The sequence below is a fragment of the Lotus japonicus genome, chromosome 5, assembly GCF_012489685.1.
Source record: "Lotus japonicus ecotype B-129 chromosome 5, LjGifu_v1.2".
Lineage (NCBI taxonomy): Eukaryota > Viridiplantae > Streptophyta > Magnoliopsida > Fabales > Fabaceae > Lotus > Lotus japonicus.
Genome location: NC_080045.1, coordinates 18,781,184 through 18,853,272, shown reverse-complemented (window position 1 = coordinate 18,853,272; position 72,089 = coordinate 18,781,184). Strand labels below are relative to the sequence as shown.

Genomic DNA, 72,089 nt, shown 5'->3' with positions numbered 1-72,089 from the left:
ATGATAGGATTCTTGCATGATGCTTATAAGATCGTGATTATTGTTGCTTAACTTAGTGACATGAGATTAGGATGTGATTAATCGCTTGCAAGTAGTGTGATGTGATTTATGGGAAATAGTTCTAAGAGTAGGCTATGGACAATGAGAACGATGGTGCCGTTAGAGACAAACGGTATACTTGCACGCGAGGGAGTTATTCTAATCTTGGATGATCCTGCATCATGGTATTTCCGCTCGAGATGGGGGAAGTATTGTTTTTGCGCCACGATGGGGGAAACAGTGTTGAAGAGTCCTGCATCATGATGTTTATGCCTGCGATGGGGGAAAGACTGTTCTGCACCGCGATGGGGGAAACAGTTTTGGAGAATCTGGATTGTGGGTCAACCGTGTGTTCCCATGTGATTGTTCATCTGCGGATGTTCGAGACTGGATCCAAGATGGAAAAGTGGTTGTGTGACGTGAGACACGTTTAGACTAACTGAACCTATAGGTTAAATTACTAACTTAAACTAAGGACTTGTGATGTGACGAATATGCTTTATGCTTCTATGCGTTCTTGTGTGAAATTGTGTGAGAGTCAGAAGTGACCCTCTCTGTGTGCTATTTGTTGTCAGTGTGTTAGCATCATTGGAAGGATAACCCGGAGATGACTTCGAACTTTCCACGAGGCGAGACTGAGGTAGCGGAGGAGGAGATACGACCCATGGTTCGTGATGACGAGCGAGTGAAGGTAAAGTTACGTATGAACGCGAGGGATCTTCTGCTCAAAGTACGCGTGGGAGAACTGCTTAGGCGACAAGTACCTTAGTTAGGATTTGGGGTTAAGTGACTCTGTATGTGTTGGGGAGAGTTCGTAGGGGGGTGCTAAACTTACTTTTATTTCTTTTAGTTTTGAACAAGTGAAGAATTTTGATGTACCTTTACAATGGTTTAGACTTATGGTTTCACATTAGATTTCGAATGTTTAATTTCAAGGTATTGCGATTTTGTTATTCTCACGTGGTTTTGTGGAAGCAAGATTAAAAAGTTTTCGTGAAACGAATGGTTTGTCACTAGTTCAAGACTAAGAATTAAACCGACGAAAATTCTTTGCAAAAATTGTGATCCTTGGTTACTGTATAACACTCGAGAAATCGGGGCATTACACATGAGACAATTGAAAAATATGATGTTGACGGCTTGTCCTTTTCCCTTGTAGGTCAGCGAGTCCTTAGCTAAAGTATCATAGTCTTCACGTGATCAGATTTGAATCTAAGTCAATTGGTTGCCTTTTGATTTGAACGTAGGGTAATTGGTTGCAATTTGACTTTGTCTTTGGCGCTCAAAATTTGTCTTCAATATTTCTGACTAATGACGTGACATTGGACGGTCAGAGTAGATGTATCTTGACTTGAATGAGTTTGCTTGTCAAACACTCTTGTGATTTATGAAGCTTCTCTATTTGTGATGATTGAACGTTGAAGCATATAACACGAATAGAGTTTCTCCTGAAATTCAAGTGTTATAATAAATTTAGTTTTCAATAGAAAAATACTTCTATAAAAATTGTTGTGATCAAAGTAAGATTTTAAAAATGTTATGATGCGTTTGAACTTAACAATGGAGTGCTGACTGCTGAGGAATACTTCAAGGCAAATTAGAGGCATGTTTTCTATGTCGATTGGAGAGGGTCGGGATTTTGAAGCGGAAGTTCGAGCAATTCTGCAAGCTTTACTGTTTTGTAAGGAGTATCAGGTCTCTCGTGTGCTCATCGAATTGGATTCAACGCTCGTTGTGGGGTGGGTTACCTCTCAAAACAATAGACCCTGGAAGTTGCTTCGTGTACTGCTGCAGATAGATAGGCTTATGCAAGAAGTGGAATGATGTGGAATTAAACATGTCTTTCGAGAAGCAAACAATATTGCAGTGCCAAATCAGGTTGTGTTAGGACCAACCCCATTTGGGCTTTCTACCAATGACTATCTGTTTTCATTTCCTTCCTATGAAGTGCCTTGACCGTGGATAGAGCTCACGTTGATAAATTGCTATGGAGATGTGGTTTTTTTGTGTGGAAACATGATGGAATGAGCAGTGCTATGCTCTGTTGCGGTTTGCTTAGCCTTGATTTTATGTTACCGCAGGCTTTTTCCTTCTTGTTTATGTTATGTTCTGTTTTTTATTTAGCTATTTCTTATTTGCTTTATGTTATGTAGTTCTTACTTGTATGTTCCTTTTTAACTCACTTGGGAGAGGTTGTTTCCAAGTTTTTCTTCCTATCCAATAAAGTTCTCTTTTCTATAAAAAATAAAGCGTAATGAATTGGTCGAGCGAAAGAGGAAACAAAAAGGACATGACCGTTCAGTAGCATCGCCTTTTTAACTCATAAGAACGTGAGAATCCTCAAATTTGTCTCCGATATTTGTAAAATGGGTATTCATATTTTATATAGTTTATTGGCTTATGTAACACCCCGATTTCGGTGGCGTCACTTTAGTAACCAAAAGTAAACTTAATGCGGAAAAACGTGAATATTTTTTTTTGATAATAACTAAGACAAGACTGAATTAAATAAAACCCAAATGCGAAAAGTAATAAAACTAATATACAATATATAAACAGCCCCCGCTGTAAGTAACAACCTCGTCACGAGTAACCTCCAGTGACGGAAAGAAAAGTGCAATGCCCGTAGGCAATATATACAAACCAAATGAAAAGGGTGAAGTGCCCGCAACACCATCCCTCAAAACTGAGAATCAGCTGACCCAATGGCCTGAAAATAAGACCTCCTAAGTCCAACCAACTCTCTGTGATTCCCGTAAGGAAACCACACAAAAAGCTATAGGCGGATCTACCCTGTCCCCTAAGTAACAAATGAAGCAAGACTGTCAGAGCTAAAACTCTACTCCTACACTAATCCTAACTCGAGGAGCTCATACCAACACTCAAAACTATGTGCTAGCATGATCGTCGTCTGAATCAGAATTCAGAACGACCAAGTCTATCAACCCTATCCGTCCTCCCCTCGCTCCTGCAACGCTCTCCGATGCTGGACTCACGGGCTTAGGGCCCGAACCCTGATCATCAATGATCGCAACGGAGGGTGCACTAGACCCTGCCGAAGGCACTCCCACTGGAATCTCCTCTGAGGAATCCTCCTCCTCTGAAGATGACGGTGGCGGCGGTGCTCCTCCAAGACCTGGTCCACAGTGAACGCCCGGTGGCAAGTTGAGGCTGATAGAGCATCGCCTCAACACTCCTGACCTCAAGAGTCCTCCACTATCCACGTGGTCCTCCATGATACGCCCCGAATACGTCGCTCGGTGGCTCGCGGGGTCAACCACCCACGACCCGGGGTCGTCCTGGTCGATCATCTCGTACCTAATCCCCCCCGAAGGGTGGACCATTGCGAACCAATCCGCAATGTTCATCTGACAAAAGGCGTTGTCCGCCAAAACACACACAGAAGACGCGAGGGTCAACTCTAAAGAACTATGTAGATAATAAACCCAATAGGTACAAATAATAGATAGCCACTTAGGCTTATAGCTAAAGATATCATTCCTAGGGTTGCATGTTCCACAATAACATGAACGCAATAATAACACTTAGCATGTCACAAGTAAGATAATCAAATAGCAATCACACTCAACAACTAAATTAGTATGCATGTTGCATGATATGTATGCAGGTTAACCCAGTCAACCAATATGCAATCCGGAACGGATGGACATCAACGGATCAGCCCTTCACCAGCCACGGTGGTGCCATTTCGGCCCGCGTGCCTCTTACTCCAACAACAACGGTAGTCAGATCAGCCGTAACCCGTAGGTCTGCCATTTCGGTCTGCTACAAGAGACGTCTACAGACGCTCTATCACGGAAATCCGGGTCTTATGACCATTTTGGAATCCGACGAGGTCCAGAGTACATCCTGTGTTAATACCCCATTAATGTTGCATGAATGCAGGATGATTAGTCAACCAACGTCTCCGATCTCACTCGACACGTCGCCACGTGTTCTAGGTAACTTAAAGTCTCTAAAATCTTACCCTAAGGCAAAGTCGATTCTGCGACAAAAGACACACTTCACAACACACATCGCTGCTCCAACAGCACAAGAGTATTACATACTCGGGAACTAACGGTTCCCCGGACTTATCCCCAGGATAGCCCAACAACATCGCTGCTCCAACAGCACAAGAGTATCACATACTCGGGAACTAACGGTTCCCCGGACTTATCCCCAGGATAGCCCAACAACATCGCTGCTCCAACAGCACAACAACCAACGCTGCTCCAACAGCACAACAACAACAGACTCAACACTTGGATCCAACGACACTTCTCGTTTTCCATACTATGATTTTCATCCAAAGCCTCCTTTCGAGATTATTACCCTTACTTAAAGATTTAGAGGTTGTTTAATGTCTTATGAATTTTCTTTTCAAAATAATATCCTTTTTAGTCTTATCGCAATTCCTATAAGTTCTCGGGATCTTCGAATCCCCAAATGACTCCGGAGAATGTCTCGATCCATAAACCCTATACAAGGCCCGAACCTCGTTCGTCCTATCAAACTTTCTCAAAACTCTCAAAATAAAATCGGCATGACCTGCCCGCTATTCTCACCATTCAGAATCTCAGATTTTCAGTGTAAAGCATATTTAAATCATCACAATCAACAACATGTCATATATCAATAAATCGCGTCATAAACACTTAGCACTTAGCATATAAAGCATGCACCACACATCCTAGATTACCCACATAGCACATAGCATGTAAGTCAATCTTCAAAAACATTCAGTAGATGAATCATCTACATTGTCAGCCGAAGCCTCAGAAAACATTTTCAATCACACACAATCTCAGTGCATAAACAGTAAACAATGTCGAAATATCGACCCTAAGCATTAACTAGAGATTCAGTGAGAAGCCCTCACCTGAAGGTTCTCCAGCAAAAACTTCAAACTCTTCTTCACAAGCAAGGTGTTGATCCTCAGGAAATTCCTCAAAATCACCTTTAGAACAAAACCACAAAAAAATCAATCAGAATCTATCGGAAACTAAGCTATCGATACTTACTAAGGTTACTCGAAGTAATCTATACTCTAAGGTACGATAATCTAGCGCGAAAAGACAAGTTTTCGGAAAAGGAAATTTCCTCCTCCCCCCTTATAGCTCTCGGCCACTATAGGTAATTGTAGGGTTCGATTTTTCTTCGATCAAACTTGGTTCCTATGCTTTCATAAGCCGTAACTAAGGGTATTCTGAACTCGGAAAAATTATCGGATCAAAAACTGTCGCAGGGGTATTTTGGTCATGATTTTTAACTTAGGATTTTCAAAACTGAAATCCCAAAAATAAAATTTTGCAGGGACGTCACCAACGACGTTTATGACAACTAATCCTACTAGCACTAAGCTAAGGCGATAGTTTTCAGCCTAGAGGTTGGAACTTTACTCAAAAACTACATAAAATGGGTATTTTAGGTTCAAATTGATTCCGGCGGAATTCCGGCGACATAACGGAAAATATAATCCGGCAGAAGTGATCTTGGGCATACATAGAAGAGGTTTAGAATCAGAAATGAAAGATTCAGGATAGTTTTGCAAAAACCCATAAACTATCCGCTCAGAAAACTCTACAGAAAAGCTATGGAAAAAGCGATCGGAGGTAAGGGTTAGCGACTATACCTCGAAACCTTGAAGTAGCAACTGATTGATCGACGATCAAGCAAACGATGAAGAAAAACTCTTCTTCCTTCTTCCTTGTTCTTGGCCGCGGTTTAGAGGAGAGAAAATGGAGGAAAATTGTGTTTTTTCTTCCTTTGTTTGCTATATATAGAAGGTGGAAATTCGCGGGAAAATGAAAGTTTCGCGAATCCGATTTTTCCGGCGTCATTCTCCATGAATTCTAAGATAGGTTTTGGCAAAGGAATTCCCAAGCTAAGAAGATGTCTCCTTGTATTTTTGGCAACTAATGCAAAGTCGGTGCAAAGTCGGTGTAAAACTATTTTACCCGATAAGTTGCTTTTTGCCTCGAATGTCGGAATGGAAAACTTCCTTCTGAAGAAAGATTGAAATCATCAAGAGAAATGGGTGTACGCGTGTGGAATATTCATTTGAAGCTCTGAATAGATAAAGTCCTCAAAGTCGGGAAATTCTAGGGTTTTGAAATACCAGGGATTCGGTTTCGGCAAACTTCCGATGATTGGAATCGGACGTTCGTAGATCCTAGAGTTTCGCCTCGAAACGATTGTTATATATGGAAGAAGAGAAATTCTAACATTTCTCTGAAGATTTTTGGAATTAACTGCCAGCGTGCCTAAAAGTGAAAATTAGCTATATACTAGGGTTCCTGACCTAGGTTTAAGCGTAAAACGTTCGTGCTATAACTTTTATCGATCATAATGAAATCCTTGAACTTTTCCTGAACTTTCTCCTTCATAAATATATTTCATTTAATAAATTTTCGTTCAGGTTTCCCTTCACATTACATCAACCCTAATCGTGAATAAAAAGTTTATTCACTTAACATAAGCCTAAAACTCGGGCCTTACAGCTTAAATGGTCAATTGGCCCCTGTAATTGTAAAGAGAATCAGTCATGGTCCTTGTAAAATTTTCACATCAAATTAGGTCTTGTAAATTTTTTGTTTAATCCAATGAAGGACAAAGGGTGTCAGACGGTGATGTGGCTTCAATTTAAGCCTACTCAGCTTTTCCACGTGACATTTTAAATTTTTTTTTAATTGAAAATTTCCAAAACTTAATTTTTTAATTCCAAGTGATAAATTAAAGCCTAAATTAAAAATAAAAACTTAATAACATCTTAATACAAAACATAAGCTAATCACTAATACTCCCTAATCTTATCTATTCAGCCCCAAATCTACCCTAAGTAATCATCTGCTTATCAAATCTAAAAGAAAAACCTAATCTAATCAATCATAATCCCTAATCTAATCTGTAAAACAAAAATAAACACCCCAAACCCAGAAACTAAAACAAACTAGAAGAAACAAAAGCTAAAATGATAGAAGAAGCTTAGCCAGAAATTTGCCCTCTTAGCCAGGAATTAAAGCAAACCCAAGCATAAAGAAGAAGCTTCTGTCACCGAGGGAATTGATATCCCAGTATGAATCTCAAGGGATGGAAATTGAAGAAGCCTCCTTGAAGGTGATAAAGGATCTCCATAAGGCATTGTTTGGGGTAATTTCCTCTAGTAGAGGTAAAAAAGACAAGCTTTTGACTGATTTTTCTAGGAAGATGGATGCAGTCAATAACAGACTCACCATTCTTGACATAAAGCTTGATTCAACAAAGTCTGCTCCAGGATTTACAACGTCAGATTCAGAATGAGCAGGTGATTAAAGATACTCATGAGGCAGAAAAAGAGCTGGAGGTTCTCTTGGCTCAAGAAGAACTTTGGTGGAGTCAGCGATCTAAAGCTAGCTACTTGGCTAGAGAAAGGAGACAGAAACACAAGTTTCTTCCATCAGAAAGCTTCGCAGAGAAGGAAGAGGAACATGATTGAGTTGATCAAAGATGACTGTGGTCGAGAGTTTGAGGATGATAGAGATATTTCCAATGTCCTTATGGACTATTTTATGCAACTTTTTGCAACATCACACCCATAAAGAATTGAGGAGGCCACTGATCTGGTAGCGGAAAGGATAACACAGGCTCATTTAGATGTGTTATCTGATCCTTTCTCAAAGGAAGAGGTGGAGGAGGCTTTATTCCAAATGCACCCGACAAAGGCTCCAGGGATTCATGGCTTTCCGATACTGTTCTATCAAAAATTTTGGGGCGTGATTGGGGATGACGTGGCGTGTTTCTTCCTGCAGATTCTCCAGGGCCAGGTCTCGCTAGGTACTATTAATCATACTTTACTTGTTCTTATTCCTAAGATCAAAAAGGCTGAACATGCAACTCAATTTAGAGCCATCAGTTTATGTAATGTAATTTTCAAAATAGTGACAAAAACGATTGCCAATAGATTAAAATTAATTTTGACTGATTTAATTTGTGAAGCACAAAGTGCTTTTGTGCCTAATACGCTGATTACAGACAATACTCTTATTGCACATGAGTGTTTTCACTACATGAAGAAGAAAATTACTGGCCGGAATGCATTATGGCTCTGAAATTAGATATGATAAGCGTATAATCGATGCACTTTATGTGTGTCTTTCTAAGCTTCATTATATACATTTTTGTGCTTAATTGTTATGACTTAGCCATGTTCTGACTATTAGTTGGTAATTGGATTATTCATGGAAAAGTGTTTACTTCTAGACTTTTAGTTTCTGTGACTGTTTTGCTAGAACAGGTTGAATCTGGAGCTACAAATATCCAAATAGGGCGAATAATATGTCATTGGAAAGCTAACTTGAAGCCCTACAACTTTCATGTTCAGCACAATTTGAGAATCAGCCTCTAACTTGGTCATAATTTCCTTGCAAAGTTGTTTCGCTAATCCTGCGAGTTTGGAACAGTTTGCACTAAAATGATCATATCTTGGGCTACACAACTCCGAATTAGGATCCGATTGAAGGCCCGCGAAGCTGACCTAAAGAGCTACAACTCTTATTTTTACCTCAATTGAAGATTCAGACTTCTTGTGGGACCCACGAATGCCTGATTGTTCAGCAGCTTACTCCTTTATGTGAGCTCGATTTTGTGAAGATTTAGAAAAGATTTAGATAACAAAGATTATTACTTGGAGGACAAGTTTATTTATTAGTATAAATAAGTGATTTTAGACTTTTTTTAGACCTCACCACCACCACCACCACCTCACCACATCTCACCATCACCTCCTCCACCTTCTCCTAATATCTCTCTCCATCTTTTCTAGTATGAGTTGCTAAACTCCATAGTTAGTCTTAGGATTTTTAATATTCTTGTGTTTGCAAACTTGAGATTCTGTTCTTAATGCAAATTTCTGCTTTATTAATTCTCTTCATCTCTATTTCTGATCTAGGGTTTGCTTAATTCCGTAGTTTTAGAAATAAGAGTTGAATCATGTTCGCTTAGTTCATGTTAGTTCGTAACTGTTTCTTAATCGCTTAGTTTAGGAAACTGTGAATTGATTTTCGCTTAGTTAATCAACTCTCACGAATTAGGGAAACAATAAGGAAGAATTAATCTTTTGTAACCAATGAAAGTTTGTTGCACTTGAATGTTATAATCCGATGACTAACACTTTCTTTTATCTGATTAAATCTCTTTTAAGTTTTGTTTGTTACTTTACAATCAAATCAATCAAACCCCCTTTTTAATTGCTTTGTTTTACTCTATTATCAATTAATACCTTACCGAGTCCTTGTGAGATCGATCCTGGTGTTCAACACTTTGTACTGCATTCAAAGCAGAATACTTTGACACACACCCGCGACAGTGCGTTTGTCAAATTGGCGTCATTGCCGGGGACTTCGGTGATTATTAATTATTTTTAGAGTATTCTTTTTTGTTTTTTTTATTTTATTTTCGTTTTTATTAAAAAAAGACCTGCGATACCCTTTTAGATTAGATTTTATTTTATTTATTAGATTTTAGCTTGTGTTTTTACTTTGTATCTATATCTTATATATCTATCTCATATCATTTATCTCTATCTCCTATCTTCTAATTATTTATCCATATTTCTTTATTTTTATATCACTATCTTCTTTCTTATTTCTCTATCTTTTATCTCTTTTATTTTATTTTGCTATCTTTTCTATCTTCTTTCCCTTCTTTATTATTCTTATTATTATTATTATTATTATTATTATTATTATTATTATTATTATTATTATTATTATTATTATTACTAGATTTGTTTTTCTTTACTAACAATTTTTTTTTCTTTTATTGTTTCAGGTCTCGTTCAATTTTTTTTTTCCTTTACTTCTTTTTTTTAATTACTAACGTTGAACTCTCTTTTTTGTTACTAACGTGTTTTTTGTTTTTTTTTCTTCTCTTTTCCACGTTTTTGTTTTTGTTTTTTTTTGTTTTTTTTTTGTTTTTTTAAAACAAACGAAACAAGTGTTAGTTTGTGGAGTTTTTGCAGTGATGGAAGCTAAACTTGATAAGCTAGAAGCCAGACTCGACGAGATGATATTTTCTGTTACACAAATGTTGCTCAAGAACCAACAACAACAGTTTGAGTCACCTCAATGTTATCCACAAGAGAATTTTGAAAATATTTGGTGTGACCCACCTTACTATTATCCACAAGGGCAATTCCAACAGTCTATTTATGCACCACCATGCTACTATCCGCAAGAGAAATTTCAATATCCTTTTTATGATCCACAATGCTACTATACACAAGAGGAATTCCATCAACAAGCAAACCCTGTACCACCATCAAAGGAGTCGTCGTTTGAAGAATTGGTGAAGCAGTTCGCGATTCAGAACATGCAATTCCAACAAGAAACTAGATCTTCCATTCAAAGACAAGAGGTCTTCATTCATAATTTAACCAGCCAATTAGGACAGATGACTACCTCCTTGAACACGTTGCTAGTCGCACGCGCTCACAAATTGCAACATGAAGTTGATGCGAAGATTGATGATGAAGTTAATCCTTGTGTTGATACTCATCTTGATTCTAGCATTGATAGTTCTGGTGATGTTAACGAGTTTGAAGTCGATGCTGCTTCTGATGTTGATTCTAATGATGTAGCCAACCAACAAGAAATACATCTCCCTCTTTCACAAAGAACTTATGAGAATGAAAATATGTATCCTGGTGAAGAAGAAAATAAGTTGTTGGATAATTTCAAGAAGTGTTTTGCAAGGGATGAAGTTAAGAAGATGGATGTAGAACGTGAATCTAAATTAGCAATTTTTCCACATAAGCCGCTTTTAATTAATCTAGACATTTTTGAAAAAGTTGTGCTTATTGGAGACTCTGTTGATTGCAAGGAGTCAATTTCCATGGAGGAATATGTTTTGAAACCTCTACCGAAGCCTCCAGACAAAGAGTTGATTGTTGAATGTACTAATTTTTCATTTACTCTTATTTCAGGTGATACACATGCTCGAAAAAAGTTTTCACTGAAACTGATCATTGTCATGAGACATGCTGAAGGTGCTAGAAAGCAGTTTGTGTTTGTTCAGCCTTTTGATGAGGAGATCCCTCCAAAGCCACCTGACTTGTGGATTGTCGTTGTTGTGCCTCAAGACTATGAGCTTCCCCTTAATGCAAGGCCTCCACCGGACCCAGGTGATAGCAGATTCAGAGCATTACCTGGTTTCATGCCTCACCAGCTCCCTTGATCCCTGGTTTTTCCTAACCTTTCTCTTTTATTACACTTGCCTAATTTATTTGATGATTTGTGCCTCACATTATGGACAATGTGTGATTTAAGTGTGGGGGTGGGAATCTTATTTAGGAGTAGTAGAACCTCAGTTAGGATAGTTTGCAGTTTCAATTTATTTGCTTTATTTTTATTCTTTTCAATAAAATAGTTCACACTTTTTCAATGAGTTTTAGAGATGCTGAGTTTGTGAGCAATGTAACCACTTTTCTGTTAAGTTTCATGTCTCTTTTGGATGAAGTTTCTTGCATTTTGAGTTCATCATGATTTGCATTGAGTACTGATTTGTTGGATTCATTGTGTTATATGCTTGCCATGTGAGACTACCTTGTGAGATTTTGGACCAAACACTTGAATGGTAATATCTTTGCCATGATTCTCCTCTTTCTTGTGTGATTTCCTCATGTTTACATGCACTGCAGAACTTGACTTGATTCTGACTGAAATTTTTGTTCATGTGTATACATTGAAGTGATAAGGCATTCTTTTTTCAATAAGTACTGGCCTAAAAAGTTGACCTTGCATGTTTTAACCTTTGTTTTAGCCCCTTTGAGCCTAATATCTCCATTCTTTTGCAGCTCATTACAAGCCTAAGTGAAAAAACAATGATGATACCTTACCTTAGGGAGCTTTGGAATTTTTTTTGGGAATGAGTATTCAACAAGTGTGGGGGTGAATTATTTGAATGCATGGTCTAAGTTGCTCAAAAGAGGTACCTTCCTTTTGTATAAATTGTAAGCAAGCTCAAAAAAAAAAAGTTGAAAGAAGCAAAGAAAAAATGCTGAAAAAATGCAAAAAAGAAAAAAAAAAGAAAAAAAAAGGAAGTTACAAAGTGAAGGAGGGTACTCATTAAAAGAAAAAAAGGAAGTGAAAGTTGTAAAAATAGAGTTGTGGAAAGGAAGAAAGTGTTAATTCTTGGGGTTGTGAGTAAGTTTAATTTGAATTATTCCTCATTGCTCTTATTTTTCCTAAGATTTAAACTCTGAATATCTTTCATAAATCCTTCCTTGACCTTAGCCTCATTACAACCTTGAAAAGTCCTTTGATCTTTGTGTGCATTTGTTCAATTTAATTGGTATGTTAGAATCTTGTCAAGCCTATGATAGATGCATGTTTTCATGAGATGATGAGAGTTGCTTAAGCATGGATTAAACACAAGCCCAAACACTTGAGAGTAGAGAGTATAACACTTGCATCCAACTTTGATGTTCAATGTGCAATTTCTTGTTGGCTAGGAATGTAGGTGATGAAGTTCTAATTTGTCTAATTTCTATGGAAAGTGAAGTGGTTGATTTCTTGCTCAGAAATCTGAATTTCTACCTCTAAAAGATAAGTGTGAGCTGAGTTTTTAGGTTTTAGGAAGTACTTGTTATCATAAGTGATTTTCTGATTCTTCATTAATTAAGTTTTACCGAGGAGTGCAAAAGGTTAAGTGTGGGGGTATTTGATAAGCGTATAATCGATGCACTTTATGTGTGTCTTTCTAAGCTTCATTATATACATTTTTGTGCTTAATTGTTATGACTTAGCCATGTTCTGACTATTAGTTGTTAATTGGATTATTCATGGAAAAGTGTTTACTTCTAGACTTTTAGTTTCTGTGACTGTTTTGCTAGAACAGGTTGAATCTGGAGCTACAAATATCCAAATAGGGCGAATAATATGTCATTGGAAATCTAACTCGAAGCCCTACAACTTTCATGTTCAGTACAATTTGAGAATCAGCCTCTAACTTGGTCATAATTTCCTTGCAAAGTTGTTGTCGCTAATCCTGCGAGTTTGGAACAGTCTGCACTAAAATGATCATATCTTGGGCTACAAAACTCCGAATTAGGATCCGATTGAAGGCCCGCGAAGCTGACCTAAAGAGCTACAACTCTTATTTTTACCTCAATTGAAGATTCAGACTTCTTGTGGGACCCACGAATGCCTGATTGTTCAGCAGCTTACTCCTTTATGTGGGCTCGATTTTGTGAAGATTTAGAAAAGATTTAGATAACAAAGATTATTACTTGGAGGACAAGTTTATTTATTAGTATAAATAAGTGATTTTAGGCTTTTGTTAGACCTCACCACCACCACCACCACCTCACCACATCTCACCATCACCTCCTCCACCTTCTCCTAATATCTCTCTCCATCTTTTCTAGTATGAGTTGCTAAACTCCATAGTTAGTCTTAGGATTTTTAATATTCTTGTGGTTGCAAACTTGAGGTTCTGTTCTTAATGCAAATTCCTTCTTTATTAATTCTCTTCATCTCTATTTCTGATCTAGGGTTTGCTTAATTCCGTAGTTTTAGAAATAAGAGTTGAATCATGTTCGCTTAGTTCATGTTAGTTCGTAACTGTTTCTTAATCGCTTAGTTTAGGAAACTGTGAATTGATTTTTGCTTAGTTAATCAACTCTCACGAATTAGGGAAACAATAAGGAAGAATTAATCTTTTGTAACCAATGAAAGTTTGTTGCACTTGAATATTATAATCCGATGACTAACACTTTCTTTTATCTGATTAAATCTCTTTTAAGTTTTGTTTGTTACTTTACAATCAAATCAATCAAACCCCCTTTTTAATTGCTTTGTTTTACTCTATTATCAATTAATACCTCACCGAGTCCTTGTGAGATCGATCCTGGTGTTCAACACCTTATACTGTATTCAAAGAAGAATACTTTGGCACGCACCCGCGACAGTGCGTTCGTCAATGGTGAAAGCCTATGACTGTATTGAATGGTCTTTCTTGTGTTCCGTTATGGAAAAGATGGGGCTTCCACAGAATTGGGTGAGTTTGATTATGAGTTGTGTCTCAATTGTTTCTTTTTCCATTATGCTTAATGGTAATCCCCAAATTGTTTTTAGCCCAGGTCGTGGCTTACGACAAGGGGACCCTTTATCACCTTATTTATTTTGTATGGGGAAGTTTTTTCAGCTTTGATTGAAAGAGTTGTCTTGTCTGCAAATCTGAGTGGTATCCGAGTTGTCGAGCGGCACCTGTTATATCTCATTTACTATTTGTAGATGATAGTATTATGTTTGCCAGGGCGAATATGGGTGAGGCAAGAACTTTGCAGGCTATTATAGCCACGTACGAGCGAGCTTTCGGACAAGTTATCAACCTAGATAAGTTCATGCTCTCTGTAAGCCGAAATGTGACTGATACTAGATTTGATGAGCTAAAGCCGCTATTGAATGTAAAGGCGGTCGAGAGCTATGACAAATATCTGGGGTTGCCAACTGTTATTGGTAAGTCGAAAGTACAAATTTTTTATTTTGTTAAGGAACGAGTTTGGAAGAAAGAAAAGGCCCTTTCAAGGGCAGGGAGGGAAGTTTTAATAAAATATGTGGCGCACGCTATCCCCTCATATGTTATGTCTTATTTTATATTACCGGATGGTATTTGTGCAAAGATAGATAGCATGATATCCAGATTTTTCTGGAGTGGTGATGTTACCCGACGTGGTTTGCACTGTACTGGGTGGAAAAACCTTTATAGGAATAAAGCAGATGGGGGCCTCAGTTTCAGAGATTTCAAATCATGTAATTTATCCCTAGTGGCTAAAAATTGGTGGAGAAATTATACTCAACCTGACACTTTGCTGGCCCGAGTTTTTAGTGGCGTGTATTTTCCAAGGGGTTCGATTTTGGGAGCGAAGAAAGGTTATAGGCCAAGTTATGCTTGGTCTAGTATCTTGAAAGCTAGCTGGATTTTTGAAAGAGGAGGGCTTTAGCGTATTGGGGACGGTTCAAAGGTCCATGCATGGACGGATAAATGGTGTGCCACTCACTTACCGTTGCAATGTGGTGGATACTCTTGGCATTGTCATGGTTTTAGATTTGATGTAGAAGGGCCCAAACAGGTGGAAGAGGGACGTGGTGGAGGAAATTTTCCACCCAACAACAACAGCTCATATTCTAGCTCTTCCATTGGGGGTGCAAGGTGGTGATGATGTGCTCGCATGGCCTCACACCACGACGGGACAGTATTCCTCTAAGACATGTTATAATTATGTGTACGGCTTGTTAGCCTTGGAGGTGGCTTCGTCCTCTTCCATAGCGAGATCGACGATGCAGCCCAAGCTATGGCGAAAATGCTGGGCAACCAACGTTTTACCACGGTGCAAGGAGACCACTTGGCGAGCTATTCGAGGATTTCTTCCGGTTTGTGATCAGCTATTTCGTCGTCATGTGGACACGGACCCGGGCTGCTCCCTTTGCGGACACGAGCGAGAGACCATTGATCATATCTTTTTGAGATGCCCGGCGGCCATGGCTATTTGGTATGCGTCTCCTCTCTCCCTTAGAGTTGAAAATTTTCCATCTTTCCAGGAGTTGTGGCAAACTATTCTCCAGCAGCAGGAACCAGAGGTGGTGGAGTGGTCCCAGACGTTGGTGTACAACATTTGGGATGTGAGGAATAGGGTGCTCTTTCGGAATGGACAGTTGGTGGTTGGAGATGTTATTGATCGTGCCGTGGGGATGTTGGCTCCAGCTTCTCCGGTGGTGCGTGAGGAGCGGGGTGGGACAAAGGCGGTGTGGGGGAGGCCACATGAAAGGGTGATTAAGCTAAATGTTGATGCTTCTTTCGTGGATGGCAAGGGGGCGGGGTTGGGGATGGTTGCTCGCAACCACCTTGGTGAGATTATGGTTGCGGCGACCTCTCACCCGATCCCAGTTCTCCCATCCCTCTTGACAGAAGCGAGCGGTTTTAGGTGGACTTTGCGATTGGTGATGGAGCTTGGTTTCCGGCGTGTTTGTCTAGAGACAGATTGTCTCCAGTTATATCAGTGGTGGCAGAACAGAACTGTGGGGAGATCTTACTTGGACACCATTGTTAGTGATTGTCGTTCTTTAGTTTCATATTTTGATGTCTTTTCTTTGTCATTTGTTAGACGTTCTAGTAATTCAGTTGCAGACTTTCTGGCTAAGAACGCTTCCACTTATGCGGATTGTGTATGGGTGAAAGAGGTTCCTGATGTCGTTTCTGGTTTGGTTGATTTGGATGTAATCGCTTCTAGGCTGGTTAGCCCTTAATAATATTTCAGTTCACTTTCAAAAAAAAAAAAAAAGAGGAAGAGAGATATATAATGAGAAAAAATAAATAGGAATGAGATGAAAAAGATAAAGCGCTATGAACGGTGGCCAAAACCCCAAAATAAATGTGAAAAAGAAAAACATAAGCTCGCATTTAACTTAATAATAATAATAATAAATTATTGATGTCTCTCTCGTACTTTGAATTTGCAAAGAGAAAGAATGAAGAGCAAGTTAATGTCGAAGATTATTTAAACTTTTTTTAAAACTAAAACTGTATTAATGTCATTCATAATGTAAATTGTCGCATACTTCATCTGTACCTTATTATACATGACTTTTTATAAAAATAAATTGTTCCTAAATATAAGTCACTTTCTAATATTTAAGAATTATCATCCTATTTAATTTATCTTCAATTCTTCATATTTACTATGAACAAATGTTAAGATTTCATGTATTAACTTCCACCGAGAAATTTATAAAAAACTAAATAAGAATAGTAAATATCTAGGAATTGATGGGATATCTAGTAACTCCAACGGAAGGCGTATGGGATATGCACATATCTAGGATATCATGGTGGATCAAAGCGTGGTGGAAAGAATGGTTGTATACACTAATGGATTTCCTGCAAAATTTTGATTCTATCAACTTAAAGAGAGGATCGGCCAAGATTCGCTTTACTACTTGGATTCCTCCAAACGTGGGGTGCTTGAAGTTCAATGTTGATGGATCCTCAAGAGAGAATCCGGGTTTGAGTGGAGTGGGAGGAATCCTGAGAAATTCTTCAAGGCAAGTTTGTGGGGTGTTCTCAATGAAGGTGGGTGTTTGTTGGGCGTATGAAGCGGAGGTAAAGGCGATCCTCCAAGCGTTACTGTTTTGTCGTGAGTTCCAAATTCGCCGTTTGGTGATAGAATCCGATTCCTCTCTTGCTGTGGGGTGGGTCTCTTCCCAGAACAACAGACCTTAGAAACTCTTGCAAGAATTAGTGCAGATTGATAGACTTATGGAGGAGGTGGAGTGTTTGGGGATCAACCACATTTTTCGCGAAGCTAACAACAAAGCTGACCATTTTGCAAAAACAGGTTGTGATAGGTCTAATGCTATTTGGGCATTTTTTCAAAGGTAATCCGTGAAGAGGTTGTCCAATACTATCTCTTATGGTAATACTTTAACTTCTGGTTTTGTATCCTCAGTCTCTCGGCACTGTTAGCTGTGTTTTCTGCCTCCAACTTTAAGCATCCCGTGGCTTTTCATAGAATAGTGGTTGCCTTTGCAATTGTCGAGGGGTTTGGAGATACTTTGGTGGTGAGGGATTGACCTTGTGACATTGCAATCTGAATTGGACCCTGGCACTGTGTGGCATTATCGGTTTATAGGTGTTGATGTTGCTGCTTGATTTGGTTGTGCTTTTATTTTTGCTTGTGTTGTTTTTCTAGCTACTGTTATGTTGCTATTGTAGTCCTTTATTTCTTTTAGTTATCTTAGCTTTGTCATTGGTTTATGTTTTATTCTCCCTTTTGGGAGAGTTTGTTCCCAAGACTATTTCTCCTATTATACTCCCTCCGGTCATATTTTTAAGTATGAAAGAGAAGAAAAATCTTGATCATTTTTATAATAACCAAATGAAAGTTTGAGTTATATTAATTATTTTTTTCCAATGATGCCCTTATTAATTCTAACTTGTAGAATGTGTCTCATTAATTATTCTCTCTTTACCACTTTCCAACACGAACAACAAAGGGTAATTTTGGAAGTTTATTTTGATTCAAGACAAATTTAATGCATTTTTTATAGTTTTACTACATTTCTTAAACTATGTGAATTTTTTTTTTGTTGCTTATAAATAGGACCGGATTGAGTAATATATATCTTTCTATTTTCAAAAAAAAAAAAAAAAGAGGAATGGCAATAAAAAGAATTAATTACAAATGACCTATATGTAAGAACAAAGGCAATAAATAAGAACCAGAAAGTAACAAAAATATGTTTATCTTCATACTGACACCACTATCATATTTGAGAAAAATAAAATATATGATAAATGAGATATTATAAAAAAGAAAATGAGTAAAAATGAAAAGAAAAAAAAAAGGTTTAAAAGCATTTTTGGCCCCTGATGTTTCAAATTTTTACAAATTCTGCCCTTACTCTATTTTTGTCAACGTTTCTACCCTCATGTTTTCAAGCATTGCACCGTCTACCCCTCCGTTAGTCAGGCTTTCTCAGGAGAGGTTCCTGAGTGGATTGGAGAGTGGATTGGAGAGATGAAGAGAAGTATTTGAAGTTGATGATGATCAAGGAAATGATATAATTTAAATTTGCTTGATGTATATATAAATTATGTATGTAACTAAACTGGTTAAATGCATGTTTTGCAACTTACAGGTCTTGAGTTTGAATCTCCCATGCCCAATTTTTCCAAATCAGTTCATTCCGTTAGTTTTTTAACGTCTGACTGACGGAGGGGTAGACGGAGCACTGTTTGAAAACATGAGGGGTAGAAACATCAACAAAAATAGAGTAGGGGCAGAATTTACACAAACTTAAAACGTCAAGGGCTAAAAGTGCATTTTAGCAAAAAAAAAAAAAAGAAAAAAAAAAATTGTGTGCAATGATCAAAAGTCAAAATCCCAAAATAAATGTGAAAAAGTAAAACGCAAACCCGCATTTAATTCAATAATAAATTTTTGTTGTCTGTGTCTCGTACTATGATTCTATGAATTTGTAGAGAAAAGAATGAAGAGCAATGATAAACCCCACAATCCAAACGCACTGCACTAATAAGCACTTTTCCATAGTAGTACGAATAAGCACTTTTCCAGTTTTCCTATTTTTCGCACAAACTTTACCCTTCCCTGTGACTCGCTCTTCGTTCTGCTTCCACTTCCATAGTCAAGAACCACACACACACAATTAAAATCTCAATCTAATACAATCTTAACGCTCTAAAATTAGTACCAGAAATTAATAAAAAATCAAACTCATATCATAATCATATTTACTTGGCTAATCAACTTGTTTAAGCATGAACGAGTCTGAACGTTCTGACTCAGCCAGCATTGCTTCTATCGTAACCCTGACTCGTCTCACGACTCGGCGAAGCGTCCGGTGTGAAGAAAGCAGGGGAAGCGCACGGAGTAGAAAACGGCGTCGTTTCGATAACCAACCCACCAATCGCCACCGTCACTTCATGAGGATCCTCCACCGCCATTGTCTCAATCAACGACGCGCTGACCACCGCCATGTCTTTCATCACCACCACCGCGCTGCACTCGACGGAGGAGCCGGTTTCCGACTCGACGCCCTCTCGCTCTTCCTCCTTGATCGTGAACAGCGCTCTCGAGGGGCCGTGTAGGGACTGCCATTTCTCCAGCTCAAGGTCTAGATCAGTCTCTGTCTGCGCCGGCGAAGAAGGGGACGACGAGCACGGAGGAGTAGCTTCCTGAGGCTCCACGCGCGCCGGCGGACGGAACCGACGACGGCGCTGCCACAGCACGTAGGCGATCTCGGCGATGAGGGCTGCGATAGTGACGGCGGTGATCACCGTGATCGCGGTGGCGAGCTTGTTCAGACCCATCATTGGGATTTGGGATGAAACCTAACGCGCCGCCGTTGCGTTGGTTCTTGCTTTGTAGTGTGCGGTGGTTGGTTTTGGACTTGGGCTCTGTTTAAACAATCCAAATGAAAGGGTGAAATGGGAATTCGAGGTTTTTAAGCAAAAAATTCACGCACAAAAGTAGAAAACCATTTTTTTCAATTACACGTGTCTAACTTGCCTTAAATAGTAAATAATTTTTATGGACAAATGTGATTAACATATTCACTAATTTACTCATGTTAGGAATTGTATTCACTAATTTACTTATATTATCTAATTGAAATTATTAATCTTCCTAAATGGACTATTTAACTTCGGGTAAGTTGGACAACTCAGTGAAAAATTAGTATTAAAACTCCAGCAATACACGGTTGAGAAATTGAAAAGGAGTTAATAATATTATAATTGAATTTTTTTTTTTTACTTTGGAAATCATTTAAATTTTCCTTCCAAGCTTGATCCCTATATTTTTCCCTTCCAACCTATATCTCCCAAACTATTATCACTTGAACTGTACCAAAAAAAACTATTACCACTTGAACAATCATTTGATGACATTATAATTGTTACTTCACATAATTTGAATTTTCAAAATTAGAAATAAATAATACTAAATTAATTGTGCTTGACATCTAATGGAATAATTCTTGGAATTTTAAAGAAATATGAAATTTTGTAGGTGTGATATTTTGTGGCATTTTTACTCCTTACATTCTCCAATATAATATAGTATTAGTATTGAATTCGTGTCATACACGAATTGGAATATGAAGGGTGCCATATAGGGCCACATCAATGATTTTATATTATATTCTAATACGCACCCTCACGCAAGAGCTTTTTGGGCTTGAAGCGTGGATAAATGCACAGGTTTGTCTATCATGTGCTTAATTAAATTTCATTTTTAATTACAAAGTGAGGGAAGCAAGGGTTGAACTCTAGACCTCTCGGCCATAGAGGCTCTGATACCGTGTCAAGCAACCACTTATCTCAAAATCTTAAGTTGTTGGGTTAGGACCATATCAATAACTTTATATTATATTCTAATAAAGGGTATGAATCATATACAGTAATTTATTTTCAAAATTAAAAAGTGACACCTCTTTAAGATAATACCCTTTATATGGTTCGGTTTTGAAAACAAAGAAATAAAGAACAATAGAGAAAATAATTACGTGTAAGAAATTGTTAGTTGTATAATATGGTTTCTTGGGTATTTATAATATCAAACCGTAGACTTTATTTTTAATCTTCGTAATAGTCTAATTATAAGAAATAAGAATTTAAGTTTGATTTCCACTGTCATTTGACATCATTAATTATTAGACTCATAAATCTACAATATTGTTAATAAATTTAAATTTGACTTTATATGTTTATTCATAAATGAGATTTAATTTTGTTAGAAAAGTTAATAGGCTAAAAAGCATTTTTGGCCCCTGATGTTTCAAGTTTGTGCAAATTCTGCCCATCTATTTTTGTTGATGTTTCTACCCCTCATGTTTTCAAACAGTGCACCGTCTACCCCTCCGTCAGGGGTAGACGGTGCACTGTTTGAAAACATGAGGGGTAGACGATGCACTGTTTGAAAACATGAGAGGTAGAAACATCGACAAAAATAGAGTAGGGGCAGAATTTGCACAAACTTGAAACATCAGGGGCCAAAAATGCTTTTTAGCCAAGTTAATAACTATAATTGCAAAATATTTGAACAAAATTTATTACATTCTACAATAAAAAAGATTGAGCTCAATTATTCGGGTCCCCCTAATATGCACCACTTTTAAAGATTGACTGGGGTAATTTTGCACCACTTTTAAAGTGGTGCATATTAGGGGGCACCCAATTATTCAGTACCTATCTATTTGTATCAATTTCTTACCATAATGTTAAGAATTCATCGTTTTAGAATTTTAAAATATTGATGAGGTGAAATAATAATTTAAAATATTTAAGAGATACATTAACTTTTGAAACGTTCAGTCCTTGGCAACTGTCGAGATTTTCACTATTAAGTATTAAGGACTTCTCCTTACAAGTATTATTGTACGTGTCTCTTTACTCACATGGAGTATTTGTTATCTTGTCTCTCTCTATGTATTGTTGAGTATTCTTTGAACCATTGCCTCTACATGCAAGAAGTATTATTTCTCCTGTCTCTTCAAGCACGTGGAGTATTATGTTACCACTGCCTCTCCGGGCATAACAAGTATTCTTTCTTCTACCTCTCCAGGCATATGAAATATTCTTTATCTTATCTCTCCAGGCATGTTGAGTATTCTTTCTCTCACATCTCAAAACATTGTTGAGTATTCTTTACCAAGCCTCTTCAGGCTCAACAAATATTCTTTTTCATGCTTCTTCAGCCACATTGATATGAATTGATTGCAGGCGAGAGTGCTATTCATACAGACTTATAAGATGTATACAGATATACAATAAAAATATAGAATCAACTCATCTCAAGTTTTATTGGATTGAGCTAATAAACGTTTGGTTTCTCTCAATCCTTTCCTAGAATAGACTTGATCATTTTGATGGATTGAGTTGAATGCTCTTTATCAAGGCCGATCTTCCGTATAGCATAGGCCTGAATGTCTTCGTTGAATGAGTTTTGTCTTACTATTCTTTATCTCACTTTTGCTCTTGCGGTTGAGGTCATTGGATATATGAGAGTGTAGAGCTGAACCTTCAACATCAGTGAATTATCCTCCTCTTCCTCCTCCTCCTCCACCATTGGTAAAAATGCATTTTCACATGTTTTAATAGTTTCGTGATTGTTTCAAAACCTCATGAACTCTTATGTGACCAGTTGTATATTCTGCGACGCAAGGATCTATGAAACATCACTCTTCGTTTTAACAATATATTTTCTTATCCATCTTATACATTTATCAATCTCTGTATTTTTCATCTTATTATATATAAATATATTTTTTTTCTCAATTTCTTTTAATCGCATTACAATTTTTGAAAATGTATAATGAGTATTTTCCAAATTTTACTCACTCTGTTTCAAAATATGTCATTTTAATTTTGCTCTATTTTTTAAAATACATGTTTTAAAAATCAAAAGCATTCGATCTCTTTTTTTTTCTTCATATTTACCCTCATTTAATATCACATCGCTCACTAATTACCTCATATTTCTACCTATCACAATTCTCACAATTTACTTAACATAACCATCATTTTCTTCCTTCAATACTCTTTTCTTTTCGGAAAGATTGTTATTTTAGCCACTCTCCAATTTTTCCAAAAAGTGTTGTTTTAGAAATCAATGCATTTGCGTGGACCTGGAAGGAAAGTGCCACAGGATGCTACTCTGTACGTGACGCGTATTCATGGCTCTGTAAGGCAGGGGAGGAAGATGTGCAGCCGGAGTCTTGGAAGTGGGTCTGGAAAATTAAGGTTCCGGAAAGAGTAAAATTCTTCATCTGGCTTATATTGCATAATTCGCTGCAAGTCAATGCTAACCGTTTCAAGTGCAAGATGACAAACTCACCTAATTGTCCTCGCTGCTCTATACAAATGGAGGATGAATTACACTGTCTTCGCGACTGTCCTCACGCTCGTGAAATTTGGCTTCGGGTGGGAGCCTTACGCTGGCGCAACTTTCTGACTGACAACCTCAACCAGTGGGTGAAGGAGCAGGCATGTGGGAGCAATAGCATTTTGTTTGTGGCAAGTCTATGGGGTTTATGGAAATGGAGGAACAATGGGGTTTTTGAGGAGGAGAGATGGAGCATAGACGAGGCATGGCGTAAAATAGCTTTCGACCACGATGCTTTCTTAAGAGCATTTTCTGCAGAGGATGATGCACAGGGACATAATTACATCAGGTCAGTATGGAAACCTCCTTTACAAGGGAGTATAAAACTGAATACGGATGGAAGTTGGAAGCAAGGTAGCAATCAGGTGGGGGGAGGTGGACTTTTCCGTGGCCCAGATGGAGTTTGGGTTCGCGGCTTTGTGTCTTTGGATATAGGGGACAACGCATTCCTGGCCGAGGTTAGAGCTCTTCGAGATGGTCTTCACATAGCTTGGGCACAGGGATACGGAGACATCATTGCAGAAATGGATTGCAAGGAGGTTCTGACAGAGCTAACCAACACAGCTAGCCACAGTTTTTTTCCCTATGTTAGGTGAGATAGCCTCTTTACTAAGACAACAGTGGAAGGTGCATGTGCAATGGATTCCCAGGGATTGTAATATGGCAGCCGATTGTTTGGCGCATATAGATGGGACAGCTAGTTCTAGTGGTTTACACATTCTTGAGAGACCCCCGGTGGAAGTTGAACCTTTCATCTTGAGGGACTCGTTTTCTTGCTTGTAGTTTCTTAGTTTTGTTAGTTTTCCGATGAATCAAAAAAAAAAAAAAAAATCAATGCATTTGTTGCATTTGTTTCTAACTTTTTTCATTTATACTCTCATTTAATAAATTTCCTCTCACTTATCACCTTTCATATTAACCAACCACAATTCTTCTCTACTACCTACATTCTTCTTTATCTAAGGTAGAATTTAATAGTTGTACATGTTATTAGTAAAATTAAACAAAGGTGTTTTAGTAATATTGTTGTACTATCAATAATTATCATCTTACTCTTTGTGTCATAATCGTAAATAATAGTCTTTCCAAAGCGATGGGAATACATCTAAACTTTAAATAAGAGGATTTCAGACTAACTATACATTAATTAATTAATGGACTTCAATTCCATATCTTTAATCAACATATATTTTGAACTAGAGGGAGGGAGTATTTGAAAAAAGAAAACCCCGAAGTTAGGGGCAGTGCTAGTAGGTTTGCATTGCTATGTGGTTGGGAGTAAGGTGGCAGGTGGCTAGTATGGAAAACGATATTTTTTTCTTGGAAATGTGGGTGTTATAATTGCGACCAGCCTTTTAATTTTTTTGGGTTAAACTAACTTTGAAAGAGATATCGAACTGTTCGTTTTCATTGCAAGGATGATGAAGGTTTTACCAAAAAAGAAGTTCGTGATGCTGATGATAGATGATGACCCTCAACAGCACTCTACACTACAGTACCCTCAAGTGATTTGGGACCACCACGGAGGATGCAGATTCCCAATTTGGGCCCGTGTGGTCAATGATTTATGGATTTAATACTTGTGAAAATCGACCAGGAAAAGATAAATATTTAGGTAGCAAATGAAACATGTCCATCATCCTGTGATTAATTTTTCATCTGTACAACAATTCAGCAAAGAGTTATTAACTTCAGCAACTTGAAGTTTCGAACCAATTATACTTATTGGGGATAAAATGCATTTTATTTTCTTCATTTCGATTTGTAATAAATTGAAGTCATATTGGGCCTTTGTGGTTTGTGATAGAATAGGAATGTTATGACTATTCTTCCTGTAATTATGCTGTAATCATGCTAGTCATATTAGGCATTAGTTTGACTTTAACCTATTCATTTTTGTATATATATTGAATGACTATCAATGAGAAAGGTACCAAATTATTTCCATATTCTTCCTATCTTACATGGTATCAGCTTCCTAAAGATCCTACCCTAATTCTTCCGCTGCAGCCGTCGCCGTGCTCTCCGCACCGCCGCCGCTGTCCTCTGCACTAGCCGCCACTGTGCTTTCCTCTCCAAGCACCACCGCCGCCGCTGTGCCTCTCACCCTCATTCTTCCCTCGCGCGCGCTTGGCCCACTACCTCCGCCGCACCTCCCAATTCCTCCCTTCTCCACGCGACCGGCCCACTGCCTTCGCGTTTTCTCCCTCCTTCCTTCTCCGTCGCCGCTGTCTCTGCAAGTTCCCAGCGTCGTCGTCCTCTTCGCGAGTTGTTCCTCTCTCGCAGGATACCAGCGCCGCCGCCTCCTACCGCCGCGCCGCCACTGCCCCTCGCACCGACGACCGCCACCCTTGCCCGCAGTCGCCGCCGCCCCTGGTTGCTAGCCTCTCGCGCCGCCAGCACACACACCCCGATCTGCGTTTCACTTGAACGCAAACCCGGGTCCAAACACCCATCACGACCCGACCCGGATCTGTTTCCAGCGAACCAGACCGAACCGGTTCGCTCAGCCCGGTTTGGCCAGACCGTCCGGTTCAGCCACCAGCAGTTAAAAAAAAAAAAAAATCTTATTAATTTTTTCTGCTGATTCTCATGGCTGATTCCACTTCCATCGATGCTTCCTCCACTCCTCCGGTGGTTGCCTCCGCAGCTCCTCCTCCGGCCCCGCCGGCCAAATCCGATTTTCACCCGGCCCTGACCGTTTCGAATATTAGGAATAACATTCCTATTATTCTTGACGTGGAGACTGACCGCTATGGCACCTGGGCGGAGCTGTTCCGCATTCATGCTCGTTCTCACAGAGTTTTGCATCACATTGTCCCTACTGCGGACAAACCACCTCCACCGGTGACTGATCCTGCCTATGAGCAGTGGGCCACTTTGGATGCTACGGTCCTTCAGTGGATTTATTCCACCATCTCTGTTGACCTGATGACTACTATCATGGAGCCTGGCTCCACTGCCTTCACTGCTTGGACGCATCTAGCGGATCTGTTTCAGGACAATCAGAACGCTCGTGCAGTCACCCTCGAGCAGGAGTTCTCTACTGTTCGCATGGAGGCATTCCCGACCGTCGCTGCCTACTGCCAGCGTCTGAAGACGCTTTCTGACCAGCTTCGTGATGTTGGTGCTCCTGTGAACAATCACCGTCTGGTTCTGCAGCTCATCTCCGGCCTCACCGATGCATACAGGGGTATTGCTACTTTGATCCGTCAGAGCAATCCGCTCCCCTCCTTTCATCAGGCTCGCTCCATGCTCACCTTAGAGGAAGCCAGTATGGCTAAGATGAAACCCCCTGAGTCTCATGCTGCCTATGTTGCTACTCAGCCGCGTTCTTCGGATGCCTCTTCTCAGAGTTCTGATCGCCGGACCTCCAACCATTCACGATCCCACAACTCTAAGGGTCGTGGTGGGAATCGTGGAAACGGTGGAGGATCCCGCAGTGGCACCTCTCAGGGCTCCTCTCCTCCGATGCCTCCTCAGCAACAGTACTTCCCCTACCAGCATTGGGGATGGGCTCCACCTCCATGGGCCATGCCTCCGTGCCCATATCCTACTTCTCAGTGGACTCGTCCTCCTGCTCCTCCTCGGCAACCTGGCATTCTGGGCCCGCGTCCTCAGGCTTATGCTGCTTCGGCCTCCTCCGTGCCCACTGATCTTGCCACTGCCATGCACACCATGACGCTTGCTCCTCCAGATAGCACCTGGTACATGGACACTGGAGCATCATCTCATGTAGCAGCATCACCAGGTAATCTCACGTCTTATTCTAATTTGAGTCATCTTAATCAGAAACTGTATGTTGGTAGCGGACAGGGTATTCCAATTCAGGGTTCTGGCCACACCACCCTACCTACCTCTTATAAAACCAAGCCTTTGTCCCTTTCCCATGTCTTGCACACACCACAAATTGTTAAAAACTTAATTTCTGTGCGACAACTCACTACTGATAACAATGTCTCTGTTTGTTTTGACCCATATGGTTTTTCGGTTATTGATTTTCAGACGGGGATTCCACTCATGAGATGTAATAGTCCTGGCGACCTATACCCAGTCACTCCGTCTTTTCCATTTGCTGGTATAGCTCAGAGTCTCTGGCACAGTCGTCTTGGTCATCCCAGTTCTTCTGCCTTGCGGTATCTACGTAGTAATAAGTTCATTAGTTATGAGCTTTTGAACTAAAGTCCGGTTTGTGAGTCTTGTGTGTTTGGCAAACATGTTAGGTTGCCATTTGTTTCTTCTAATAATGTTACTGTGATGCCTTTTGACATTTTACACAGTGATCTATGGACTTCTCCTGTTTTATCGTCTGCTGGTCATCGATTTTATGTTTTATTCTTGGATGATTTCACGGATTTCTTGTGGACGTTTCCTTTAAGTAATAAATCTCAGGTTTTTGAAATGTTCACCTCTCTGTCAAATCAAATCCGCACGCATTTTTCCCAAACTATAAAATGTCTTCAATGTGATAATGGGCGGGAATTTGATAACAAATCTTTTCATGATTATTGTGCTGCTAGTGGTCTTATTTTCCGTTTCTCCTGCCCACATACATCATCTCAAAATGGCAAGGCAGAACGCAAAATACGCACTATTAACAACATGATTCGCACTCTTCTCGCTCATGCGTCTGTTCCTCCGTCCTTTTGGCATCATGCTCTTCAAATGGCTACCTATCTACTCAACATTATTCCTCGCAAAAATCTGTCCAATCTCTCTCCCACTCAACTTCTGTATCGTCGTGACCCATCTTACACACATCTTCGCGTCTTTGGTTGTCTTTGTTATCCATTGGTTTCATCCACTACCATTAACAAATTACAACCGCGTTCCACCCCGTGTGTCTTCTTAGGGTACCCCCTTCATCACAGAGGTTACAAGTGTTTTGATTTGTCGCACAGAAAGGTCATTATTTCCCGACATGTCATCTTTGATGAGACTCAGTTTCCCTTTGCTAACCTGACTCCCACACCTTCCTCTACCTATGAGTGGCTCTCGGATGATATTCATCCCTCTGTTATCCACCGTTGGACTAATCAAACTCCTTCCCCAGACCTTCAGCCTACACCTGTAGCCCCTTCAGCCACGGCTCCACCACCCACATCCACGGCCTCCTCATCCTCTACTTCAGATTCCTCCCCCTCATCTTCTACACCTCAATCCCCACCTCAGCCTGCCCCTCCTATTCGCACCATGGCCACTCGCAGTATGCGTGGTATCTACAAACCCAGAAAGCTCTTTAACCTTTCTGTTACCATTGATGATCCCACCATCTCACCTCTTCCCAAAAATCCTAAGCTAGCTCTTTCAGACCCTAATTGGAAATCCGCCATGCAGTCTGAATTTGATGCTCTAATTAGAAATAATACTTGGGATTTGGTTCCTCGACCTTGTGATGTCAATATTATTCGCTGCATGTGGATTTTTCGTCATAAGACGAAAGCTAATGGTTGTTTTGAGCGTTACAAAGCTCGTCTTGTAGGTGATGGCAGGTCACAGATTGCAGGTGTGGATTGTGATGAGACTTTCAGTCCTGTGGTGAAACCGGCGACCATTCGCACAGTTCTCACCATTGCCCTTTCCAGGTCTTGGCCCATTCACCAGTTAGATGTTCAGAATGCCTTCCTCCATGGTGATCTGCATGAGACGGTCTACATGCATCAGCCCTTGGGTTTCCGTGACCCCAATCATCCTGACTATGTATGCCGCTTGCGGAAATCTCTTTACGGGTTGAAGCAAGCGCCTCGGGCATGGTACCAGCGTTTTGCAGACTATGTCTCCACCATTGGTTTTCAGCACAGCACCTCTGATCACTCCCTTTTCATTTACAAACGAGGCTCTGACATGGCTTACCTCCTGTTTTATGTTGATGATATCATCCTCATCAGCTCCTCTCATGACCTTCGCAAATCTCTCATGGCTCTTCTCGCCTCCGAGTTTGCTATGAAGGATCTGGGACCGTTGAGCTATTTTCTGGGAATTGCCGTCACCAGACATGCAGGTGGACTTTTTCTCAGTCAGAGTACCTATGCCCGTGACATCATTGCTCGAGCTGGTATGGCCTCGTGCCATCCTTCTGCCACTCCAGTTGATACCAAGCAGAAACTCAGTACTTCTGCTGGTACTCCGTGTGATGATCCTACTTTATATCGGAGTCTTGCTGGTGCCTTGCAGTATCTCACATTCACTCGTCCAGACATCTCTTATGCCGTTCAGCAGGTTTGCCTTCACATGCATGCCCCCCGCACAGAGCATATGCTTGCACTGAAGCGCATCCTGCGTTATGTTCAGGGCACCTTACAGTTTGGATTGCATCTTTATCCTTCTCCTATCGAGAAGCTTATTTCCTACACCGATGCTGATTGGGGTGGATGTCCCGACACACGTCGGTCTACTTCTGGCTACTGTGTGTTTCTGGGTGACAACAACCTCATCTCCTGGTCATCCAAGAGACAACCCACTCTTTCCCGGTCCAGTGCTGAGGCTGAGTACCGGGGCGTTGCTAATGTGGTTTCTGAATCGTGTTGGCTACGTAACCTGCTTTTGGAGCTTCACTTCCCTCTTTCTCAGGCTACTTTGGTGTACTGTGACAATGTCAGTGCTATCTACCTATCCGGTAATCCAGTCCAGCATCAGCGCACTAAACATATTGAGATGGACATTCACTTTGTTCGAGAGAAGGTCGCCCGTGGTCAGGCGCGTGTTCTTCATGTTCCCTCTCGTCACCAGATTGCGGACATCTTCACCAAAGGTCTCCCTCGAGTTCTCTTTGATGATTTTCGATCCAGTCTCAGCGTTGGCGAACCTCCCGCTTCGACTGCGGGGGTGTGATAGAATAGGAATGTTATGACTATTCTTCCTGTAATTATGCTGTAATCATGCTAGTCATATTAGGCATTAGTTTGACTTTAACCTATTCATTTTTGTATATATATTGAATGACTATCAATGAGAAAGGTACCAAATTATTTCCATATTCTTCCTATCTTACAGTTTGATCCATCGTTAATTAGTTGGAACATCATTAGGCGTAGCCCATAGTCAGGCCAACTCAAACCGAGGATGATTTGATTTGAATTCACGACCTGAAACATACTTCACAATAGAGAACTTTCAATGGATACTACCTTAGAATGATATAAAATTTATCCTCTAACACCCTAAAGATATATACTTCCAAAGGAATAGTCTTATCAAAACTTCATCCTAGAATATTTGTGGCCCATCCTTGTTCAATTCTTCTTCTCTCTTTGTCTTTTCCTTCTCTTTTTGGTGATTTCCTTCAAGCTTAGCTGGGTAGATCCAAGACACTTTGAAGCAAGATCTATAGATGTAGATGTTGGATCCTTGCTTGGATTTATTACTACACAACTATGACAGATAAGTGCGTTGGACTATAAATTAATAAGTGACATTATTTTCCATGTACACACAATTTACCTAAAAGCTACCCTGCCAAAATTATCTCTAACTTGGGCACCAAAGTGCCTTTGCAGTAGTCAGCACACACCCCCAACTCAACGTCGGAGAACTACCAACTCAACTACGGAGAGGACAACAAAGGACCATCATATCAAAGTCAGAGGACAACAATGGAGAGGAGCAAGCAGGCCCCAAGCTCGATGATACAAAATGACAGATGGATTACCCAACTATACACTGAAGCTAAGTTAAGATGTTACCCACACCACCCTTTTGTTTTCTCAAAGTCAAAGGACAACAAAGAACCATCATCTCAAGTCAGAGGACAACAATGGAGAGGAGCAAGCAAGCCCCAAGCTTGACGATAGAAGATGACAGATGGATTTCCCAACTATATGTGTTGTAGCTGAGTTGAGATGACACCAACACCACCCTTTTATTTTCTGGGTCGGTGTCTTTGGTAGTGGTCTGAAGACTTAGCGTAAATATTTTTTCTATTAAAGACAATCATGTTCGAGTCGGGGACATTATTACTCGAATATTAGACTTAGTTAAAAAGAAAATCTAGCACCTGAACCAACTATCTATTGGTTGAACCGTTGAACCGATCACTAAAATTTACTATTTAACATGATTAAATCAATAAAATTAATTATAGTTTTAATATTATGTAATATATCAAATAATAAATTATGCTAAATTAATAAAATTAAATCATGTAAGATTTCAAGTTTATATATATGTATGTATATTTATATTAAATATTCAACATAATAAAAAAAGTTAATTTTTTTTAAGTCTTTGCAATTCAATATTAAAACTTTATTTGATTCAAAATATTTTAGTTGGCATCTAAAAATCATAACGGTTACTTTGGGCAGTTGAAGGGGTAGACAAGTCATGACATAGAAACTAGGTGTTAGAAAAGTAGTTGAAGAAGGCAGGCTATCTATTGGTGTAACATGATGAAACGACTAAGTAAAAGAGGGTATGTATCTGGATAGAATTTGTGGACAAATTCAAAGACTTGGGCAGAAAGAAAGAAGATATTATGAGGACACCTAGAGTGTTCTCACGTGCGAAATAGTTATGCATTCAGTTCCTTAATAATAGGAAAAGCAAATTCCCTTAAGTGAACCATGCGAAGTTAGAAAGAACAACTTGATCAAAGCTTCCAAGCTGACTAGGAGAGATAAAGCATTAGCACCCACAATTTACTTGCACTTGCAAGAAGGAGAACTTAGGTTGGTGGCTAAGTATTCATCAACTGACATAGTTAGCTGATTTTAAATATAGAGAGATGGACATTTGTAAGACACATAATCCAACAATCAATACAATTATATCAATTTCTCGTATTTGCTTTCCTTTACTTTCCTGCTCTTTACCTTTTCAGCAATTTAATTTGTTTTTTTAAGCTTTCACTCCTTTTTCATTCTTGCACTTTATATCCGCTTCCTGTCGTTATTTTCAGCCGTTTAAGTCTTTTATCATCTATTTTAGTTATCCACTTAGTTAATTTGACTTACTTTGTTATTAATCTCTCAATAGCAATCACTCAGAGTTATGTGAGGTTATTTATTATCGGAAACCGCATAGAGTAACATAGTGTCTTCCTCAAATAATTGTTTAGTTAGGAGATCGTTACATTAATTTCTCACGAGAGCTGACTTACATGACTAGTAGGGGTGGAAATAAGTCAAGCCAAGCCAGGCTTGGGCCAGGCTTTGCGAGGCCCAAGCCTGGCTTGTATTCTGTTTTTGTGGCCCGAGCTTGGCTTGTGGCCTGTCACAAGTCGAATTTTAAAGCTTGGCCTGGCCTTTTATAAGTCCTGACTTGGCCTACAAGCCTACTTAAAAGCCTATTTAACAAAAAAATTCATGTAAGGAAGGCCAATAGGTCGACGGGCTAATAGGTCTTTTTATATATCATTGTATTTCCTTTTCAAATAAAAAAACTTGTATAAGTGTGAAACGTTTCTAATCTAGGTTTGAGACTTATGGTTTTCATGTTTTATACAAAGGTAAATAAACATCAGTTTTAAAAAAAATCAAAATAGTATATTATATTTATTGATAATATTAATACAAATAATAGAGAAACAAGCCGGCCTATCAAGCCAAATAGGCTTTTATGATAACTTGAGTCTGACCTTTTTAGTTAATTAAGCCTTTTAAAAAGTCTAAGCCCGACCTTTTTAATAAACAAGCCAAGCTAGACCAAGTATCTGACAAGCCAAGCCACCAGCCCCTGTTGGGCCGCCTTGCTTATTTCCTCCCCTAGACTAGTCTAGATCCATATTTATTTATAACCAATTTAATCAATTAAACAGCTTCAGAAATAGAAGCAATAATCGTTCTAAACGGAGTATCCACCACACAAATTCCCACGAGAGCTCCACTAAATTTAGCCAATTATGTTATCAATTTGTTATTTGTTTTTTTCCTTTTAAGAGTTGAATTATAGCGTCAGAGAATTGGCTAATGAATCAATTTTCGTTACACACCATCAACTCCAATCCCATTTTGTAACCTATCCTTAATTAATCACTTTCCTCTCTCTTTTATAACAATTTTGTACCCCTTTTGTATGGTTTGTGCATCTTAATTTAACAAAAGTCATTGCAAGTTTGTCCTCTCGTCTAATTTGGCCACTAGTATTAACGGAAATAAGATGTACAAACTAGCCCACGATATTTGATTCAAATTCAATAAACTTGACTGATATGCAAACGCGTCTTCAAATGAAACCTCAAAATCAAAAGAATGTTTGAAAAAATATTACATATCACAAAATTATATGAAATTGGCTTAAATAACTTTTTGTTCCTGAATTTTTTTTGTTTTGTTTAACATCCTCTCAATATTACATGTTTTGTTTTTAGTCATTTTACATCACAAATTTCTAGATTTTCAAACCTTTAATCACTATTAGAATTTACAATGGTCCTATGTGTTATGAATAAAGAGTAAGCAAGATAGGAGAAGAGAGAAACAAGAGATAGAGAAATAGTGTGATGGAGATGCTCTGCTAGGTGCAGACTCCCTTGTATTTATACTATTAGGTTTAAAGTGTTGAACAAGTATACATGTGGGTCTGGCCCATGGACTCCTAACTCTGATGGGCATCCAAATATTCATAACACTCCCCCTTGGATGACCATCCCTTAAGAATGTGTCTCATTAAAACCTTACTAGGAAAAACCCAGTGTGGGATAAAAACCTAGTGAAGGAAAAAGAGCACATCATTCTATAGTTCGTCTTTGTACATTGCCTCATTAAAAACCCTACCATGAAAAACCCAATGGGAAAAAACATGGTTAAGGAAAAAAGAGTACAATGCATTTTAATTGAGATCTTTGAGTCGACGAACTCTCATATTCTGCACAAGCTTTTCAAATGTTGTAGTTGGAAGAGCCTTCGTAAATAAGTTTTCCAAATTATCTCTTGAACGAACTTGTTGGATGTCTATGTCACAATTCTTTTGTAGATCATGAGTGAAAAAGAGCTTCGGTGATATTTGCTTTGTCTCATCTCCCTTGACGTATCCTTCTTTTGATTGAGCAGTGCATGTAGTATTATCTTCATATATAGTTGTTGGCGGCATCTTTCTAGAGGACAAATCACCAATATCAAGTACGCATTGAATCACGAATCTCACCCAAACATATTCTCGTCTTGCCTCATGTAATGCTAATATTCCTGCAGGGTTAGCTGAGGTGGCTATCATAGTTTGTTTCACAGATCTCCATGAAATGATTTTTCCTCGACATGTAAACAAGTAACCTGTTTGAGATATTTAGACAAATATCCAGCATCTGCATAACCAATTAGATTAAGCTTGGACATAAAGAGAAAAAAAATAAACTCATATCTAATGTGCCTTTAAGATAACGAAACACTTGTTTTCCATTCCAATGTCTTTGTGTAGGTGAAGAACTATATCTTGCTAATAAGTTAATAGCAAATGATATATCAAGTCGAGTATGACTAGCAAGATACAATAATGCTTTGATAGCACTAAGATATGGTACTTCAGGATCAAGTAATTCTTCATTCTTTTCTCAAGGTCTAAAATGATCTTTATTTACCTTTAATGACCTTAAAATCAATAGAGTACACAGTGGACATGATTTGTCCATATAGAATCCTTTTAGTACCTTTGCAATATAAGTCCTTTGGTACATAAATACCTCATCCTTTAGATACTCAATTGATAAGGCTAGACAAAAGTTTCATTCTCAACTCTTTTATCTCAAATTCTTTCTTTAGCAAATCTACAGCTTTTGTGAGCTCTTCTAGAGTCTCAATAAATCATTGTCATAAACATTAATTATGACATAAACAATCTCATATCTCATCATAAATATGCATGAGTTTGTTGGGTCATTTTGTGACCGTCCTTAAGAAAATAATCATCTAGATTGCCTCAATCTAGTAATTTGTTCATTGTTGAGAACATGAATTGTGTGCTTTAGGCATCTTACAATCTTCAAGGAGTTTTATAGAGATATCAATCTCAAGTGAGCCATACCAATAAGTTGTAACTCCAAGTATACACCACGATTGTCACTTGTTTGTCTTAAATATGACAACATTATTTCACTTTACTACAAAGACTCTTTAAGCCTTATCGTCTTTATACCTTTAGGGTATAGATATGAGGTCCAAAGACCCTTAAATTCAGCAAATGAGTTGCTTCTTTCTATTTATGGCCAATCACACCCATTCATTTTCGGGGTCAAGATTCTCGCACATATTTCTAATATTGAGCGCTACTTCATCATGTCGACAATTCTTCATGTTCTTGGTTCCTTGTGTTAACTTGTAGATAAATAATCATATGAGATCTCTTAAATAAATAATTACAGGTACCTGAAAATCTTCAGGAGGAATAAACATTTTTGTAGTCTCTACACTTTTCAAGATAGTTTGCCTCCTCAACAAAACCATCATCCTTCTCTAGGATATATATTTTTGAACCAAGTTTTAGGCATGCCTTAACCTAATAATAATGACAAATTTTCCAACTGGGATATCAAGTTAGAGAAGGGTATTTGCAGCATATAAGGAATTTAATAATTCCTTTTAGGTCAGAGAATGCATCTTTTGAACTTCTGGTTCATAGTGCGAGTATACATATGCATTCTTTACAAATTTTCAGAGCTGCTTAATTTCCTCTCCCCCCAATGCTGAGAAACAACAAGTAAGATATAAAATATATATCAGTTCTGGCTCAAATTGATTACATAATCTCAGCTTTCCTTGTGGTCCCACCTTAGTGCGTTGTGGTGGAGCGATTCAAAATATATAACGCACATTGAAAATTCTTAGATGAGAGATATTAGGTTCCTGACCATGAACCAATTGCAATGGGGAGAATTCTAATGAATTGTTGGCTTGATGCGTGTCAATGCTGCTAATTGCAATATCACATGTCCATAAATAAGGATATTTGTTCTCATATGTAATTGTCTAGCTATAAATATGAGGCATTTAATTAAACAAATCAGCTAGATAATTTGAATACGAACATGTGCAACTAGATATTCAAAATCATGTCATTTACCAACTTGATCAAGGTTGGAATTTTCACTCTATCAATATTGAGAGTTGATGACATATATTTGGTCATTTAGTCGATGCATCGATAAATTTATGAAATACTTAAATGACCCGTAAAAAGAGTGAATACGTGCACATGTATCGCATCTAATATACTCAAGAGTATGCGGGATTCAAACCCATATATTTTACCAATTATTAATTGGTAATGAGAACAAGATATAAGAATTCATTATATTGAAGAATCTTTAGGTTCTTCGATGGGTACTCATATGAATTCATATACTTTCGCATCATAAGACTCGGAATGGTCTAACCGGCCATGCATGCCAATCACATTCAATTTGTTCCATATATAGAACTTTATCATTCAAAATAATACTTCAATGTTTGAAGTAAAATTTTCTGGCATTTTAAATCCTTCAAGGATTTTGATATTTTCAACCCATAGTTTATCGTTACATCAATTAGATGTAAATAAAGTCCTTCAAGACTTTCAAATTAATAAGGAATATGTGTACATGACAATTGTGTCACAAGATGAGTATTACATCTCATAATTTCCTTTAACTCATATCCATCGCATGGAAAACGCAATAGGTTTGACATATTTACATGTCTGGATTACTACCGATCCAAGCAATATCTAACAACAGTTTTTATATTGCTCCTTATCTTTCTATACTTTGATACCAATTTAGGGGAAGATAAAGGGAGCAGAAAGCATGAGATCATGCGCCAATGTGAGACTCTAACTCACACTTCAATTCTCAACATTCTCCCCCTAAGTGTGAGTCACAACCATATTATTATGCTCCCCCTCAACAAACTATTAGCAATTGCACTGCAATTCGCTTCATCACCGTGTCAATAGGACATGTTGTCTGACCACCACATTGTGTCAAGAAGACTTTCGATATGAGGAGTCATTATCATGGTCACATCAACCATTAATTCAAATACCATTTTTAGGATTGCAACCGCATCTGGGGTTGTTTCTTCAAAAGAAAATATAAGATTATTGATCAATAGATCTTTTCAAGAGTGTCCGTGATCCATTTTAAGATATTGCTTTGAAATTTCATAGGCTTCTTCTAGAGAGCCACCACAAAAGTTTCATTTCATGAAACAATACCATATATGCCATTGGATGTCCTTCAGGGACATTTGACCATGCGTTGATCTAAATGATCACAACTTTTGCCATGTTTGTTGAAATATTCACTTCTCAGGAAATATCTCAATCATTTCTTAATATAGCTACTTCTGTAGCTTACATGATAGACACATGTCTTTCAATCAACTTGATCATTTATAATGACAACGATATAGTTCTTCAGGAACTACAATATAAATATTGACAAAAGACTATAGAGTCTTCTTCTTTTGTTTATTTCAAAAGGCTAAGTTTGTTTAACCATTCCTTTATGATACAAGAAGGAAGTCCAAATATATGTAAATAATTTTTTTTTTATAAATAACTAAAATAATTTTATCACAAACCCATAGATTTATTCCTAGAATACTCTGTTCATGATCTCATAAATATTTACACATATTAAAAAACTTTAAATTCTAATTTTATTAAGAGTCCCAAAATCAATTGATATTAGATTGACTCTTCCCATATTATCTAGCCATAAATCAAGCTTTGCAATGTTCTACATTTTTACTAAAAAAATTAATCAGTTATTATAATGAAAAGACTGGAAAAAGCACAACTCATGTAAATTTTATTTATTTATTTAGGAACCGTATCCAATTTATTGAAGATAAAAATAAACTCATCATGATCATATCTCTTTTAAATATATATATATAATTTGAATTGAATTTAAACTGATTATAACAAAAATTAAATGTATGATTATATAAGTATAAAAATTTCATGGAGATAAAAAAAACTGATATTGACACCAATAAAAATACACCCGTGATCTAAAATAAATTTAATTAGAAGATAATATTTCACAAATCAATTATCAGAAGAGAATTTATGTAACAAATCATATGAAAAGTAGTAAATTCAATAAAGAGATCAATTTAATAATATAGTGTATTTTATGAATCTTTTCTTGATCTCTTTCCATTATGATATATCTCATGACCTTTTTTTTTTGTCTCTTCCACTTCAGGTGGCAAGATTCAATAATATTTCATTCACATCAAGGAAGGAATGAAGAATGATCAAGTCAACTAAATCATAAAGTAATTTCTCTCAAATGTATCCAATAAATCGATTGAATCTTTTTGTGATTTAATATTCATATAAATTTCTAGTTCTCCAAGAACTCTTTGTATATTCATGCTATGGTACTTCTAGACTCATAGCTCAAAGAGAATATATCTCAATACAATTCTTATGGATTCGTAGGATACAAATCTTCATGATTCATATTTTAAAAATTCTACTACGGTACTTCCAGACTCGTAGGTTACGATGTATTGTAAAAATCAACTACGGTACTTCTAAACTCGTAGGTTATGAATCTTCATGATTCATTCAAAATAATTCAACTTCAATGTTTCTGGATTGTAGGCTATGAATCTTCATGATTCTTTTAAAATAATTCAATTACAGTGCTTCTGGACTGTAAGGCTAATTCATGCAAAATAATTCAATTACAGTGCTTCTGGACTGTAAGGCTATGAATCTTCCTGATTCATACATAATAATTCAATTACAGTACTTCTGGACTGTAAGGCTATGAATCTTCCTGATTCATGCATAATAATTCAATTACAGTACTTCTGGACTGTAAGGCTATGAATCTTCCTGATTCATGCATAATAATTCAATTACAGTACTTCTGGACTGTAAGGCTATGAATCTTGCATAATAATTCAATTACAGTACTTCTGGACTGTAAGGCTATGAATCTTCCTAATTCATGCATAATAATTCAATTACAGTACTTCTGGACTGTAAGGCTATGAATCTTCAGAATTCATGCAAAAATTGGTACTTTTAGACTCATAGTTATGAATCAATAGAAAAGAAAAAAAAATTTGATTCGAAGAAGAAGAAAGAAGAGAGAAAATAAAAACAAATTATAACCTTCCACATGGATGTGGTACTTACTCTGGAATTGGTACTTACTCTTTCACTTAGGAATTGAGAATTTTATGGAGAGACTATCGTGCTGATAACGTGTTATGAATAAAGAGTAAGCAAGATAGGAGAAGAGAGGAACAAGAGATAGAGAAATAGTGTGATGGAGATGCTCTGCTAGGTGCAGACTCCCTTGTATTTATACTATTAGGTTTAGAGTGTTGAACAAGTATACATGTGGGTCTGGCCCATGGACTCCTAACTCTGATGGGCATCCAAATATTCATAACACTATGCAATTACAAGTTTTTCTCCATTACTGCTGATCCCTTTTTTATAGTTGGTGAATTCTCTGGTACCCGTATTATTTTTTGGGTGTGATACCCACATTAGGTGATTTAATAGATTAATGACACGTGATTGAAATTATAATTTTCAATGTTATAATTCTAGTCCAATAGTACTCTCGTTCACCGGGTAACTCATGTTGTCCCCCGGCGACCTTTGTTGGCGTCCACCACGACCTTGCAGAGATTGCAGTGAATCTCGACCCTAACATTGGGTCTGAGCTACATGATTTCGATAAAGAAAGAGGCTGAACACGTATCTAATCGATGCCATTAATCTTAAAGTACATTATTGGAAAAATACAATTGTTGATCCATGTGATACATGAATCTTTATTACTGTTCTAACTCATTTGGCGTACCATACCTTGACCTGAAGTAAGGTACCACAACAAACACCTTTATAGTTTTATTCCTTCAGTTGGGCTTTTTCCATGGGTCAAGTGTTTCTTTGTTTTGACTCTTATGCTATGTTTGGAGACTTAGATAAAAATGAGTGGAAAAATTTTAAATGTCAAGAATGTAAGCGAAAATTGAAGTAATTATCTAGTTTTTTTTGGATTGAGTGAAATAAGCGAGAAAATGAAGAGAAAATTTAGAGATATGAATGTGCAAGTACCATATTATCTCCTTCACTTTTGTAAATAATTCAGATTACTGTTATTTCTTATTAACTATCCACTTAGAGAAAAAAAATTATTATAAATATGTCCACTTGGAATTTCAAAAGAGTATTAATTAATATTTTTTTCAATTTTTTTATAAGCTAATTTATCAAGTAATGCCCTTATTGTCCCTTTCTTCCTTTAGGTTTGCTAACCGCTAGATGCGTATCTTTCCACGTCTCTCCTCTGTACGTACTATTTGCTCCTTTTGTCCTATGAATATATGCTCCACGTCACTCTGGATTCCTATATTTTATGGACTTCTTTATTTTCATTTTTTCCACTATGATCGTTATCGGTAGGTACGAAAGCACATAAAATTTTATGGGCTTATGAGTACGAATAATTGATGCTCGTCTTAATTGCATGATTTTTCCTATGTTGACGACTTATTGATACTTTCAGGAGAATAGTTAGCTCACATACGAATCTTGCGTAGAATATATAAATTCGGGGATGTGATTCGATTACTTTGCAATCTCGAGTCTTCTTTAATCTCATTTCATAATTCATTTTATTTGCTTTTCTTTATTTTACTTTGCATGATCAAAACCAAACAACTCTTTGATTTCCTAAACATTGAGCCATTCCTCTTAAATTAGACGTTACTGCTTTGTCCCTTGGGCTTGATAATTGAGACTTTTCTCTTACTACTTTTGCGATAGTTAACTTGCTCTTTTTCATGCATGTATATGAAACTCAACACGTTTTAGGCGTTATTGTTGGGGACTAAATTTAAACGGTTAATTTTAAAGGATTCGTTGATTTAGGTATTTTTCTTGCTTTTGTACATTTCTGCATTTTCAGGTTAGAAAAAATTTCTTACAGAGTACTTTATATCTTCAAAGTCTAGCAAGCTACGGAAGGATATCATCAATCATCAATATATATTAGAAAAGAAGAACTTCTATTAGGCTGATTTAGTGACGTGTCATTCTCACGTTAATTCTCATTAAAAAAATTCCACGTGTCATTCTCAGGTTAATTCTCATAAAAAAAATACATTTTTAAATTTTAGATTTGATTAGGATTTAGGTTGTTTATTTCTTGATTTTATCTTAAGTTATTTTTGATTTATTTTTAGAGTATTAATTAATTTTTATGGTATTTTTATTGAATTTTCGGATTTTTAATTAATTTAGGATTTAATGAGTTTTTATTGTGATTTGCTAGATTTTGATAGTTTTTATCTATATTTATTTAGTACTTTTTAATTTTATATTTGATTAGGATTTAGAGTATTAATTAATTTTTATGGTAGTTTTTATTGAATTTTCGAATTTTAATTAATTCAGGATTTTATGATTTTTTATTGTGATTTGCTAGATTTTTGTAGTTTTTATCTATCTTTATTTATTACCTTTTTAAATTTTAGATTTGGTTAGAATTTAGGTTGTTTATCTCTTGATTTTATCTTAATTTATCTTATTATTTATTTAATTTTAATTTCAGAAAATATTTTATTTTATTTTAGAGTTATTTTTAGAGTATAAATTAATTAGGATTTAGGTTGTTTATTTTTATCTTAAATTAATTAATACTCTAAAAAAATTCTCACGTGTCATTCTCAGGTTAATTTCATAAAAAAAATTTCACGTATCAATTCATTTGATAGATTCTCTTATGTTGTGTTATTTTATCTTGAAACCGAATTTTAAAAGATTCGCCCTAATTATCTAAGATTTACCTAGATTACTCCTTATTAAATTTATTTCCAAAACAAATTTTGAAACTGTTTTTATTATCTCTTTAAATCATGAAAAGTCTCAAGCCTAATTTACTACATATTTACAGGAATCCTGTGATTTCTCCTTTTATTCTTTCTCATGATCCACAATATAAGAAAAAATGTAATGCTGAGATTATAATCCATTAAAATTTAAAAGATTTTTCGTAATTATCTAAGATACTGCATCAGTCATCTCCTCCTCTATATATTAATATATATTAGAAAAGAATTAGATAACCCATCTTTTGTTGACATGTGTTTCTTAATTTCAAAACAAATCTTGAAACCGAATTTGAAAAGATTTGCCCTAATTATCTAAGATTTAAACAAATACGCATAATCACATTCATGATTAATTGATATATCAAATACAATAGACATATTCTTCGTGCAACACACGGGAAAAAACACTACTTACCTTAATTTGCTCAAGTGGAGCAATAGTCACTTTATGAAGCTTGCATAGATTTCAGGAGGCTCTTAAATTATGTACAAGTGTAAAGTGAAGGCAAGCTTGTCAGCCATATTAAGTGCTTTAAGTCTTTGCTGAATGGCATGAAATCATTTTGTAGTGACATCTCCAAAGAAGGGTTGTCTACTTTTGGATGACCATTATGGGTGATGCAGAGAGAGTTTACCATGGTGTTGAAACTTAAAATCAACCCCAAGAAAGGATACACATTCATGTCATAGCCATATCAAGTGCTTAAGTGCTTTTCTCCACCCACTTGATCAACATAAGCACACTTAACTTACTTCCTCTCATCCTTCCCAGAATCCATTTTCTTTTCTCTATGAAAATTGAGCGCCGCTGCGGCACGCCATCACCTCATCACCACATTACTGCGAGACCCACTCGCCGAAACTCGCTCAACATAAATTTAGATGCCCATTTTAAATGTGAATGAGTATCTATAAATTTTCCCATCAGACCAATTAAATATGTTATGGACAAAAAGGCCACTATACATTCGTTGGGTTGATGGACTCAACATTATACAACTAACAACCCAAATATAAATCTCCACACGAAAAAGAGGAACCACAGCGGCTTAATTTTGATGTATATATTTTTTTTGGGTCGATTTTGATGGATATATAGTGCCATATTAATAAACATAAAATAAAATCAGAAACACGGAATATAAGCCCGAAGCAAAATGTTAAATTGAGAAGGGCTAGCAAGCCCAAACATATAATATACCAGTTGTGGCCTTTTCCGTTGAGGGTAGTTTTGACCAAAATATATGGTTCAGAATATGTGTTCCCCTTACACCCCGTCATGGGTCGCGTGTTCGAATCCAAGCAACACGACCTTTAATTTTACGAAGGATCGAAAAAAAAAAAGAATATGTGTTCCCCCCCTACTAAATAGCTCTAATAATTCCGGATGTGATGATAACTAATAATTCCTCCGGTCCACAATATAAGATCATCTACATCCATCATACTCACTAAAATATCTACATATCATTTTTTCAATTTTCCATAATGCCACATCATTTACCCCATTTTACTAATTTTTTACTTCAACCCAACAACTCTTAAAAGTTTCTATAGTGGATCCCACCATCAGCATCACATTTGTATATTTTATTATTTATCTACATTTTAATTAATTGTAAGTGCTTGTAATAAATACAAGCTCACATTTCAAGTCTAGTGTGGAGTATCTATTCCCACATACTCATCTTTGTCATGTTGGAATTGAATATGTACTCCAATGGTAATAGATACTCATATGAGTATGTATTTAACATTAGATACTACCATTGGAGAAACACGGAATATAAGCCCGAAGCAAAATGATATGGTTAAATTGAGAAGGGCTAGCAAGCCCAAACATATAATATACCAGTTGTGGCCTTTTCTGTTGAGGGTAGTTTTGACCAAAATATATGGTTCAGAATATGTGTTCCCCTTACACCCCGCCATGGGTCGCGTGTTCGAATCCAAGCAACACGACCTTTAATTTTACGAAGGATCGAAAAAAAAAGAATATGTGTTCCGGATGTGATGATAACTAATAATTCCTCCGGGTGTGATGATAACTAATAATTCCTCCGGTCCACAATATAAGCAAAAAAACCAAATATCTCACATACCAAGAAATAACATCTCAATTAACAAAGCTGAAACATAATTTTTTTTTCCCAAAACCACCCCCTTCTCTACACAACCTTTAATCATTAATGACACCATTTAATTAAGTATAGGTCCAACACCTTCATCTCTCTTCTCCAAGTAAATAACCACTTATACATGGGAAAGTGAGGAGATTAAATGTTTCTTGTACATGGAAAAGTGGAGTACTTTCTAAATAAATAAAGGTAAAATTGGAAGTGGATATTTAACACACTTTAAAAACAATGATTATTTCTTATATAATGGACCACCAAAACACCAATTTTTTTGCTTATATTATGGACCGGAGGAAGTACAAATCTAATTAAGACAATGCTATAATATGGTGGTCCATATATATTAGCAATATGTTAATTGTTATGTGTCAAATTTCTCTTCTAGAGATTGAACCATAGATCTTCTCTTCCTAATTTATTTGTTCTTCAACTCTTACCACGCGAGTTAGAGATAGTGATACTTAGTTCAAAACCTGATTATGCACCAAAAAGTTAGAGAATTGTACTTTACAACGACTATGTCACTATATGGATGTCAAGAAGCAGTTTCGTGAATATTTCAAACTATTCATGGACATACCCAGTCACCTACATCATGTATAACAAGAATATATTCTGTTCTTGGTGTTATTAAACTACTTGTGTTAAAGAATTGTAATTGATCGTTCTAGTATAAAAAAAAACATGTGTTAAAGAATTAAGTGACACAAGATGTCCTAACATGATTTGAGGGAATTTTGCTCTTTCTCATTCTTAACATGCACACACGCACATACATGTACGCTTTAAGGAAAATGACCCAACAAACATCAAAAGCGGACCTATTCGTCTCTTGTAGATCCATTCATCACATGCGTTAGTTCTCTTTTGACTATCCCTTTCTACTTCAAAAACCACTTGCCCATAGCCCATATGAATATATGATACCACCACAGTCACAAAAACAAAAGCATGCATGCATGCTTGTGCATGTAGTAACTAGCTAACGGCTTGTTAGTGGTGGTACCTCCATCTCCGTCATCACTGACACAAACTAAGTCCGAAAAACAGAGCACACCAAAGGGCCTTGGATCCCTCAATCTTGATCATCACTTTCAAATGATATGTATGTTCATTAAAAGCAGAACCCAAAGAGGACAAAGAAGGAGAATATGTGCGTTTACTTGGAATATGTGTTTATAGATTTTAAGGGAGTATTGGATCCAAGACTTTCCCTTACTTTCATGCAAAACACACCCACAAAGACCAAAGAGGAAGAGAGGCCAAGGTGTAATAGACGTTGGATGGTTACCTTAAGCAAAAGAACCAAATGTTTATCTCCCCTTTCTTAAAGACTGCGAAAGGCTCAAATGTGTGTGGAAACTTTGTCTTCATCCTACATCGTTGTCTTTTGTAGATGTCAATTATCCTTTTCTTTTGGTGGGTCTCACGTAACAGCATCTTCGGAGAGTCCTCTCCATCTCTTGGCTTTATTTTCAAAAACGAGATGGCTTGGTATTCGATACCTTGATCTGTTCTCCACTTCATCATGTGGGATGAGTCTTGTAAAACTTGACTAAGTTATTGACCGGGTAGCGAGGTACTGAATCAATGAGTCTTAAGTTTCAACCAATGAGTCATGGGTTTAATCACTTAAATTGAATATATAAATATATTGCACAACTTACAACATTTTCTAATTAATTGGTTTATTAGTTGTCATTGTGGGTTGGGTTGGGTTGGGGTCAATCTCTGGAGATACAATTTATATTTCTAATGTAACAAAAAAGTAATTGCCATATATCTTACGTTTATTTTTTGGTAGAGGTTCACGGGTTCGAACCCATACCACAACAAAATTCCTTTTTTCTCCCATAGTTGCGGTGATATATAATATATAGAAACATTTCCATCAAATGCTCAGTTGTAGCCTAGCGGTGGGATGCTTTCGTTTTTACCTCCAAGGCCCCGGATATGTTTTTTTAGGAGTTTTCAATGGTTTAAATTTTAAACACTTACCCCATTAATTCCTTAAAAAACACTCAAATAAGGGGATTTCTCATTTTTTTTTTAGGTAAGCCAAATTTTGTATTGAAATGGAAGTACAAGGGGTACTTCAAACCCAATACAATAGAGGAAACAAGACAGAAAATAAAATAAAAATAAAAGAAAGCTGCCAAACAAACATAAACTAGAAACTGCAGCTACCCAACACGTTGCAGACTGAAGGTAGTATACCAACTACTAATACCACAAAAACCCCCAACAGAAGCTACACAGAATGAATGCAAGTTATAGGCTCTGCACACCATTCATACATTGAATATGAAAACCCCTTCAAATTAGCAGAGTTCCATTGCCATGCCCTCCATCTCACTAGTTCCAAAATTGTTGTCATGCAAAATCCCTCTTCCCTGAAAACAATTCCATTCCGCATCACCCAAATGGACCAAATACATGCCAACCAAACCGTGGTCAAGCCACCACGGTGCTTCTGAGAACCTCCAAAATCAAACTGAAGTAAATGATCTTTAGGTGTAATTGGCAAAGCTGTACAAAAACCTAACCATCGGTAACAAGCAAGCCAAATGTCCAAGGAAACAGAACAAGAAAACAAGAGATGAAAAGTTGTTTCCAAGGCTCCACCACAAAGCCTACAAACCGCAGCATCCTCATCTAGGGCCACACCTCGCCTAATCAAATTATCACAGGAAGGAACACGGTCCAGCAAGCAACGCAAAGCGAAAGCCTTGACGTTTGAAGGTGCATGAGAATGCCAGATAAGCTCAAAAACAGGTTCAGCTGGGCCAAGTGAAGGTTCCTGTAGAAATAAATAAGCAGAATGTACTGAATAAACCCCATCTGGACTTGGTTGCCAAACCCACAAATCCCGAACACCTTCTTGTAAATTACAGCTAGAAATTACTTCGAACATATCAGCTAACCACCCTTGTTCCCGCCCTAGCAACTGTCTGCGCCACAGTAAATTCCAGTTCCACTGATGTTGAACCCAGACACCACAATCAGAGATATTCCTATGCTTCAACTTTGATAAATTATACAGCCTAGGAAATTGCTCACGAAGAACTCCACCCCCGCTCCAATTATCCAACCAGAACTTTGTGCTATCGCCACCACGAATTGAATTCTGAATTCCTTCCTGAAACCAGTCAATCTCATCAAAACAACAAGCCTCATGAACACTGCGCCACCATGAGGACAACTTTACAGTTGGATCCTCCCCATATTTTGCAAAAATCACTCGGCACCAAAGAGCCTGCTTGTCTGTACGCCATCGCCAAAGCCATTTGCCCAATAGATATCTATTAAAGAGGTCAAGATCCTTTATACCCAATCCTCCCACGTCTTTGGGTTGGCAAACATCAATCCATTTTACCCAAGCAATCCGTCTTCCCCCTTCAGTTGCACCCCAAAGAAAATCCCGCATAATCCTGTTGCAAACCTTCACAACACAAGCAGGTATCCTAAAAAAAAGATAGGAAAAAAAGAGGCAGCGCCGATAAAACACTCTGAATCAGGAAAATCTGACCACCAAAAGAAATCAACTTTTGCTTCCACAAAGCTAGCCTGTTTCGCATCTTTTTAATTACTGGCTCCCAAGTCTTCAGACAGCTTGCCCGAGCGCCTACCGGAATCCCCAGGTAAATAAAAGGAATAGTATAAACATCATCTTTTTTCCCTTTTCTTCACCATCTACCAATTATTAAACTCAATCACAAGATGTATTTGAGTTATTTTTTATGGAGGAAAAGAGGATTATGTGATAATTGTGTCGAAAACAAAAAAATTATCACGTATCAACTAATCCCTATTATAAAATACGGAAAAATTATTTAGTGTTGTAAAAATTGTGTTGCAAATAATGAACACATTATGCCAACAAACTCGAATTGGTTCCTAATGCATAGCTATAATTTGCATCAGCTAAAGTCGATGTTAAAAGGAAAAAGTTAGTAGCAACAACTTATACGGACAATTGCGTCAGCCAACTAGCCGACAATTTTTAGATTTGTGAAGAAAAATTATAGTTAAAGACTCAGCTCGGACCGGCTGGTTTGACCGTACCCTAGCCAGTCCGACCCTTGCTAGACCGGTTCTAGAGTTGGACCCGATATGACATCTTTGACTTGGTAAGTCAAACATTGACTCGTTCACTCAGTGAAGTCAAAACGAATTTCGTGGTCAAAGTTAGTTATTTCGTCACATGATCAACTGAGAGTCAAATTTTGAATTTCGTGGTCATACTGGTATTAATTCCCAGTCAAAGTTAATTATTTGGTCAAATGATGTTTAGTTGAGAGTTATTTAAATATTTTGCTATGTCTAGGAGTTGAGCTCAAGACTTGGAAGGAGAATAAGTGTTCACTTTCCACTAAGCCACTTTGGTCCTTGCAGAAAGACTTCATATTTTGCTATATACTCCCTCCGGTCCAATCTATAAGCAACAAAAAAAAAATTCACATAGTTTAAGAAATGTAGTAAAACTAGATAAAATGCATTAAATTTGTCTTGAATCAAAATAAACTTCCAAAATTACCCTTTGTTATTCGTGTTGGAAAGTGGGAAAGAGAGAGAATAATTAATGAGACACATTCTACAAGTTAGAATTAATAAGGGCATCATTGGAAAAAAATAATTAATATAGCTCAAACTTTCATTTGGTTCTTATAAAAAAGACCAAGATTTTTCTTCTCTTTCATGCTTATAAATAGGACCGGAGGGAGTATATGATATGGTAACGATATATCGTATAGAATTTTCATACATAGTTATTTATATTATAAATTTTATACTTGTTTAATATAAACCGAGTCAAATGAGAAGCGTATAATTGATGTATTTTATGTGTGGTCTTCTAAGTTTTATTATGTTTAATTTGTGCTTAATTGTTATGATTTAGCTATGCTCTAACCTTTCACGCTTATTTGGATGATAAATGGAAAAGTGCTTAATTCTTTATTTTTAACTTCTATGACTCTTTTCCTAAATCAGATTGAATCTGAAGCTAGTAGTCCCAATGGGGTGTGTAATATATCGTTCGAAAGAAAGAAGAAAGCTCTATAACTTTTATGTTTAGCCAAATAGTAGAAAATGTCTCTAGCTTGGTCAGAATTACTTTGCAGAGTTTCTATCGCTAATCCAGCGAGACTGGATCAATCTGGACTAAATTGATATTAACTTGAGTTACATGGCTCAGAATTGAGCTTGGTAGGAGGCTACGAAAAGCTAACTCGAAGAGCTACAACTTTCATGAGTAAAACTTTTACAGATTCGGCCATCTACAGTGGCTCGTACAGCTCCAAAGTTAGAAGACATGTCATTACTTTAATTGGGTCAGTTGAGCAATGGTCCACTTACTCCTTTTGGGCCCAGACTTGGATCAGCTGAGATTAGTTTCTGAATTAGATAATATATTACTTTGAGAGTAAGTTTACTTGGAGAAGAAGTTTATTTTGGTATAAATAAGTGAGGTTTAGACTTTTGTTAGACACCTCTTACCATCTCTTCCTCTTTAATCTTTATTTTCTTAGATTTAATATGAGTTACTAAACTCCTTAGTTAGTCTTAGGATTTTTAATATTATTGTGTTTAAAAACCTGAGGTTCAGTTCTTAATCAATTCCATTTTTCTATACAAGTTGATTTACGTTCTTTAGCTCTTGCTTGTCTTGAATATTATTTTGGTTTTGAAGATTTTCAAATTCAAGTAAGTTGAGTCATTTAAATGATTCTTTAACTGATGATGAGACGATGAAGAGATTGCGAATTCGTTATCTAAGAATGTAAATCTCTAACGCCGATCGGTTGTTAGCTTTGAGAATTCAGTGGTCATAAATAGTTCTTGTACTTTGAAGCAGCGATTGCCAAACTTTTTAACTTTAACAAATCATATTATGAACGATTGTTCAGTGTAGAATCAGGATTTCCATCTCATGATTGTAAGTTAGAATTCAACTCAAAGGCTTGTTGGAAAGCAGAAATAATCTTTTATAACCAATGAAGGTTTGTTGCACTTGAACGTTATAATCCGAGGAGAGGACTAACCCTTTCTCTGTTCTGAATCTAACTTATTTAATTATCGCTTTGTTACCTTGCAAAAAAATCAACCAACCCCATGTCCCCTCCTTAATTGCTTTTGTTTACTCTCTTTTCAATCAATTGTTCATCAAGTCCTTGTGAGATCTTGATGTTCAACACCTTATACTGCATTCAAAGTAAAATACTTTGACACGCATCAAACAATTGAACCAATGATTCACTAATTCAACAAGTGACTCATTAACTCACTATCTTGACCGAGTCGATTACCGAGCCGAATTTTAAAACAATGAGAAAAACCCTTGTATGGGCTTTATGTCGTCTGCTCGTCCGACACTAATGAAGAAATATAGCGTCGCTGTCATAGGCAGCCGACACTAATATTTGGTCTCTAAAATGAACCTTTCTTGTAATGAACCCATGAAAATTAGGTACGGTGTCACTCCTATAATTAACGAAAAGCTATGACAAGCTCTGTACCAGCTTATCCAAGTTGACTAGAAGTGATGGGAACGGATACCACACGATCTATAGTGGATTGCGCACAAATTGGACTTGGTTAGTAGCTCAAGCCCTCATTAGGAAAATGATTATTTAATATTTATACAAACACAATTAAATCATCAATCAAAATATAATTTCCCCTACTCTCTTGTTTATTTTCAAGTTACTTTGATTCATTTCAACCTTTATTTATTTCTTTTAGTCATTTACTATGAGTTTACGTTTATTTATTTAGCTATTTTTCTCCTCGTTAGAACTCAAATACCTAACTCACCCCTCAATAGCAAATAATTAAGAGTTTATTGGAGAATGATAGAAACTTTCATTAAGGAGTATAGTTCCTCTTCCTCAAATAACTACTTCTGTAGAGAATCTTTAAGGTGATTTCTTAGACGACTCACACGGCAGTCCCTAGATCTAATTTATTTGAACCAACAATATGTTTATTATGCCGTAGGTGGATTGAACTCCCATTAAAAAAACTAATGGATTAATTAGATAGATTTTAGTAAATGAACTATGGATGTATTGGAATTTTCTAGTACATTCTAATGGATCATAAATCAATTAATAGCTCTTTCTTGATACATCCATCACAATCCGATTTAACATCTGGTCCAAACTATAGATCTTGCACTCCTAACTAAGACTGGTTACAATGGTGTTGAATATGATGTGTTTAATGTTGAAAATGTAGTATAATGGTGTTGAAAGGGTTAGTTTAATGTTGAAAGGGAGAGAGAAGTGTTGAAGAGTTTCAACACTTGTTTAAAGGGGTATCCGGAGACACGTGGCACGCCCTGGTTGGTGACCGCCAGGCGCGTGCCACACACGCGCAGACAAGGCGCGTTATGTGTCAGGGTGGGGTAAGGGGGCTGCGTAGTGGGACGCGTGGCACGCTTCGGTTGGCCACCGACAGACGCGTGCCACGCACGCGCGACAGGAGAGAGAGAGTGCACCGCCAATGCCACGTGTCTCGTTCTGATTGGTCCGGGCGATTTTCATTTATCCTAATCTTTCCAACTCAATTATTTCGAAAAAAAAAAATTAAAAAAATATAAAAAAAACAACTACCCAAATGGATCAAAATCCAGACTATCAACAATAGCCATTTCAACTCCCAGAATTCTTCCAACCAAAATCCAGACTATCAACATCCAAATCAGTATTCCAACCACCAAAATCCCAACAATTATCCACATCCAAATCAAAATCCCAACTACTACCCAAATCCCAACACTTATCAACATCCAAGTCAATTTTCCCACTACCAAAATCCGAACATTTATCAAGATCCAAATCAATCCAACCACCAAAATCCCAACCATTTTCAAGATCCAAATCAATTTTTCAACCAACGTCCTCATCCCCATCATGGATCTATGTTCAGACATTCATCTCCAACACCGCCGTTTAATGATGGTGCTAATGATGGTGCATCTGAATTTCCCGAATTTTCAACACAAATGACTCTTGGTGGCATGACAGCTGGTGATGAAGCCACTCCAAATGAAGAGGATTCAACTCCTACGAGCAGGAGAAGCCACTTACCAGCATGGAACACTGATCAAAATCTGGTGTTAATTAGTGGGTGGCTTAAATTTGGAACAAACAGTGTTGTCGGGAGAAACCAAAAAGGAGAAACATTTTGGGGTCAAATTGCTGAGTATTGTAATGAGCATTGCTCATTCAATCCTCCGCGGGATGGAAATGCATGCCGAAACCGTTATAATTATATGAGCAAGCAAATAAATAAATGGATTGGCGCTTATGATGGTGCTAAGCGTATGCAACGAAGCGGTTGGTCGGAGGATGATATTTTGACCCAAGCCCAACAACTGTACTCAGATGGAAAGAAGGCTCGATTTAATTTGATAAAAGAATGGCAGGCTCTCCGTGAACAACCACGTTACTGTAGTCAAGCAGGAGGAAGTGTTGGGTCAAGAAGTAGTGGATCTAAGAGATCTCGCGAGAGTGATGCATGTGGCTCAACCTCTGCAGGTGGCTCAACCTCTATAGGATCGATTCCCCGTCCAATAGGTAGGGATGCATCTAAAAAAAAGGGTAAAAAGAAGAGCCCAACAGCTGCCTTGGAAGTGATGCAGAACGATTGGGCTGGATACAAACAAGCCAAGCAGGATGAGGTTGAACAATTGAAGCATCTAGCAGCGATCACGGAAGAGGCTAATAGATTGAGGAAAGAGGGGACTGTAGCTAAGAAAATGAAATTATACCTAAAGTTAAGTGATGAAGAGCATCTCAGTGACCACAAGAAAGAGATGTTGAAGCGGTTGTCCGAAGAGCTCTTTGGAAATTAATTGTCTGTAGTGTTTTCTGTATTAATTTTCAAGTGGTGTCAAGTCTGTAGTGTTTGCTTTAATAATTTTCAAGTGTTGTTAAGTCCCTAGTGTTTGCTTTAATAATTTGTCAGTGTTGTCAAGTCTGTAGTGTTTGCTTTAATAATTTGTCAGTGTTGTCAAGTCTGTAGTGTTTGCTTTAATAATTTGCCAGTGTTTTGTCAAGTCTGTTCTGTTTACTTTAATAATTTTTTAGTGTTGTCAGTGGCTAATGTATGGGTTACCGAGTTTGAATATGTATCACTCATTTCGAATCTAGTCCTTATCTGATAATTAACTATAGTTCATATTATTTCAAATCCGTCACTGTCCACTATTCAATTTATCTATATATATGGACTCAAGGTTCCACCATTCAATGCATCTCTTCCCATCTACTTCAAATTTCACAAATAATGGATCCACCAGAGTTTGATCTCCAAGCATACCTTGAAAAAAGTGAGAGAGAAGATGCTTATGTACTCAACCATTTTAGAGAGCGTCAAAATCTAATATTGCAGGCTAGTGCAACTCGTGGTAGAAAAAATCTCAACAGAGATCATGCAGCGGCAAACCGAAGGCTAATTGACGACTACTTTGCCAATGAGCCTACATACGACGATGGAATATTCCGTCGCCGGTACCGGATGCAAAAACATGTTTTCCTTCGAATCGTTGCGGACCTTTCAAGTAGTGATAACTACTTCACACAACGATTTGATGCAGCGAAGAAAGAAGGCATATCGCCCTTAGCAAAATGCACCACAGCAATGCGAATGTTAGCATATGGTGTGGCAGCAGATGCAGTCGATGAGTACATCAAAATCGGAGGTACTACAACACTGGAGTGTGTACGTAGATTCTGTAAAGGAATCATACGATTGTATGAGCACGAGTACCTGAGAGCACCAACTCAAGAGGACCTGCAAAGAATACTACAGGTTAGTGAACAGCGGGGGTTCCCAGGCATGATCGGGAGCATTGACTGCATGCACTGGGAGTGGAGAAATTGTCCTAAAGCATGGGAAGGTCAATTTGCTAGAGGGGATAAGGGAACCACCACGGTTATTCTTGAAGCAGTTGCATCTCATGATCTATGGATCTGGCATGCCTTTTTTGGGTGTCCGGGGACCCTGAACGACATAAACGTTCTAGACCGGTCACCAGTGTTTGATGAATTGGAACAGGGAAACGCGCCACGTGTGAATTTCATCGTGAATCAACGTCCCTATAATATGGCATACTATCTAGCTGATGGTATCTACCCTTCTTATCCAACTTTCGTCAAATCTATTAGACTTCCTCAAAGTGAACCCGATAAGTGCTTTGCAAAACATCAGGAGGGATATCGGAAGGACATCGAGCGTGCATTTGGAGTGCTTCAAGCTCGTTTTCAAATCATCCGTGAACCAGCTCGCTTGTGGGACATAAATGATTTGGGTATCATCATGAGGTCATGCATCATATTACACAATATGATTGTTGAGGATGAACGAGATTCATATGCTCAACGCTGGACCGATTTTGAGCAAGCTGAGGGAAGTGGATCTAGCACACCGCAACCATACTCGACCGAGGTGTTGCCCGCTTTTGCGGATCATGTGCGTGCTAGATCCGAGTTGCGTGATCCAAATGTCCATCACCAACTGCAAGCAGATCTAGTGAAGCACATCTGGACAAAGTTTGGAATGTATCCTCATGATTAAATATGCTTTGTATCGTACTAATTATGTTATTTGTGTGTTGTGTGTTTAGTTTGCTGTCTTGCATTTTAATTACGTTATTTGTGTGTTATGTTAAGAAAATTAAATAAATAATTGTGTGTTTAGTTTGTTGTCTTGCATTTTAATTTGCGTTAAAAAAATATTACGTTAATTTAATTTAATTTTAAAAAACCAAAAAAAATTAAATTAAATTAAATCGATAATCGTTTATTTAATTTAATTTTTATTGCAAATTTTAAATTTATGAAATCATAAAAAGAAAAATATAAAATTAAATCAAAATATAAGATAAAAAAAGTGGTGGGGTAGGGGGTAGGGTGTTGAATGAAAAACCATTGGAGTGGGTAAAAGTTGAATGAAGTGTTGAACTGGAGAGAGAAGATGAAAAGTGGGGTGTTGAGGGTGTTGAATGTTGAAACCATTGTAGATAGTCTAAAGGAGAGAGAACACTACTCACACATATATGAAAATTCATCAATATAATATAAAAAGGGTTTAAATGTACGTACTCATACACATTTATTACTAGAGGGAAGGAGCACCTCCGGTTTAGGCCTAAGATGATGCCAAGTCTTCGGTAAGATATGAGTTCGTTTGATATGTCGTATATTAGACATGATAGTATAAGTTTATAAAATATATTATGAGTTTATTTATTGTATAGTGCTAATATTATATTATATAAGTTTATGCATCAATTCACGCTTCTTTCATTAAAATGATGTATTATTCAATCCATCATATAGATTACGGACAAGACCTTTATTCACTATGTTCACCACCGCCGCCACGCTCCACCATTGACTCAACTGTCGCTCCCGCAATTGCTACCACCTCCACGACCAATTTCACTGTCATCACCACCACCACCCACACAACCACACTCACGTCCACGACCATTGCCACTGCTGCCCTAAAACACTGCCACACTACCCCCACTACTGCCACGACCACAACCACAACCAACTCCACCATTACCACCACCTCCACTACCACCACCACCGTCACTTCTGCCGCCACCACCACCGTTCACTACAACCACTACCGTTGTCGCCACTATCACCCTTTCGCCATTGCCACTACCGCCACCACTGCCCTACTACACTACTGCCACCGTCGCTGCTATATATCACCACAACCAACTTTTCACCCCTTCATAATCGCCTCCACTACCCTCCACCACCACCATCACTATCATTATTACCATCACCACTAACATCACCATCACTCTACTGCCACCACTTACCACCACCACCACTTCCTGTTGCCACCACCACTACCGCCACCATCACTGTCATATCTACCACCACAACCACCACCCTACACCAAACATATAATTGTATCAATTTAAGAAATATGATAAGTTATACAATTTATAACAAAATCTTATATGGTACTTAACTTTTTATCAGATTTTATCCCATTAGAGCTAATAGCCTAATACTATTAGATCTAATACTATCAGACTTTATGTTATACAACATACCAGACAAGTCTTTAATTATTTTATTTAACAGCAGAAACAGAATTCATTGATTAATAAATAGCACTAATATTAGATTTGTAGCAAAATTGGTGACTGGTGATAGCTTAATAACCATCCAAATTGCCCTAAAAGAGGAATGTATCAGGGTATACCATGTGAATAAGGGTTCAATCGCACAAGTGCCTGTAGAAAAGAGAAGAGCTTTGTTCTAAAAGCCGCAACTACTTTCTACATTTATTCCCTTTCTTTTTTTAAATTCTTTTTTTCTTGAAGTATTTTTTTTATAGGTAAATGTTAGTTGTTAGAAATGTTAGTAAATTAGTCTCTCCTCCGGGTTCGAACCCGGGACCCTTCACCCTTCATCCCGCCCAACCCTTATATCCCTAGCTCTTACCACTTGAGCTATCCTTCGGGGACTTTCTTGAAATATATAACCAGGTGCCAACTTTATTTCCTGCTTTTGAGGAAAAATATATTCCATCCCAGTTCCGTGCTAGAACATAAAGAGGAAAGGTAGTACCCAAAGTGTGAGGAAAGTGATGTGAATGCTTAGAGAGAGAAACTCTAACCGCTTAGAGAGAGAAAATATAACTGAATTTCAATGCTATTATTTCTCAAATGAGCTAAGAGTCCTTTACAATTGGTATTCCCCTCCTATTTATAGAGGTGGAGTTGGCCTTTGGCGCATTTAGTCTGTCTAAATGGGTCAGTTGGGCTTCGAGAAGGGAGGCCCAAGGTCATGGCGTGTCCTACACCCAGGGTCAGGTCTCCTGGGCGAGGGACCCTGGGGTCTCGCCCAGTCCACAAGTCCACAAGACACCGAGCTCGAAGCATGAGAGCTAAGTGTGTCTTTAAGTAAGAAACAAGGCCATAGCCCTAAGGATACCGACTAAAACTTAAAAACTTAAAATCTAGAAGTGAAAAACGATGGCCAACATGGCCTGATAAATAAAGCCTTTTGCAATCGACACTTTGGACCTTCAGCTGCACCCTCTTCTTCCGGGCGATCCCAGTCCACAAGCAGGCTTGTGGCGGCGGCTTTTAGTCCGCCCGCCTCAGCATAGTTATGCACGTGCCTTGAATCGTGACACTCTGTCGCGTGTTGTGTCCATCCCACGCGTCAAGCCTTGAAGTGATGCCAGGGTCAGTGAATCAACAGAATCTCAACCGCTACCTTTGACATGTCCCTTCCAGCCACGTCACAACTTTGACAATTTGAATTTTAACCAATCGGCAGCAACCGTCGCAGCTTTTCATTTAATGCGTCTTTCTCACTCCCCAGAATTTCGCAACTGCAATCATGTCATTTCCTGACGTCATGGGGCACAACCTCTCTTTTTTCTCCACATCTCTCGGTAACCGTCCACAACTTCTTCCTTCACGTTCCCTTCTGCACGTCACTCCCCGCTTATAACAGCATTATCTCACTAACCCCTTTCGTTCCTTTACGATTACGAACCTTTGCTTCTTCACCCTTACGCGAACTTGTCCAGTGTCAAAATTACCTTTATTCCTTGCAATCCCTCTGCAATGACTCCAAAGCGCCAGACCAAAAGTTCCAAACGTAATGTCGTCGCTGCCACCCCTCTCCGGTGTGTTCCTCCTGTTCTCCCGCCCCCTCCAGGAGGCGTTCCTCTTGAAGAAAAAGACGTCATTGCCTTCCGAACGAGGACTTGGAAATCTTTAAGTGCTCCCGCCGCGAGGGCTTTGCCCGCCGGGACAATGCCTAACCAACGGTCAAGTTTGAAAAAAGAATCGTCCATTTGGGAGATTTCCACAGAATCCGGCGGATTTTGTCATGAGAAACCTCTTGACAAGCTTCTGCATGTCAGTGCCTGCTTACCCCTTGAACGCCTTTGGCTTCGTCCCAAATACGACTTCGTGGGTGCTCCTCACTTCTTTTACGTGTATGGGTATATGTTCACAAATTTGAAGATTAAATTTCTTTTTTCCCCTTTTATCTGCTCCGTTTTTCACAATCTCAATGTGGCTCCTAGTCAACTTCATCCCAACAGTTGGGCCTTCCTCCGGTGTTTCGAAATTCTCTGCGACGCGATTCACCAGGAACCTGAACCTTCGACCTTCTTTTTGTTTCTATCGCGTATCTGTCCAGCCCTCCCCGCAGCGCAGCTGGGTTTCCCTGGAAGCTAGGCCTGGTCGTCAGCGCTTCAACCCTATCTGGCCTAGCATCACCGTCGATTTAGCCCGGAAATTCTTCAGGGTAGTGGTGTCCCACGAATATCCTGAGGTTTTCACACACAGAGATGACACCGCTCGATTTCCTTTCTACTGGACTCAGGGTGCGCGCCAAATAATTGACCCGTCTGAGGACTCCCTCACTCCTGAACACAAGGCTGTCATCGACTTTCTGGCCCGTCTCGCCGTTTCAGACTGCTCTCGCGTGATTGGTAAATCTTCCTCTTCTACCCCTCTCGTTCTTTCTATTTTCTACCAGCTTACCTTTTCCTTTTTCTTTTTTTAGGACAAATTCACCGTGCCGATGAGGAGCTTCTGGCGGCCTTTGAGAAGAAAAATAACGTCTCCTTTCGCCCTCGAATAAATTTGAAAGGCGACAAGGCGTTTCTGTTGAGAATCCAGGCGAGCGGTAAACAGCCCCTTGGCGAGGAGGATCCTCGCCCTTCCCCGAAAAGGTTGAATTCCAGCGAGCCTTCGGGGGCGATTCCAGCCCAACACGGTCTTGTCGACGGCTCACTTTCCCGTCCAACAGTTATCTCGTCGCCGCTCGGTCCAAACCTGACGTCTTCCGCCAACGCCCCTCCTCCACCTGCTCAGGGTCTGTGAGTCGGGGATTCCCGTATTCTTTAACTTTGACATCAGCCCAAATGGCGCGAATGGATGAAGTTGTTAAGTTGCGTGGTTTGGATAATGTCTCTGAAGGGGCTGTGGCGGGAGTGCTCTACGCGTTCCACTACTATAGGCGCTCCGCCCAGGATGCTGACGAATTACGATCCGAAGTGGCGCGCCTCCGCGCTCTCAATTCTCAGCTTGCTGAGGATCGTGAAGTGCTCGCCGCTCAACTGATCGCCAAGGAAAACTCCTTTTCCAAAGAGCTAGCCGAGCAGTCCGCTCGTGCTGAAGTTAGCTTAGAGTTTCGAGATAGGAGGATTTCTTAATTGGAGAAAACTCTTGCAGAGCTGCAGCAGGAGGCGCAGCTAGAATCGAGCGCGAAAGCAGACTAAATAGCTTTGACGGAGGCCGACCTTGAAAATCTTCGATCTGACCTGGCGAAGAAAGATGATCTTCTATCCTCAGCGAAGACTCAAGTCCATCTTGACGCGAAGGCCTTAGAAGAAAGATTGAGGTTAGAGGCTGCTGTTGCTGCCGTTTCTGAACGCGACCGAGGCTTCTTCCTCGCCAAAGCCCAAGTCAAACATCTCCATCCTCTGATTGATCTCAGCCAGATGGGGGCATTTAAGAGGGTTACACCCACAGGATTGGTCGGGCCCGACGATCCTCCAGGCTTCGTCGCTGAGCGTTTCCTGACGGAAGAACACGTAGAGCCAACTCAAAATGTTAGGAGTCCTTAGATTATCTTTGTACCAAGGGTCTCCTTTTTTTTTCTTCTTTTTAATGAGAACCCCAAGTTTTTACTGCTTTTGCTATAAGTCTTAATTGTACGCCTCCCGCTGGGAGATAAACTATGCAGGACGTTCCTCTTAGGGAATTTCAAACGTCTGCCCAAGTGCTTCTTTTCCACGTTCCAACGGTTTACTGTTGACCACCGGCCACGAACGCTCAAGCCTTTATTGCAAGTTGCTCCTTTTCTAAGAAAAACTTCTCGAGAAACTGCTCCAGCAATAACTTCCGGAGACTGAACCGGGCTTATAAAAAAGAACCAAAACGCAACAAACTTCACATCTCATCTGCTTTCTAAAACTTCAAGGAAATGGCATCCTACATTGCCTGTTTGGAAGAGCTCAAAAAGAAAGCTTTTGATGAAGATCTCTTCATCAATGTTAGGCACCTCGGAGGATCCCAACATTTACGACCTGACCAACAAGCTGCTGGGAATGGATTTGAGTCCAAAGATGGACGCTATCCTCAGAAGTTTCCTCTACTTCGTGGAAGATATTCAAGAGTTCTGTCTGCGGGAGCTGGATCTACTGGAGGAGATAGGATCAGTGAAAACAGCTCTGGAGACGGCGGAAGAAGGTCTTGAGAAGCTGGAGCTGAGCCGAAGACTGTGCAACCTAGAGTACAGGCAATACAGTTTGGAGCATGAGAGGACAGAGCAATGCAAAGAATGTAGGAAAATGAGAAGAGATCCTCCCTTTTGAATGTATAAAGTCAAATATTTGAATAAAAGTTTTGTTGCCTGAATTGTTTTGACGTGCATCATTATGAATCATACGAGCAAACAAATGAAGGAATAAATGAATAATTAAATGAGCGAATGATAGTTAAGCGGGCGAGGCGGGCGGCCCGCTACTTATCTTCGCCTTTCGTTGATCGCCGCTTAGCACGTGTTTTCAGTGCTAGTCTCCCAGTTTTGCGTGAGTAATTTTCGAGAGTGTGCTACGTATAACAAGGACTTTTGCTCGATATTTTACCGAGGCTTTTGTTCGCACCAATATTTCCCGTAAGAGCAGGTGCGGTCCCTCCAGCCTTATTAGGTGGGGACTTATAGTTGCTCAGGGCCCAATGGCCATATGAGTTTACCCGAGACTTTTGGCCTACTTAAAAAATGCTTCCCGCGTTTCAGGAAGACTTGACTCGCCCTAATTTCGGGGATGTTCTTTGGATAAGGAGCTTTATTCGCGCACGCCGCCAACGGGTGGTGATGACCCGAGTTTATATGATGTTTTTAGGGTTTTTCTTTGTTAGTTTTGAGTCTTTTTCCTGTGTCTCATGTAGTGTTTCATGCATTCTCATGCATTTTTACTTTTATTTGTGCATTTGCATTAGTTTAGATATTATGTAGTTTAATAAGGACTTTAGTTGCATTTTAGTATAGTTTGAGTCTTTTGTTAATTGTCATTAGTTTTGAGTCCCCTGTGCAATTAAATGGTTGGTATTCTTGATATTTTTCCTTGAGCTTTGATGAGAGTAATCAGGTCTGAAACTGAAGAAGAAGGAAGGTCAAGAAGCTTGGTGAAGTGAAGGGAGGCTTTAAGAGGCATAAAGATGAGTTAAAATGAAGATCAAGGGACTTTCCAGCGAGTCTGAGCGCCTAGGCGCTCTGAATTGGCGCCTAGGCGCCAATTACCTTCCAGAGGCACTTTTTCAGCATGGAATTGGCGCTCAGGCGCTCTGAATTGGCGCCTGAGCGCCCGGAACAGCCCAAACTCATGATTTTTGCCTATAAATAGGATTTTAGTCATTTTCTTTGGTAATCTTTAACATCTTTTCATACTTTGTAAAACTCAGAGGTAGAGGAGCATCTAGGAGAGTGTGAGAGGGTTTCTAAGCTTGTAATTCAGGTTTATAGCCAAGCATGGCTCTTGCCATGCTTGACTAATCTCTCTTCTTTTGCTTTGGATTTCTTTGTAAGACTTTTTATATTTGAGTTATAATCTTAAGTTCTTTCCCACATGTTCTTCTTCTTCCCTTGAATCCCATTTTCTGAATTTCAATCTAAGCTTGTATGCATGCTTGCTTTATACTATTCTATAATCAGAACAGAAGTTTGTTATAGATTAGGGAACCGATTTGGGATTACCCCTTCTATACTTGCTACTAGGAATAGAGGAAGGGTTGGGGTTTAATGGCCTGAAATTGCATGATCTAAAACCTCATATAAATGACTAAGTACACAAGGAATTGGGCTTAGCTTTTAGTATGAGAGAATTGCTTATGTGAGAAATCAATAAGTGAGTAACTAGGCTATATCATCAAGGAGAGATCCATGAGAACATGTGCTTAGAATGATGTACTTGAATTGACTAGTTGAACAAGAACCCAAAGCATGTTATTTTCTGAATTGTCTTTTTATTTTTCCTTTTCCTTATTACTACTTCAACATATCTCTTATTCAATAATACAAACCTTCATACTCAAGGCTTAAGCTGAATTTTGTCACTCACAATCCCTGTGGTTCGATATTTAAAACCGGGTGGATTCCGTACACTTGCGGATTTACCAACAGGTGGCGACGAGAAGCTCATCCGCACACGTCGCCTGCAGGGGCTACGGTCATCGCCGGACTTTCCGGAGCGATCCCCAGACATCATGGTCGTGTTGGGATCGCCACCTTCAGGGAATTTTTTCCACCAGGCTGCCGTCTCAGTTCGATAGTTAGGAGTATTGCTAAGAATATCCTTTTGTATTTGATTTGTTTAAATTTTTACATCGAGGGATGCCTCGTTAAAAAACTCCCATGTCGGAGAAAAAACAGTGCATCTTTATTTTGGTCCTTGCTTTTTGGTCTCCTTTTCAATCAGAGTATTATTCCTAGCATCCTGTCTTCTTCGCCTTCTTTGCCTTCTCTGCCGTGGCGAGGGATCTGTCCCTGTCCTTCCTCGCGATTGGCAGGCCGAGCTGACTTCGTTGGTCTTTTGTCCCCATCCCTTTGTTGCTCGCCCTTCCTCTTGTTACCCCTTCCTTCTGCTCTTTTCTTTCCTTCATTCCCGGTCTGACGATGAGTTTCTCCCTTTCTTGCCTTCCGAGGGGGCCAAGAAAATGCAGGCGACCCCCCACAAATAGTTTCTCTTTTTCCCTAATTGCAGAGGTCAACGTTATCTTCTACTAGTTCACTCAAGCGTTGCGTTGTTCTTGTTCCTTGGTGAGTCTGGGCTCGATTATCAATATTCCTCTACCGGTAGCGTTCATGTCCCAGTTCTCGTCATACCACTCATTATCTTTTTGAGTGTAGATCTTGCCTTCCCCTATCCTACGGGATTCTTCGCCCTGATTCCTCCCCTTTCTTTTCGTCGCCGTCGCTCTGGCTCTGTGCTACAAACGCTCTTGTTCACCTTCATCGCCTTCAGACGTCCCAATCTCTTGGCACCTGTGCCCGTCGTCAGCTCCTTTTCTGCCATACAGGTTGAGGCAATGGCTATGGCACTTCCTCGCCCCCTTTTGGTCTACTGCCAGTTTCCCAATCCTTCCGCAAAGTAGGGGATACTTTACCGCAAGGTGGGCCGTAGATATCACTGCATGGAGGCGATTTAAGGTACCTCGCCCTATGATGACGTTATAAGCTGCCACAACTTGTAGGACCAGATATTTTATCCTCAAGAGCTCGGCGTCCTCGCCCACTCCGAAAACTGTATCCAACTCTACATATGCCAACTTTATTTCCTGCTTTTGAGGAAAAATATTTTCCATCCCGGTTCCGTGCTAGAACATAAAGAGGAAAGGTAGTACCCAAAGTGTGAGGAAAGTGATGTGAATGCTTAGAGAGAGAAACTCTAACCGCTTAGAGAGAGAAAATATAACTGAATTTCAATGCTATTATTTCTCAAATGAGCTAAGAGTCCTTTACAATTGGTATTCCCCTCCTATTTATAGAGGTGGAGTTGGGCTTTGGCGCCTTTAGTCAGTCTAAATGAGCCAGTTGGGCTTCGGGAAGGGAGACCCAAGGTCATGGCGTGTCCTACGCCCAAGGTCAGGTCTCCTGGGCGAGGGACCCTGGGATCTCGCCCAGTCCAATCCCGCCCCGCCCTTCCATTTATACAACAATGTATATTCACCAAACACACATATATTTTATATTGAATTCCCCCTTTGAATAATTGATGCTAATGTTGTTCATGGTTTTATGTGTTTTGATTGAATTAGAAACATTAGATGATTGCATAAGTTATGCCGCATAACTTATAGGAATTAATGGATGATCGATCGAGGAGGTGGTTGTTAAGGACACTGTTGGCTAACAGATTTGAAGTTTGACCAAAAAGAAAATATAATAATCGTTTTAATAAAAATTTATGAGAGTTGCATGTTATTCGGACCTTATATCTATTCGTACCCTGTTAAATTTGTAAAATTTGAAAAGGTCTCTTATAAAAAAAATTTGCTCGCACTTTCAAAGTGTGTAGGTAACGCACTTTTGAAGTGCAAGCGGAACGCCTCTTTCTTTTTTTTCTTTTTAATTTCTGGAAGACTGTCACTTCTTAATTAAGGTAATAGGATCATTCTAAGCTCAAATATGCTGCCTGAATCTCCAAATTCCTACATCTTCTAGGAGTCACTTAACAATTAGGAGCGGTGCATTTTGAAAAATTTGACAAATTGTTTTGTCTCAGATGTGAAGTCGACCAACTACAAACTTCAAGAAAAAATAAACTAACTGGTCTCTTGAGACCGGCAAGCTGTGTGGAATTTAGCCAAATTCCTTCATTTGGTATTTTATTTTAAATTTTAATTTTTTTTATTCCACCATAAATCTCCAAATATTCTATATTGAATCATTGTGGTAATCTCATAATTTTTAAAAATTATCTGATATCAGTTTTGTTGAAATTTACAGCTAAATGAACGTTAAAAGTACGTTAACTTCACACATGAAAAGTGTGTAAGTCACGCACCTCTGAAGTGTGTTTAGTTGCAGAAAAAAAAATTAAAAACGATGGTAACAACGACGGCGACGGTGATGGAGGAAAGATGAGAGAGGAGAAGATGAATGTTGTTGTGGCGGCGGCGGTGGTGGTGGCGGTGGTGGTGGTGGTAGTAGTGGTGGTGGTGGTGGTGGTGGTGGTGAGGGAAGAAAGAGGAAAGAGGAAAGGAGAGAGGAGAGAGCATGTGAGGATAGGGGTGAGAATATTTTATACTCCCTCCGTTCTAAAATATAGGTTGTTTAAGGTTGTGCACATTGTTTAAGAAACTCATTATTTGATAAATATTTTGATTGAAATATACCCATTTAAAGTTGTGTTATATTAAGGAGAGAGAAATGTTATTATTGGTTAGGCTTAAAAGCGCTTTTGGTCCCCCACGAATTCGAATTGTGCAAAATGAGTCCCTAAATTATTTTTTTAGCATTCTCTGTCCCCCACGTTTTCCTCCGTTATCACTCTTGGTCCTTCTGTTGAATTTTAAACGTTTTCCTCCTTCGTGGCTATTTTTAATTGACGTGGAGGCTTACAAGGAGAGAGAAGAAGATTAACATGAGAGAGATCAGGCTTAGTAGGAGAGAGATAAAACATATTTTTCATTATTAAAAAATAAAAATTATCAATCAAAATAGATAATAACAATAAACCCTTAATCACCATCAATCATTCTAATTTTCATCCTCATCTTCAACATCATGTTCATCTTCTTCTTCGTTCCTTTAGCTTTTTTTTTATCCCACCTTTTATCTTTTTCAACATAAAACTCCATAACCCCCACAAACATACACCAACTCAGGAAATATTATCACTCCTCTCCATCAACCCAGATCTCGCCACCATTCTTCCCTTCCCGAACTCCAAATCGCGCCGCCACTACCACCGATCTGCCATCAAACCACCAATCTGGCCAAATCACCGCCATCCTCTCCCTCTTGAAGCTTCAGACCGACGTAAAAGTTGGTGGTTGTTGTGATGGGTTCCAGATAGAGAAGAGGCTCGATCTGTGAAGAAGGTGGGTTTTATGCCTCTCTAGAAGCTTTTTCCTTGGAGAGAAAAAGGTTTTGAAGAGAAAAGGTGAGAGCTTGGTGTTGGATTATGCGGTTGTTATACAGAGATTAGAAGATTGAGTTGAAATATGGTGAGGTGGAGTTGAAATGGAAAATTGAGTGTTCCCTGCACCCTCTCTGATCCTCTGTTTACATTTTTTTTTTTTTTGAATTTTGGGAGTTTTGAGGTTTAGACACCTTGACCCAGTTCTAATTTTTCTGGGTTTCGTTCATCCTTACTGGGAAAATGAAGAAAGATAAGATTTTAATATGGGTCTTGTCTCTTTTTTATGTTTTTTTTTCTTCCTTCCTCCCTCAATCTTTTTGGTGGGATGATGAAGAATAAGGAGTAGAAGAAAAAGGTGAGGAACGTGAAATTAAATCTGGGTGGAAAAATGTGAATCTGAGAAGAATATGAATAGAGATTAGGAAGACGATCACGTGCCTCTCACATGTTCCTTTTCTTACTCTACTAAGTATCCATGTCATTAAAATTGTGCCATGTAGGAAAGATCCGTTTGATTTTTGGCGGAAAATATCAGAGGGACTAAATATAGTAACGGAGGAAAACGTGGGGGACTGAGAATGCTAAAAAAAATAGTTTAGGGACTCATTTTGCACAATTTGAATTCGTGGGGACCAAAAGCGCTTTTAAGCCTATTGGTTAAGTCACTACAGCATTTTTGGTCTTCCGCCGCGGACGGAAAACCGCGGGTTCATATAAAAAAACTGTGGTTGAAAGCTTACGCCACGGTTTTGCCACAGTTTCCGTGTCGCGGGTTATGTGGCCGTGGCCAAGCCCAAGTGCCACGGTTTTGTCAAGTTAAAGCCACGGTTCTGTCTAAAATTTAATGCCACGGTTTATCTTATACCACACTTGGGAAACCGTGGCGTTAGAAATTTCAACCACGGTTTACTAAGAAGTTTGCCACGGTTTCTTTGTGCCTTTATGCCACGGGTTATATATTGCGTTGATGCCACGGTTTTTTAACCGTCGTCATCATAGTGGTTTTTTAGAAAGCTTTATACCACAGTTGGTTTTTAGAACCTTTTAAACTACTTTTTTTCACCTGATCTTGCAATCTAACATTCAAATTTTAAGCTAAATGCAATGATAGATAGGTATCCTAATATGATGAGAAATCTCTATCAATTGACTTGACTGCATATTACCTACCATCTAGATCGAATCATCCTTTGGAAGTATTATTGGCGACCAAAAATATTGAATGAAAAGGAAACAGATACAAAGGTATTAAACAACAATCAAAAGAAAATCATGAACTCAAATAAAGGACATTCTGAAGAACTTAAAATGTTCAGGAAGAAAGCCTAATAATTATTTGGCCTACTTAAATCACATATCATCCTCTAACAAGCCATACCAACAAGTATTTGGGGTTGCTCTATAAAATAACATAGAAAATAGGATAAAATTCTAAACAGGGGTTAAAATTGCAAAAACAAATGGATAAGTATGTGCCCTTCTTTATGTCCAAATCCTAAGCTAGGAAAAGTGGATATACGGAGGCTTCAAAATCTTGAGACAATAGAAAATATTTAGAGTCGTTCCAGCTTCAATTGCAACAAACCAGTATAGTCTGCCATGTGAAAAATGGACAGAAAAAAAGTTCAACATTGACAAACATTTAGCTTTTAATAGTTCAAAATTTGATATATGGCAAAAGTATTAGAACAGCCCAAAAACTTAAGAAAATCAAGAATTTAGTTTAAAACTATATATACCTGATAAATCTGATGTAGGCATGGCAAGCTACAAAGAAGCTCCCCACACTTAAGTTGGTCAAAACATATTAAAGGTCAGCTCTCCAATATCTGCAAAAGATTATGTGTCATCATAGAGCTAAATTATATTCGAACCAATTTATTTATAACCATTTCTGACAGAATGAAGTTGCAATAGCCTCCTAGGAGAGAACACACCTGTCACTAATGGGCACTTAATTAAGAAATGGACGTGAACGGTTCATTGTAAAATAGGTAAAAAAAGGAAACAAACACTTGCTATCATTCATTAACTATTGTCAAGTTAATCACCACATTCATCATCAAGAAGAGGATGCCCAGTTTGACTTTGTTCAGATTGGATTCTTGGCAAAATGAAATAAACAGTGCTTATAACAACTCCTTCGTGGGCTTTTGAGATCTTCAGTGGAGAAAACAATTGAATGTTTTAGCTACTTAAAGTGGGGAAACATTAAAACCAAGATGTTTAAATTAAAAAGGAAGACTAGAACACAATTGAATGTTTTAGCTACTTAAACAAAAAGTTTCTGGTAGATAATTGATATTGCCAAATGCTCTGTACCAAAGAAGAAAAGAAAAAACTTACCAGATGCTTATACCATGGCATTCCAAAGAGGTCAGTTCTGTCAGTGAATGCATACTCAGCCATTATTCAGCTATCTCATTTTCAAATGATCCTCATTCCTTGTTGTCCATCCTTTACTTGCTTCTAATTCCTGAAAAATCACATTTAACTGTTTTACTTTCTCTAGTTCTGTATCATGAATGCTTCTTTTTCAAGTTTGTTTGAAATCTCAGTTTCCAGTACCTCAATGCTAAGCTGCTATTGAGATATTTTGTGTTGTAAGAACTTTCATGGTCTCAGTGAGAACATATTTTGTATAAAACTACAATTGCTTGATTAAATCTGCATCTAAGGTGGGCACATCAGGAGCTCCTTAGCAATTAGCATATGATACATAATCAAAAGGTATGATTTCTTCATCTGCTAGCCAAAGTGCTGCTAGACCTCAAACACTTGCAGCTGTTTTTTAGAACATAAGAAATAAGTAAAAAGCATGCAGTAAATAGTGGTCATACTTTTCTAATAAGCCATACTTTTATTTATTGAAACATAGTACAAAAAAATTTCCCTCTCTAAAATGTATGGTTAGAAAAGAAAGTCATATGTATCAAACATTTAATAATTTTCAAATACACTGAGGATATATAATTGAATTGGAACTTCAATTCAGATAGATGTCACTAGAGGGACAACATTCACGTTCACACACTATATGACCCAGTATATCATATTCTTTGTCAGAGTAAATATTAACTCAAAAGTCAACCATATGATGTTGTTAATATTAGGACTAACATAGATGGCATTAGTGATATTCTGATTAAATGACAAAATCTTCACAGACTTTGAGAACTCCTTGTTGAAGCTCTCCCAACAACTACAACTCTCTCCAAAAAGATGTTTTTGCGCAGTCAAAGCTTAACAAAATTAAGCATTGCAATCTAATAATAAATGAATTGCAGCAGTAGAGAAACCTAAATTCAATTTCTAATTACTTTAGCTATACCATGTTCCCACATCAGCTAAGACCAAATTGATTAAGTAGATTAACACTGAAAGGGATAAAGAAGTTACTTGCACTTCCTAACCTCGACTAGAACAACCATAACCTCCGGTGAGTGGTGAAGATCGGACCAAATAGAACCTCCCGGGAGCGGTTTATGTACAGAGTTTAAACAAGAGCAAAAGGAAAAGAGAGGAACAAAGAAGAAACAGAACATAAACAGAGAAAGACATGACCAAATTGAACTGAAAACCAACTACGGAGGGGATAACACCATCCAATGGGTAATCACCCTTACCGGCTTCCCCACACAACCAATACACATCGAAACACCAGAATAACTCCACTGCAATCTCTCCTGGTCCACCAACTCCAACCAAAGAAGGGCATAATGGTATGAAACATGAAACAAGAAGGGCCAAGAACACATTGAAATGACAGGAACAAGCAAATATACATAAATAACATACCTCAGCAGCGTAGAGAGGATGGTCGTGCAAGCCGTCGTCGAGATGAGCTGTACCGGCGGAGGAGAAGAAGGTTAGTACGTACTGATCGAGTAGTGTTAGGGATTTGGGGGTTTCTATTTTTTTACTTTTAAGTTTTATTTTAATGAAAATTATTCCTTAACTCTAATGAAATTGATTTTGAACACGCGCGGGATTCAATGAAATTTTGGCGGAATGAATTTTTTCAGTTTTAGGCCTGGTTTAATTAATTAAATAAGATGCAGATTATTATGCCACGGTTATATTTGTGGGACTAGGTTGCTGCGGTTGGAAAGCTGTAGCCATGAACTGTCCACAATTGTTAAAGTGTGGTATAAAACGTACATGCCACGGTTTTCTTCCGCCATGGTCATCATACGTCCACAATAACTGAACCGTGGCATATACTATAATTAGGCCACGGTTTTTCGTCCGTTGAAGAAATTTGCGTGGCGTAAAGTGAAAAATGGTGTAGTGAGTGGATGGATAGTGAGAGATGTGATAGATGAAAATTGAAGGTGGTAATTAAGAGATATAATATTAAATGAGGGTTTATAAGGAAGAAAGAGAGAAAAATTGCATTGGTTCCGCAAAACAACTTATATTTTTAAATATAGTAAAAATTCTAAGGTGCTTGCTGTGGTACCTTAAGCCAGATCAAGGCGTGGTACCCAGAATGATATAAATTAATAGAAAAATAATACAATTTGAACTTAAAATAAAATGATGGATGAAGATTTGCAAGGTTCAACATAGGTGAGGCATGGAGAAAGAAGATCCTGACAAGAAAGGATCTTAGATGATCTCTCAAAGTTGAAAGTTAAACATAAAACCCTAGTTTTTCAAATCGTGCATTGAACAGTATAAACAAACTTAAATACAATATGTTATTAGTTCATTGAGTCATTGAACTTAAATTCTTAAAAATTGCAACAATAAATCATCCATTTTTTTTAAGAAAATAACAAAATTATAACTTAAAGTACTATACGAGGTACCACACCCGAAAAAAAATATGGATACCACAGAATTCACCAAATTCTAAAACAGCTTATATTTTAAAACGGAGGAAGTATTTTTTTTTTCATTAAGAGCATTTATGTATTTTTACACTTTAAAGAGGGTTTGAATATATGTAGGGAATCCGAATAACAATTCTCTATCCCTTTAGTGAGAAACTCATTCCGTACATGGAGAAATTATGCTAGCTAGTACCTTGTTTAAGAGACTAATTGTGTATTGCCATCAAATCACACAAGTGTGTCCGCCAGGAAAGTTGAACAAAAGAAGAAAATAAAAATGAGTCAATAAAAATTAACCACAGCAATTCAAAGTGAAAGACAGCCTAAGATGGAGGCTTCTTCCTTTCACAGAGCAAAAAAGTAAAAGGTGAAGGACATATAATACGTTTGTGCGACGGTAAGAGAGATGAAATTAAGCCTTAATCGAAACCCCACTTTTGTCCACCACAGATTACAATAATTCATCTTTTTAAAAGCAATATAAGCGACAAACTATATACTTATGCTCAAGGGTTTCCACAAAAGTAGAGAAGATAATGATCTTTTTAGCTATTCTAAAGTATGAAAGATCTTTAAGGTTTCAAAGAAGAGATGCTTATCTATCTTTCAATACTTTTTTTTTTTTTTGAACAATACTTTTCTTTAATCTTCAAATATATTTTATGCATATTTTGAAGGCGTATACCGCAACCTTTTCTTGCTTTCTGTTGGGAAAAAGAAAGGCACAACTTAATTCAGACAGTACGATAAAGTGAGAAAGCACGAATAAACCACACAGAAATTTTGTTCACGTAGTTCGGCCAATTGAGCCTACCTCTGCGGCTATAGAGTAGCTATAGTTCCCTTTATTGATTCTCAATAATCAATTGTGTTTACAATAGCAATTTCTCTCAACTGTCTAATTGTTGTGTACCCACGCACACTGCTGAATTGCGGTGCACTCCGCACACACCTGACGCACACTTTTATTGTTAGAGGTCTTATCTATTTATAGGACACTACTAACTCTAGTATTACAAGATAAGATAATATAAACATCTTATCTAAACCCATTAGATAAGATAGAGTCTTATCTTAACCCATAAGATAAGATAGAGTCTTATCTAAACCCATAAGATAGAATCCCTCTAACCCAATATCACAATCCCCTTAAATCAAATTCAAATAACTGATAAGATAATGAGTCAATCCC

General features: G+C 38.2%; 4 protein-coding genes and 1 long non-coding RNA gene across 5 annotated transcripts; 3 read left to right on the top strand and 2 right to left on the bottom strand.

Moving 5' to 3' along the window:
* The first annotated feature begins 15,560 nt into the window (after nucleotides 1-15,560).
* On the top strand, nucleotides 15,561-16,325 carry LOC130719238 (uncharacterized). The gene has a single exon (XM_057569869.1). The coding sequence runs from the start codon at nucleotides 15,561-15,563 to the stop codon at nucleotides 16,323-16,325; it is 765 nt and encodes a 254-aa protein (XP_057425852.1).
* A 2,157-nt stretch (nucleotides 16,326-18,482) lies between these two features.
* LOC130718088 (uncharacterized) lies at nucleotides 18,483-20,008 on the bottom strand. Its single transcript, XM_057568554.1, has one exon. The coding sequence runs from the start codon at nucleotides 19,909-19,911 to the stop codon at nucleotides 19,381-19,383; it is 531 nt and encodes a 176-aa protein (XP_057424537.1). The 5' UTR covers nucleotides 19,912-20,008; the 3' UTR covers nucleotides 18,483-19,380.
* A 5,335-nt stretch (nucleotides 20,009-25,343) lies between these two features.
* Nucleotides 25,344-27,792, top strand: LOC130721339 (uncharacterized). The gene is made up of 2 exons (XM_057572117.1): nucleotides 25,344-27,233; nucleotides 27,488-27,792. Exons 1-2 carry the CDS (start codon nucleotides 26,075-26,077, stop codon nucleotides 27,511-27,513), a joined length of 1,185 nt encoding a protein of 394 aa, XP_057428100.1. The 5' UTR covers nucleotides 25,344-26,074; the 3' UTR covers nucleotides 27,514-27,792.
* A 25,786-nt stretch (nucleotides 27,793-53,578) lies between these two features.
* LOC130721069 (uncharacterized) lies at nucleotides 53,579-55,017 on the top strand. The gene has a single exon (XM_057571801.1). The coding sequence runs from the start codon at nucleotides 53,697-53,699 to the stop codon at nucleotides 54,984-54,986; it is 1,290 nt and encodes a 429-aa protein (XP_057427784.1). The 5' UTR covers nucleotides 53,579-53,696; the 3' UTR covers nucleotides 54,987-55,017.
* Nucleotides 55,018-67,223: 12,206 nt separating this feature from the next.
* On the bottom strand, nucleotides 67,224-70,018 carry LOC130716728 (uncharacterized). The gene is made up of 5 exons (XR_009012142.1): nucleotides 69,858-70,018; nucleotides 68,628-68,843; nucleotides 68,406-68,535; nucleotides 67,799-67,888; nucleotides 67,224-67,653 (listed from the first exon to the last, which is right to left on the bottom strand). It is a non-coding gene; the product is annotated as an uncharacterized LOC130716728 (long non-coding RNA).
* Nucleotides 70,019-72,089: the final 2,071 nt, after the last annotated feature.

Bases quoted from the DNA above. Each gene is read 5' to 3' on its own strand.
- LOC130719238 (XM_057569869.1), top strand. From the start codon at position 15,561: ATGGCTATTTGGTATGCGTCTCCTCTCTCCCTTAGAGTTGAAAATTTT.
- LOC130718088 (XM_057568554.1), bottom strand. From the start codon at position 19,911: ATGATGGGTCTGAACAAGCTCGCCACCGCGATCACGGTGATCACCGCC.
- LOC130721339 (XM_057572117.1), top strand. From the start codon at position 26,075: ATGGCTGATTCCACTTCCATCGATGCTTCCTCCACTCCTCCGGTGGTT. The intron at 27,234-27,487 runs GTAATCTCACGT...ATTGATTTTCAG, and splicing joins TCATGTAGCAGCATCACCAG to ACGGGGATTCCACTCATGAG.
- LOC130721069 (XM_057571801.1), top strand. From the start codon at position 53,697: ATGGATCCACCAGAGTTTGATCTCCAAGCATACCTTGAAAAAAGTGAG.